General features: G+C 37.8%; 1 protein-coding gene and 1 non-coding gene across 2 annotated transcripts; both read left to right on the top strand.

The window, feature by feature from the left end:
• The first annotated feature begins 25106 nt into the window (after positions 1-25106).
• On the top strand, positions 25107-48965 carry ANKRD30BL (ankyrin repeat domain 30B like). The gene is given in 11 exon segments (XM_063790428.1): positions 25107-25338; positions 25341-25464; positions 29523-29637; positions 29800-29882; positions 29884-29965; positions 32176-32282; positions 33249-33411; positions 35969-36033; positions 38710-38917; positions 39441-39636; positions 47496-48965. Coding segments are annotated over 7 exon segments (741 nt in total). The 5' UTR covers positions 25107-25250; the 3' UTR covers positions 33391-33411; positions 35969-36033; positions 38710-38917; positions 39441-39636; positions 47496-48965.
• On the top strand, positions 34596-34702 carry LOC129143447 (U6 spliceosomal RNA). Its single transcript, XR_008546892.1, has one exon. It is a non-coding gene; the product is annotated as a U6 spliceosomal RNA (small nuclear RNA).
• Positions 48966-72089: the final 23124 nt, after the last annotated feature.

Here is a 72089-nt window from a genome sequence, read left to right as displayed (position 1 = left end):
AGCTGAAAAGAGTATGGGATGACAATTTTCAACCTGGCACATATAAAAAGAAGAAAAATGTTGGGTAAATGAACAGCAAAAGAAAGATGACATTCATATGTCCTATGCAATTCTGAATACTTATTTTATGTAGGTGAATATTTTAATGAAAGACATTTATTGATCCAAAATATTTTTTAACTTAACGAACTTTGGCAAAACAATGCCCTTCAGTCAGTGACTATATTATCAAGTTTCATCTACCTCTGATAAAGGAAACAAAAATAATAGTAATTCCATACTCAGTATGTGTGAGAAAATAAAAGCTGTGTTTAGTTCTAATTATTTTGAGTTATGCCACATAACACATAACAGTATACATTTATTTTGAGTTCATATGTAGAATTAGACTACTTTTTAATTTTGGGAACATGGAGAACAATATTATAGGATTATATTAGTAAGGCTATGGTAAATACTAATATTAAGCTTTCCTTATGTGCCACACACAGTTCCTTCACCAAAATGGGCAGAATTTTAGCTGAAGACTTATAATGAAGCCTAGACATTCATGCAGAAATTAAACAAGTTGACCATTATTAGAATATAGTAAACATATACATGTTCAATACCAGCCTCTTTTTTTCTCACTTTATGCTTTTTGAATGTCATTAGATTTACATATCCTGCCAACATAACATAAAAACAAACCGTAAGTTTCAAGAAATTAACAATTCTAGTTACGTACTATTTATATGTTTTTCTTATTAACTGTTAGTTATTTCAAAGTTTACCTTTTATGTTTTGAGATAAAAAATATCTAATAGAAAGGTAGTTTTTTGAGAAGAATTCCTTTTTTATTATTTTTATTTTTCTTTCTTTTTTTTTTTTTTTTTGAGACATCTTGCTCTGTCACCCAGGTTGGAGTGCAGTGGCTCACTGCAACCTCTGCCTCCCAGGTTCAGGTGGTTCTCCTGCTTCAGCCTCCCGAGCAGGTGGGATTAGAGTAGCATGCCACCACGCCTGGCTAATTTTTGTATTTTTAGTAAACATGGAGTTTTACCATGTTGGCTAGGCTGGTCTTGAACTCCTGACCTCAAGTGATCCATCCTCCTCAGCCTCCTAAAGTACTGGGATTACAGGCATGAGCTACTGCACCTGGCTCTTTTTTAATTATTTTGAAAGGATACTTTAGTTTTCCTAGTAATCCATGTGAATGTATTCTCTATGAACTATAGTGTGTGTGTTTACTTTTTATATATAGAATACTACTGAGGAACAAGCTGTTTCTGTAAATGAAATGGGACTGAATCTCTTCCTTGGTTGTGTTCTACATGTTACAGAGACCTGGACAGAGACAGTATGATCATCTCATGAACATCACATAATCTCCTGTCACAGTCCCAAGATAAAACATTTCCTTAAAATCAAGACTTGCTTTAATAACCATCACATTTATTTCAATAATACCTTCCCACTATAATCAATATGGATATAAACAGCCTTTATTCTATTTTTCTCATACTTGGAAGACTTTTGCTTTCTTTCCATGAAAATCTTGTATTTCTCCTCAATTATTCTAATTAGAAAAATAGTGCTGGGGGAGAAAAAATAAAATAGCACAGAAAGGAAAGGGGCTCCTGCAATGCACTGTTTAGACAGATAAGGTAGCCAGGCCAGGCGATGGTCAGGTAGGGACTGCCTTCTTCTCTCTGGTGGTGAGAATTGAGAATTGCTGAGAGGTGTGCAAGTGGAGCTGATTGAGCCAGAGCACAGTCCAGCTTTCTTCCATGTTCTCTACATAAAATAATCCATAATATTCAGCATTAAGACCTCATGATCTCATGTTTTGAGAAGAAGAGTTGAGAAACACCTACTAGCCTTATGATAGGTTGAGTACTTTAAAGAGTTTTGGGCCAGGTGCGGTGGTTCACGCCTGTAATCCCAGCACTTTGGGAGGCTGAGGCACGTGGATCACGAGGTCAGGAGATCGAGTCCATCCTGGCCAACACAGTGAAACCCTGTCTCTACTAAAAATACAAAAAATTAGCCGAGCATGGTGGCATGCACCTGTAGTCCCAGCTACTCAGGAGGCTGAGGCAAGAAAATCCCTTGATCTGGGGAGGTGGAAATTGCATGAGCTGAGATTGCACCACTGCACTCCAGCCTGGGTGACAGAGTTAGACTCCATCTCAAAAAAAAAAAAAAAAGAATTTTGAAGCTTCTTAATTCCATTTATTTAAGACATTATTCTCATTGGGATTAATCCCTGAATTTTGGTAAAAACAAATCCAAGTCACAAAATCAGAAAAAAAAAAGGAAAGATATAGGATGATGCGTTTCATTCTTCATATGAATATGCATTTTACACATATATAACTAAGACCAAGTTTGGATTTATTTCCAGGCTTGGGGATAACTTATGGAAACTTTTAACATTAAAGTTAAATTTGCAATTCAGAATTAATCCATACATTATTTCACTGTTTTCTTGTTGGTATTAAATGCTGCTGACTCAGTAAAGTTTGTTATTTGAATATAACAAGAATGTGTGAATTGTAAATTCCGTGCTAAAGTCTGGAACATTTCTACAAAATTCAGTTTAGCAAATATTTGTTAAGACTTCAGTCAAAGCCTTTTACAACTGCACAGCTCTAGGTTGTGAGGACTCAAAATAATCTCCGCTCACAAACCAGACATGCAGACAAATAAGGTTCTATGTATTAAGGTCAATAATAGAATTTTGCTGAAGACAAAATATTATTGCAGACACAAAAAAATTAGCCAGGCATGGTGGCAGGTGCCTGTAATCCAAGCTACTCAGGAGGCTAAGGAAGGAGAATAGCTTGAACCCAGAAGGCGGAGGTTGCAGTGAGCCAAGATCATATCACTGCACTCATCTTGGGCAACAGAGTGAAACTTCATCTCAAAAAAAAAAAATCTTGATTCCTTTATCCCCTGTGCTTCATAGCATTCAGAGTCTTCCATATTTTCTGGGAGTTTCTTGGTTAGTTGGGCTTGGCCTCTCCTCACTTACTGTTGGTGCCTGCCCTCTTCTCTGTGCTCCAGAGCAGATCATGTTTTCTCTACTCAGTTCCCTCTAGTGAGGAGACTCATCCCACTTTCACCCCCACCTTAGCACCAAGCACCATTAATTCAATACCACTATGTGAAGGAGATAAGGGAGAATTACATCCCACGAAGAGCAGCAAAATGCATAAACATGCATATATATACACATATATGCATGTATATGCACATATACACACATATACATATATATGCATATATACATGCACACATATATACACGTATACACATATATACACACACATATATACATGCATATATTGCCACCACTATCCTAAATCTCCTCATTTATTCCCATCAGAAGGAATTTCTCCACCCCACCCTACCATTTTCTTGGAACTTCTAGTCTCTCTCACATTATTAATTCTACACCTGGGGCTGCCTTGCCCCCTCTTGCTAACTGCCTGGTGGTAACTTGGCACTCCTCTTAGTTACTACTTAACGTTAAAGCTCACCCTTTTTTACGTCATATTTATGAAGCATTAAATATTCTAAAAGTGGCCGGGTGCAGTGATTCATGCCTGTAATCTCAGCACTTTGGGAGGCCAAAGCGGGCAGATCACGAGGTCAGGAGTTCAAAACCTCCTGACCAACATGGTGAAACCCTGTCTCTACTACAAATACAAAAATTAGCTGGGCATGATGGCGCATGTCTGTAATCCCAGCTGCTCAAGAGGCTGAGGCAAGATAATCACTTGAACCTGGGAGGTAAAGGTCACAACGAGCCGAGATTTGTGCCACTGCACTCCAGCCTGGGTGACAGAGCAAGACTCTCAAAAAAAAAAAAAAAAAAGCTACTTTGTCTAGGGTAACTTATTGTACCAGGGAATTTAGTGCCTCATGAAAAAAGACTCTCAAAGATGTTTTTCTAAACAATAGAACCTTCTACCTTAGAAATCATTTATGATATTATCCAACATCGTTATTTTTTATTTTATATATATTTTTCACTACAATAAAAATCTTTCAAATATATCAAAATACAATTTTATTAAAACAGAAAAGTTGTTTATTAGATAATCTTTTAATTTTAACATATTAATTTATCTGTCGGGGTTCTATGTCATTCACTCAGGAAGAGAATTCAATGAATAAATGTGGTACCTTCACATATCAGTAGAACTTTTTCACAAAAATGGGCAATTTTTCATTTTTCAGAGTGAAAACTGAGCCACCACCTGAGGAAAAATAAATGATCATTTTTAACAATTAAAGTTACTATTTTTTTAATCATCTGGTCTTTTAAGATGTTTTTAGACTTATAGATCAAGATAAGAAGTTAGCATGCATTTATCCTTCTTTCAATTTGTATCCATCCCTAACTTATTTCTTCCTATTGTGCAATAACTCATTATTAAGCTGAGCTTCCATTTTACTCATTCATGTTTATTTATGGGTCAGGCAAGTGAACTGCATACAGATTCACAAATTTTCTTTTTTTTTTTTTTTTTTTTGAGATGGAGTCTTGCTCTGTCGCCCAGGCTGGAGTCAGTGGTGCAGTCTTGGCTCACTGCAAGCTCTGTCTCCAGGGTTCATGCCATTCTCCTGCCTCAGCCTCCTGATTAGCTGGGACTATAGGCACCCACCACCACACCTGGCTAATTTTTTGTGTTTTTAGTAGAGACGGGGTTTCACCATGTTAGACAGGATGGTATGGATCTCCTGACCTCGTGATCTGCCCACCTCAGCCTCCAAAAGTCCTGGGATACAGGCTTGAGCAACTGCACCCGGCCTACAAATTTTCTTTGTAACTTACCTTATTATTAAATTGGTCTTCCTAATTCTTATTTTTTTATTTTTTATTTATTTTTTATTTTTTTTGAGATGGAGTCTTGCTCTGTTGCCCAGGCTAGAGTGCAGTGGTGCAATCTCAGCTCACAGCAACCTCCTCCACTTCCTGGGTTAAAGCCATTCTCCTACCTCAGCCTCCAGAGTAGTGGGATTACAGGCATGCACCACCACGCCCGGCTAATTTTGTATTTTTCGTAGAGATGGGGTTTCTCCATGTTGGTCAGGCTGGTCTCAAACTCCCAACCTCAGGTGGTCTGCCTGCCTTGGCCTCCCAAAGTGTTGGAATTACAGGTGTGAGCCACCGCCCCCAGCCTGGTCTTTTAAAATTTGACCTAAACAGTTCATCCTGTCATGTTCTTCATGAGAGATGAAGGTCTACTATTTTTCCCTTGTTATTTTAATAGAAACAACTATTTACCTTGAATATACTGAATATACACAAAATACATATTCATTTACACACCATGGCTTTTTAAAAGGGTTGTCCTTAGATGTGGCCTCCAGGGATAGTTAAGCTGTAAATGGAAGGCTTCATATGTAAAGACATTTTCCTTTTGACTTTGTCTCTTATAGTGAGTGTGTGTGTGTGTCTGCTTTTAGTGGTAGAAGTTAAGGGGAATCTCTATGATTGTTTTTCTTTCTCTCCATTTATCCCTCACTTTCTTTCTTTCTTTTTTTTTTGAAACAGAGTCTTCCTTTGTCAGTGCAGTGGCATGATCTCGACTCACTACGACCTCCTGGGTTCAAGTGATTCTCATGCTCAGCCTCTCAGGTAGCTGGGATTACAGGCACCCACCACCACGCCCAGCTAATTTTTGTATTTTTAATGGAGACGGGATTTCACCATGTTGCCCAGGCTGGTCTCAAACTCCTGAGCTCAGGCAATCCGCCCATGTCAGCCTCCCAAAGTGCTGAGATTACAGGCATCAGCCACCATGCCCGGCCCCATTTATCCCTCATTTTAATATTTTTTTAATTCTTTTTTCTTTTTTTGAGACGGAGTCTTGCTCTGTCACCCAGGCTGGAGTGCAGTGGCGGGATCTTGGCTCACTGCAACTTCGGCCTCTCAGGTTCAAGCAATTCTCCTGCCTCAGCCTCCCAAGTAGCTGGGACTACAGCCCGCCACCACGCCTGGCTAATTTTTTGTATGTTTAGTAGAGATGGAGTTTCACCATGTTAACCAGGATGGTCTCAGTCTCCTGACCTCATGATCCACCTGCCTCAGACTCCCAAAGTGCTGGGATTACAGGCATGAGCCGCCTCGCCTGGACTATCCCTCACTTTATAACGTTAATCAAGTTCTTTTATAATTTTATGTTAAAGATTTTTGAATTTTGTTAATCTATTTTATTTTCATTCATAAAATGATCAAAGCTAGAAATAACATTACAGAGTATATCATAATCGTTAATAGAAAGAGCTCTATAATCAGCTTAAATTTCTTTTCTCTCTTTTCTAGTTATGTGATCTTAGGCAAGTTACATAAATTACCTGTGTTCAGTTTATTTATTTGTGAAATGGGGAAAATAATGGTGCCTGTCTCTGGGTAAGATTGTAGTGAGGGTGAATAACAGATTTATCAAGCATAAAGCAGTGCCTGGAACACAGGAATTGCCCTCTCTGCATGCCCCTGCATATGTGTGCATACAGGCATGAATCACTTGATGATGGAATAAATTTGGAGAAATATGTCTTTAAGCAGTTTTGTTATTGTGCAAATACCTTAGAGTGTACTTACACAAACATAGACGGGATAGCCTACTACTCTTAGAGTATATGGTAGAGTATATGTAGCCTGTTGCTCCTAGGCTACAAATCTGTACAGCATGTTACTGTACTAAATACTGCAGGCAACTGTAACACAGTGGTAGGTATTTTGCATCTTATCATAGAAAAGGTGCAGTAAAAAAAAAAAAGGGGGTACACTTATAGAGGGCACTTACCATGAATGGAGCTTGCACAGCTGGAAGTTGCTCTGGGTAAGTGAGTGAGTGGTGAGTGAATATGAAGGCCTAGGACATTACGGGCACTGTTGTAGACTTTAGCAGTACTGGATGTACACTTAAGCTATGCCAAATTTATTTTTAAATTGTTTTCTTTTATCAATAATAAATTAGCTTTAGCTTACTGTAATTTTTTAATTTAATATCCTTTTTTTGACCTTTTGGCTCCTTTGTCACAACTCTTAGCTTAAAAGATAAACATATTGTACAACTTTAAAAAATATTATTTTCTTTATATCTAAGTCTATAAGCTTTTTCCAATTTTTAATTTTTGTGTTACTTTTTAACTCTTTTATAAAAACAAACACAAACATGCACATTAGTTTAGGCCTATACAGGGTCAGGATCATCAACATCATTGTCTTCCACCTTCATATTCTGTCTCAATGGAAGTTCCTTGGGGCAATAACACACATGAAGCTGTCATCTCCTATGATAACAATCCCTCCTTCTGGATACCTCCTGAAGGACCTGCCTGAAATTGCTCTACTGTTCAGTTTTGTTTTTCTTTTTTAATAAGTAGTACCCTCTCAAAACATGATAAAAAAGGCCAGGCATGGTGGCTCATACCTGTAATGCAAGCAATTTGGGAGGCTGAGGCGGGAGGATCACTTAAGGGCAGCAGTTCAAGAGCAGCCTGGCCAACATGGTGAAACCCTGTTTCTACTAAAAATACAAAAATTAGGCAGGTGCGGTGGTGGGCACCTGTAGTCCCAGGTACTTGGGAGGCTGAGGCAGAAAAATCACTTGAAACTGGGAGGTGGAGGTTGCAGTGAGCCGATATCACACCATGGCAACTCCAGCCTGGGCAACAGAGGGAGACTCCATCTCAAAAAAAAAAAAAGATAAAAAGAATAGAGTAGTAAATATATAAACCAGTAATATTGTCACTTATTATCATTATCAGGTATTATGTTCTGTAAGTAATTATATGTGCTAGAGGCCTGGCAGCACAATAGGTCTGTTTTCACCAGCATCAGCACAGACATGTGAGTAATGAATTGTGCAATGATATTACATTGACAATGACATCACTAGGAAACAGGAATTTTTCACCTCCATTACAATCCTACAGGACCAATATGTGGTCCACCATTTACTGAAATGTATTTACATGGTGCATGACTGTAAAATTACTAGTCTTCAAAAATCAGTTGTATCTTCAACATTTCCTACCTCTGCAAAATGCATCACCATTCTCCCAGTTACCCAGGCTTAAAACCTCAGAATTCTATCAAATTATTTCATTTCCTTACATCTCGTGTTTAATTAGTCACTGATTCCCATCAATTTTCCCCTATCATGTTTAATAGTACCAACACATTATTTCTCTTAGAAAAATATTTTTCTAGTTTAGGCTCTTAATTTAGCCTATTTTTAAAATACCTCAAAGTTTGCCATACAGTCTTTATTTCTTATTTCTTAAAATATTTTCTACATTTTGACACAACTAACCTTTCTAAAGCATAAATATCTCACTTTGTCACTTGTCTGCTCAAAAAAAAAGACATAAAAATATCTTCTTGGTCTAGAAAGTAAAATTATAATGCTTGGCATGATGTAGACAGAAATTCCCATTTCTCCTTTTTCTCCTTTGCCCCACAATTTTCTTCCATGTTCACATCAGTACCTAATGTCCCAGACATATGGAATTCATTGTTTCATGAATAGAGCCAACACATTCTAACTACCATGCATTTAGCCAAACCATCTGGCCACCTGGAATTTCCTACCATGCCCCATAAAATTTAAATTAAAAAATTCCACTGTTCTGTCCTCTCTGAAGATGTCCCTGAACCTTTATTGAAACTCATTGACATATCCTTTGGTTCCCACAGACTTTATTGTATATGTCATAATTTAGCACATACATTACTCTGCTGTACATTTTAGTAAGTTAATGACTTGTCTCTTTTCACTGATAAAACAGTGTCAGGATTTTTTCATTTTTGTATTCCCTACTGGTCCACAGAGTGCTATGAACATATAATGTGCTAAGTTAATTTTTAATTGACTTAAACTTACTGGTGAATTCACCGATTAACTGTTCTTTTCCAGTATTACTCTTAGAAATGTCCTTGCCTTGATATATTTTAAGTTCTAAAAAAATTAATTTCATTTTAAGAATCACATCCTCCAAAACAAAAGAAACAAAAGCTCCCATACAATTCTAATGCTAGTTATAGGTAACATTAAAAATGGCATACCAACTGTAAAAACCAAAAACAAAAAAACAAACCAAAACAAACAAACAAAACAATTCCCATGAAAGCCAGAGGCAAACAATGCAAATTTTAATGTCAATATTGTCATTTTTTCCTAGGTTAGGGGTCAATATAACCACATTTATAAACTTGTTCTTTTTGTCTCTCCTCATGTTGACCTCACACATAGCATATTATGCCATTAAAACAACAAAAAAGGAGAAAATGCTATATTGAAATCCAGTATTTTCTTTCAACAATTCCTTACTGTGAATTGTGAATGAAAATTAAATTCTTTAATCACTAGGAAAGACTCTCTGAGTGTGCGAGTGTTTCTTTCAGCTGATATAAACATTGATAAGATCAAAGCTTGCTCTGAATTATCTGTCTTACCAGGTCTTGACTGAATCTCAGAACAAAATCCTGTAGTTTCTCTTTATTTCAGATAAACCTTTAATCTTTTAAAAATATAGGCACAACTGGGCACAGTGGCTCAGGCCTGTAATCTCAGCAGTTTGGGAGGCCGAGGTGGGCAGATAATGAGATCTAGATATCGAAGCCATCCTGTCCAACATGGTGAAACTCTGTCTCTACTAAAAATACAAAAATTAGCTGGGCATGGTGGTGCACACTTGTAGTCCAAGCTACTCAGGAGGCTGAGGCAGGAGAATCACTTGAACCCAGGAGGCTGAGGTTGCAGTGAGACGAGGAAGTGCCATTGCACTCCACCTGGGTGACCAAGGGAAATTCCATCTCAAAAAAAAAAAAAAAAAGGCACATCTGGCTAAGGAAATGGCAAAAAGGCAAAAAGATACGCACCAAAAAAGTTAGCCACTACTTGCGTTGAAAATGGGTTTAAGTTTAAGGTTTTGGCAAGTGTTTGAGAAAAATATGAATTAAGCTCATTTTCTGTAGAGACAAGTCTCTAGGCATTTAGTTTTGGTTAAGGTAAATACTTAAATCTATTTAAAATTTTAAAGACCTTAGTAATGTAAACAAATGTTTTGAGTTTGGACTTCTCTACAATATGTGGAATCTTAGGAAAGGAAGAGTGAAAGGATACCGTTTTAAATGGTAGTTCAACCTAAATCCTAAGCATAAGCATAATACGCTGCTGCATTTCTTTTTTTTTACAGAGCCTAACTCTGTCCCCCAGACTGAAATGCAGTGGTGCCATCTTGACTCACTGCAACCCCAGTCTCCTAGATTCAAGCTATTCTCCTGCCTCAGCCTCCCGAGTATCTGGGATCACAGGCAGGCACCAGCCACACAAGGCTTTTTTTTTGTTTTTGTCTTTTTTCTTTTTTTGAAGACAGAGTCTTGCTCTATTGCCCAGGCTGGAGTACAATGGCACAACCTCGGCTCACTGCAACCTCTGCTTCCCAGGTCCAAGTGATTCTCCTGCCTCAGCCTCCTGAGTAGTTGGGATTGCAGGCACGTGCCACCATGCCCGGCTATCCACCTCCCAGGTTCAAGCGATTCTTCTGCCTCAGCCTCTTGAGTAGCTGAGATTACAGGCATGTGCCACCATGCCTGGCTAATTTTTGTATTTTTAGTAGAGACAGGGTTTCACCATGTTGATCAGGCTGGTCTTGAACTCCTGACCTCCTGATCTACTCGCCTCAGCCTCCCAAAGTGCTGGAATTATAGGCGTGAACCACCGTGCCCAGCCTGTTTTTTGTATTTTTAATAGAGGTGAGGTTTCACCATGTTGGCCAGGCTGATCTTGAACTCCTGACCTCAAGTGATCTGCCCACCTCCACCTGCCAAAATGCTGGGATTACAGACATGAGCCACTATGCCTAGCCAATATGTTACTTTAAAAAAATAAGTTATTTGTTTTAGTTTTCTTCTGTTGCTAACGATCATTTCTATTTTGTAGGGAAAAGGAAGAGAGATCAGACTGTTACTGTGTCTATTTTGAAAGGGAAGACATAAGAAATTCCATTTTGACCTATACCTTGAACAATTGCTTTGCCCTGAGATGCTGTTAATCTGTAACTTTGCCCCAATCAGTTTGCCCCAACCTCTTTGCCCCAACCTCTTTGCCCCCATCTTGAGATCACAAAAACATGTGTTGTATGGAATCAAGGTTTAAGGGATCTAGGGCTGTGCAGGATGTGCCTTGTTAACAAAATGTTTACAAGCAGTATGCTTGGTAAAAGTCATCGCCATTCTCTAGTCTCGATAAACCAGGGGCACAATGCACTGCGGAAAGCCGCAGGGACCTCTGCCCTGGAAAGCCGGGTATTGTCCAAGGATTCTCCCCATGTGATAGTCTGAAATATGGCCTCATGGGATGAGAAAGACCTGACCATCCCCCAGCCCAACACCCATAAAGGGTCTGTGCTGAGGTGGATTAGTAAAACAGGAAAGCCTCTTGCAGTTGAGATAGAGGAAGGCCACTGTCTCCTGCCTGCCCCAGGGAACTGAATGTCTCAGTATAATACCCGATTTTACATTTGTTCAATTTTGAGATAGGAGAAAAACCACCTTATGGCAGGAGGCAAGACATGTTGGCAGCAATGCTGCTTTATTGTTCTTTACTCCACTGAGATGTTTGGGTGGAGAGAAACATAAATCTGGCCTACGTGCACATCCAGGCATCGTACCTCCCCTTGAAATTAATTATGACACAGATTCTTCTGCTCACATGTTTTTTTGCTGACCTTCTCCCTATTATCACCCTGCTCTCCTACCGCATTCCTCTTGCTGAGATAATGAAAATAATAATCAATAAAAACTGAGGGAACTCAGAGTCCGGTGCTGGTGCACGTCCTTGGTATGCTGAGCACCAGTCCCCTGGGCCCACTTTTCTTTCTCTATACTTTGACTCTGTGTCTTATTTCTTTTCTCAGTCTCTCATCCCACCTGACCAGAAATACCCACAGATGTGGAGGGGCTGGCCACCCCTTCATATTTTCACTTAATTTACTCTGAATCCATGCCACTTTTGCATTTGGGGCTAATGTTTGTATTGAAGGAAAGGATAGCAAGTCAATTTACAATTGGATTTTTTCAATGTAGAGAGTTACATGTTTACTAAAAGGAGTAGCCCTTAATTCTCTTTAAAAAGCCCATAGCAAGCAAGATGATTAACAATTTTTATATGAACAGATGTCTTACAATATTTTAAACATCTAGAGAACACTGATACCATCTTCACTTATTGACAATGGCATATAATCAATTCACTTTTCCAAAGAGATAGAAGTTACTTCTTTTGACTTAGATCTGACTTCTTAAACTGTCAAATTAAGTAGCTGAGTATAACTCACCACCCACTTTGATATTTAGCCGCCTCTTGTAGCCCTTATTTTAATATTTCTATATCTTACACATCTTTCTTTCTTAAAAATGTGCTTTCATTTAGAGGAGAAATACAATTTTAAGGGAGAAGTTGACGCATGCCTAGTTCTGTAATTTTTTTTAATTGCTGATCTGTCCTGAGGAAATTAATGTCACCCTACTGGGTATGATGCTGTCCCTCTGGAGAGACTCCTGCAAGTTATGACCACTGGGGATTTTATAGATGTCCACATTAAGCCTTTCACTGAGAGTAGAGATGAACTTGCAGTTGCCTCTCTGACACAAATATATCTAAGAAATCAACATAATCTTTCAAAACCCTTCTGGCTAATACTAGTTTGTAGCCACTATTAATATAGTGGTTCTAAGTTTGTTCCAGGGTCTCAAAGCCTTAAATCATTTCATGAAAGCCTACTGCAAATGTCAACATACAATGCTTACAAGGACATAACTGGGTGTTTCACACTATTATTTTAGTTTTAACCCACTTGATCCATCAAGTTATCTGTCATAGAACAAATGAAAGGCCCCTTTAGAGAAGTCTCAGAATAAAAAATAGGCCTAGTTATGTTCGTTGGGAGAGAAGTAAATAAAGCATGGGTTTACATTCTCTGTCTATAAGAAATTGTCATTGTAGCTGTTGTTTGTTTCAAAATCTATGTACAGTTCTGACCCACCAACTCACAGTGGCTGCCTGACTCTAACACTCAGGTGTGTTATTGTAAATTCCCTGAGTCTTCTTTATAGCAAGAGAAAAAATTAGGACATTCTGAAAGTAATACACTGTGGATATTTACATGGCCAGAGTATAATTTTCTCTGCTTAATAATAAAACTTAATAATGAGCTTAATAATAAAACTCACATACAAATACAAAACCTCTGTCAAAATTTATTTCACTTATTCCTGAGGAAATCAGTAGGTCGGAAAGCTGGTTCCAAGAACAAGTAAAAAAAAAAATTACAGATTTTTTCCCCCAAAACAAGAAATGTTAGAATAAGACAACTATGTTAGAAGCAAAACTGGGCCAGGAGTGATGGCTCACACCTGTAATCCCAGCACTTTGGGAGGCCGAGGCGGGTGGATCACGAGGTGAGGAAATCGAGACCATCCTGACTAACACGGTGAAACACAGTCTTTACTAAAAATACAAAACCAAAATTAGCCGGGCGTGGTGGCCTGTAGTCCCAGCTACTTAGGATGATGAGGTAGGAGAATGGCATGAACCCAGGAGGCAGAGCTTGCAGTGATCCAAGATTGAGCCACTGCACTCCAGCCTGGGTGACAGAGTGAAACTCCATCTCAAAAAAAAAAAAAAAAAAAAGAGGCAAAATTGATTAATAACAACAAATAGTACTGGGAAAACTGGATATCCACAGGCAAAATATAAAGTTTGGGCCCTTAACTTACATAATATACAAAAATAAACTATAATAGATCAAAGACTTAAAAGTAACAACTACAACCCTTAAACTCCTAGAAAAAAAAACATAGGAGAAAATATTCTTTATGTTAGATTTAGTGATGATTTCTTAGATATGACATCAAAGGTACAGGGAATGAAAAAACAACAAAAAAATTAGTTTCATCAAAAGTAAAAGTTCTGTGCATTAAAAGTCACCGTTGACCAGGTGTGGTGGCTCACGCCTGTAATCCCAGCTCTTTGGGAGGCTGAGGTGGGTGGATCACAAGATCAGGAATTTGAGACCAGCCTGGCCAATATGGTGAAACCCCATTTCTACTAAAAATACAAAAATTAGCTGGGCATGGTGGTGTGCACCTGTAATCCCAGCTACTTGGGAGGCTGAGGCAAAAGAATCACTTGAACCTGGGAGGCGGAGGTTGCAGTGAGCTGAGATTGTGCCAGCCTGGGCGACAGAGTAAGACTCCATCTCAAAAAAAAAAAGTCACCCTCAAGACAGTGGAACAACAACTCAAAGAATGGGAGAAGATGTCTGCAAATCACATATGTGATATGACATCAGTATATGTGGATATAATATGTGTAATAGAATAAAGAACTCCAGCAACTCAACAACAATAATAAATGGTTCAATTTTTTAAATAGGCAAAGGACTTGAATAGATAATTATCTAAAGAAGATATATGAATGGCCAACAAGCACATGAAAAGAGGCTTAATATCACTAGCATTAGAAAAACACAAATGAAAATAATGATGAGATATCATTTCACACCCATTAGGATGATTACAGAAAAGAAACCCCAGAAAATAACAAGTGTTAGTGAGGATTTAGAGTCAATGGGAACACTTATGCATTGCTGGTGGGAATGTAAAATGGTGTAGCTTCTGTGGACAACAGTTAGGTGGCTCCTCAAAAGTTAGACATAGAACTACTATGTGATCCAGCAATTCTATGCCTATATACATGCCCAAAGTAATTGCAAATAGAGACTCCAACAGATATTGACCACCAATGTTCACAGTACCATGATTTACAGTAACCAAAAGCAGGAAGCAACTCAAATGTTCATCAATAAATGAATGAATAAACAAAATACACCATATTCATATAATGGAAACTTATTCAGCCTTATTAAGGAATGAAATTCTAATATACACTACAGAATTTCAATGACTACAACATACGTAAACTTTGAAAACACTATGCTTAGTGAAATAATCCAGATGCAAAAGGATAAATATTGCTTGAAGTACTTAGAATAAGCAAATCATAGAGACAGAAAGAATAATCATTACCAGGGACTAGTGTGGGTGACAAGTTATTGTTTAATGGGTACAGAGTTTCTATATGGGATGATTAAAGAGTTCCGGAAATGAATGGTGGTAAAGGTTGTGCAATTTGGTGAATGTAATGTCCTCTGAACTGTTCATTTAAAATTCATTAAAGTGATAAATTGTACAGTATGTGTATTTTAGCACAATTTAAAGAAGAAAATTAAAAGAAAAAATACGTATTCTCAATTGCACTGTATTTTTTGTTATTAAGCATAAAATTTAAACTTTATTAAACTTATTAGAAAAAGGGAATTGGAAATGTAATATAATGCAGTAATTCACAAAAATGTTTACAGTAAATGCACTCCAGAGCAGTTTTTCTGATGTTTGATGAACTTCTATCAGTTGTGAATTAAAACTGATTAATATCCTTCATGGAAACAGATCCATAAGGTCTGGCATTGTCTTTTTCTACTAGAGAGAAACCTAGAAGTTATCACATAATCGCATAGCATCTAGGATCAAATCAACTAATACATGGCCAAGTCAAAAGAAAATGAAGTAATCTTTGGGTTCGCCTTTGAGATGATAGCTTTTAATAATGTAATATTACACTAAAAATACATGTTTTATGTCAGAGTTTTAGATACTTTTCCTTAGCAGTCCCCTATCACAAATATGTCCTCTATTAGTGCTAATCCATAACTAACTCAGTTCCTTATTTTCATGTCAATAATCTCCAAGTGTTATTCTTTTTTTTTTTTTTTTTTTTGAGACAGAGTCTGGCTCTGTCTCCCAGGCTGGAGTATAGTGGTGCGATCTCGGCTCATGCAGGCTCCGCCTCCGGGTTCACGCCATTCTCCTGCCTCAGCCTCCGGAGTAGCTGGGACTACAGGCGCCCGCCACCACGCCCGGCTAATTTTTTGTATTTTTAGTAGAGACGGGGTTTCACCGTGTTAGCCAGGATGGTCTCGATCTCCTCACCACGTGATCCGCCCGCCTCAGCCTCCCAAAGTGCTGGGATTACAGGCGTGAGCCACCGGCTCGGCCTCCAAGTGTTATTCTTAATCAAAAAAAAAGAAAAAGTTTATCTGACTATATTCGACCCTGATTATTTATGTAGCTTCAGAAAGAGGAGTTAAACACATAAGTGAAGTCTTCCCTCCACCAGGTTCTAAAATGTAAGATTCATGGCCTTCTGAAAACACTCCCTTACCAATGTGAGGCTGGAACCATAGAACAAGTGGAGAACTTAGTAGGTATTGGCTCAGCATTTAAAGTACAATCTTATTCCTTAATAGGTATTTTCATACCTTATAAACACATGTATGACCTTGGATGTCCAATTAAATCCCAAGAAAAAAGGACAGATTCTTGATGAAACTATGCAAATAATGAGACAGCAAGTAAAAAGGGCTCCCCAGCAGAACCTCCGACCAGCTTGCACACTGGCAGGAGTGCACACTGAGGTGGAGCCTCGGGAAATTTGCAGCGGGGAGGAGCCTGGCCTCTTCTGTTCCAGGATGGAGGCTGGGATTCAATCTATGAGGCAGGAAGCTGGGTAGCAGGACTCACTTTACTGACAGTCTCTGTTTCCCCTTTTTTCCCTTTTGCCCAATAAATTCCATTTTTCTCACCCTTCAAAGCATCTGTGAGCCTAATATTTCATGACTGTGTGACAAGAACATAGCTTTTAGCTGAACTAAGGAGAAAGTCCTACAATAATAATATGTTGTCCTACAAGCATGGAGAGTCAGTACAAATATATTTTTCTGAATTCTCAGAGAAAAATAGAAATTAGACAGGGTTTGAAGGATGTATTTCACTTACAAGCTGTAGTATATAAAATTGAGGATCAGAGCTAGAAAAAGAAACTGTGTAATTAATACACAGTTCCTTCTACTGGATGTTGAGTCAGTTTTTTGCTTTGATAAAATTATCTACCAATGAGGCAAAAAATAAATCCTTAAAACAATGAGATTTAAAAGTAAGTTGTTATGCTCAGTACTTTATAGGAGAACATTCAAGTAAGTGTCAGAGGAAAACAAAACCCACCTAGAGATGCAACTAAATGGCTGTTTAATTTATATAGTAAACAATAATATAAAAATGGAGAAGAATAAAATTCTGCATTAGGTTCAATACTATCTCATAAAGACTTGACCAATGTTTCACCTGGGGGCATATACCTCTGCAATTTCCTATTACAGTCTCTAATCTGTGAGTTAAATGTCTACAGTTCCTAAACCATTCACCTCTTTTTTTTTTTTTTTTTTTTTTTTAGACAGAGTATCCCTGTGTCACCAGGCTGGAGTGCAGTGGTGCGATCTTGGCTCACTGCAACCTCTGCCTCCTGGGTTCAAGTGATTCTCCTGCCTCAGCCTCCTGAATAGATGAGACTACAGGCATGCACCACGACGCCCAGCTAGTTTTTGTATTTTTAGTAGAGATGGGGTTTCACCATGGTGGCCATGATGGTCTCGATCTCTTGACCTCCTGATGTGCCCACCTCAGCCTCCCAAAGTGCTGGGATTACAGGCGTGGGCCACCGCACCCCGCCACCATTCATCTTAATATGTAAGATTATGTAAAATGAACTGAGAAGGCTGAGTCTTTTAGAATTGACCTCATGCAACTCACATAAATGTGTGGAACTAATGAAGAAATATGGGGCACACCAAAGAAACCCAATTTATTTTAGCCTCATCCATTTTATAAGGCAAAATTTGTCACAGTTTTTCTAGAGGTCACCTAGGAAATCTAAAAAATTCTTATTTTTCCCTAAAAATCAGAAAATATTTACTTTTTGGAATTTAAGATATAATTTCAGTTGGGCAAAAATTAAGTGTTATCAAAGGAGATTTGGTCACTGTGATAAAGATAGGAATACAGGTGCAGAGAAGAAAATGGTGGCAATAATCCCAATGACAATACAATATTCTAAAATAAGCATAGAAAAAGATATCATAATTGTTAGAAAATGTATCCCTTTCATAATTAATTATGCTGTACAAATGTTTTTTTCTTATTTTTCTTTCTAGCTTCATTGAAGTATGATTGATAAATAAAAATTGTACATATTTAAGTTATATAATATGATGGGATGTATGTATACATTGTGAAGTAATAGCCACAGTCAATTAACATTTTCATCAACTTACAAAGTTACACTTTCTCTGTGTGAGTCTATGTGTGCTTGTATGGAAATACGTAAGACCTACCCTGTTAGCAAAATTCAAGTATACAATACATTCTTATCATCTGTAGCTACTATGCTATATATGTTAGGTATCCAGAATTTATTCATCTTTTGACTAAAAGCGTCTCCCCATTTTTCCTACCTTCTAATCCCTAGCATCTAATGAGTTTAAATTTTTTAGATTTCACAGATAAATAAGATTATGCAGTATATTTGTCTTTCTGTGTCTGGCTTATTTCACTTAGCATTATGTTCTCTCAGTCCATCAATGCTATCACAAATTTTAGGATTTCTTTCTTTTGTAAGGATGAATAATATTCCATTGTATGTATATGCCACATTTTCTTTATCCACTAATCTGTAATAAAGGCCATTATACAAAATACACAAGAAACCCTTCAAATTTCACTAGAAAGCAAACAATTCAATTAAAAATGGGGAAACGATATAAATGGATAAGTCACCAAACGAAATATAAAAATGGCAAATAAGTATTTGAAAATATATTCAACAACATATGACTTTAGGGGGATAAAGCAATTCTATATATTGAAATTTCCTTTAACAAAGAAAGCAAATAGAAAACTTTCTCAGAAAAACAAAATTTAAGTGATACATCGTCAGCTGACCTGTCTTGCAAGAAATACTAAAGGAAGTTCTTCAAGTGGAGAGAAAATGATGCAAGTGAGAAATTCAGATACACAATAAAGAAGCAATAAATGAAAAAGAATAAATTAAAGTTAAAAAGTTTTTTTATTCTTATTGACCCATAAGATAACTGTTTAGTTACAAAAAATGGGTAATTATAGAATGTGGACAGATGAAATGAACAATAGCAATGTCATAAGGTACAGGAGGTACAATCTGGTAGTATTTTTATGAGATACCTACACTACGTGTGAAGTAACAATTTTATTTGAAGATAGACATAAAATATATATAATCAATTCTAATTAAAGATAGACTTAAAATGCATATAATCAATCCTAAGAAAACCACCGCAAATTTTTAAAAGAAGTGATGAGATCACATCTCATGAGGTGATGAGATACACCAAGAGCTGAGACAAAAATATAATCATAGAAGATGCTCAATTAAAATAAGAGGAGGCAGGCCAGGCACAGTGGCTCCTGCCAGTAATTCCAGCACTTTGGGATGCCAAGGTGGGTGGACCACCTGAGGCTAGCCCGACCAACACGATGAAACACCGTCTCTATTAAAAATACAAAAGTTAGCTGGGTGTTGTGGCACACATCTGTAATCCCAGCTACTCTGGGCTGAGGTGGGAGGATCACTTTAACCCGAGATGTGGAGGTTGCATTGTGCCAAGACTACCACTGCACTCCAGCCTGTGTGACAGAGTGAGGCTCTATCTCAAAATAAAATAAAATAAAATAAAATAAAATAAAATAAAATAAAATAAAATAAAAATAAATGAATATAATTAATGTTTATATTCTACTTCAACAAAAGTAGAATACACATTCTTCTCTAGTTTGTACAAGACACACTGCATTATGGGCCATAAACATCTTAAAATTTTTCAAAGAATAAAGTTCATACAAAGTACACACTCAGACCACAATAAAAATTAAAGTAGAAATAAATAGCAGGAAGAATTGAAAAATTTTTCAAATATTTGAAGACTTAACAAAACATCTAAATGCATCCCAAAAGAAGGCTAAACAGTAATTAAAATATTTGGAATTAAATGAAAATGAAACCACAACTTATTAAAATATATGAGATACAGTAGAACTGGTACCTAAATTTATAGTATTAAATGCATATTATTATGAAAAAAGAGATAAAATCAATAACCTAAGCTTCTGCCTTAAGAAACTAGAAAAAGAAAATCCAAAGTAAATAACAAGGGAAAAATATGTAAAGTTTAGCAGATATCAGTAAAATAGAAAACAGGAAAACAATAGAGAAAATCAATGAAACAGAAAGCTGTTTCTTTGAAAAGATCCATAAACTTGCTAACATTTAGACAAACTAATAAAGAAAAAAAGAGAGAATGCACAACTTACAAATATTGGAAGTGAAACAGGGGTATGGGTTATGACTACTGATTTTGTGGACATTAAAAGGATAATATATTTACTATATTAAAACCTCTATACTCACAAGTTCAATAACCTATATAAAATGGACAAATACCTTGAAAGACACAATATGCCAATACTCACAAAAGAAAAAATAGATAACATGAGTACGCTTATATCTATAAAAGGAATTGAATAAATAGTTAATAACCCCCCCTCACCCCCCCAATGTTTCCAGGCCCAAATGGCTTCAGTGGTGAATTCTATCAAGCATTTAATGGAGAAATTATACCAATTTTCCACAGACTTTTCAAGAAAATGGAATTAGAAAGAACACATCCTAATTCATTCTGTGAGGTAAATATTACCCTCTTACCAAATCCAATAGACATAACATGAAATAAAATCAGTATATCAATATCTCTCATGAACAAAGATTCAATAATCCTTCACAAAATACTAGACAATTGAATCTAACTATGTATTTATTTTAGGTAAGACAGTATGCAAGACTGATTCAATATTAGAAAATTATCTGCAGAATTTCCTAAATCAACAGGTTAAGGAAGAAAAATCATGTGACTGTATCAACTGATGTAGAAAAAGCTTATGGCAAAATCTATCACCCATGTATAATTTGAGAAACTCTCAGAAAACTAGGAATTGAGGTGAATTTTCATAACTTGACAAAGAACATCTACAAAACCCCTAAAACTATCATACTTAATGATGAGAAATGGGATGCTTTTTCCCAAAAACCAGGAGCAAGAAGAAATTTGTTTTTTTGTTTTTTTTCTTTCACCACTTGCAAAATGAAACCACCACTTTGGAAGACAGATGGGCAATTTCTTATGCCCATAGTTGCTATACTAAATGTAAAAAAAAAAAAAGTCTTACATATAATATAGCAATTGTGGGTTTTTTTGTTTGTTTTGAGATAGAGTCTTGCTCTGTCACCCAGGCTGGAGTGCAGTGGTGCAATAGAAGGATACTGCAACCTCCACTTCCTGGGTTCAAATAATTCTCCTGCCTCGCCTCCAGAGTAGCTGGGACTACAGGCTCCTACCACCATGTCCGGCTAATTTCTTTCCTTTTTTTTTTTTTTTTTGTATTTTACTAGAGACAATATAACCTGTTGATTTGGGAAATTTTACCATGTGGCCCAGGCTGTTGTCCAACTCCTGAGCTCAGGCAATGCGACCGCCTCGGCCTCCCCAAGTGCTAGGATTACAGGTGTGAGCCACCGCGCCTGGCTGCAAATGTGTTTTTAGGTGTTTATCCACCTTATTTGAAAACTATGTCCACACCAAAACTGACACATGAATATATATATAGCAGCTTTGTTTATAATTCCCAAAACTGGAAGAAACCAAGAGGTCTCATAATTGATGAATGGAAAAAAAAAACTGATACGTCATATAAGGGAATATTACTTCCTAAAAAAATAAATGATTTGGCAAAAGATTCAGTGAGGAGGTTTAATAGGTGAAGCACGTGGGCATTATTTGGACCAGTCAAAGTATTCTGTATGATACCACAACTGTGGAATCACGATAGTATGCATTTGCGTTTTTTTTTTTCTTTGTTTTTTGTTTTGAGACGGAGTCTGCTCTGTCGCCCAGGCTGGAGTGCAGTGGCACGATCTCGGCTCACTGCAAGCTCCGCAACCCGGATTCACGCCATTCTCACGCCTCAGCCTCCCAAGTAGCTGGGAATACAGGTGCCTGCCACCACGCCCGGCTAATTTTGTTTTTGTATTTTTAGTAGAGACGGGGTTTCACCGGGTAGCCAGGATGGTCTCCATCTCCTGACCTCGTGATCTGCCCGCCTTGGCCTCCCAAAGTGCTGGGATTACAGGCATGAGCCACTGCACCCGGCCTGCATTTGTTAAAAAACAAAGAATGTCACTTAATATATGCAAATTTTAAAACAACAACAACAACAAAGTAGGTGTTCTGGGGATCCTGAGATGGAGTGCAGAATGTGATAGAAAATCTAAAGTACTACAAATGTATAAAGCCACTTCACTCTAGGGAGTGGGAAAAACGTGCTGACATAAGCATCTTAGAAAATGGATGGGCCTTCTGTGGTGGCTCACATCTGTAATCCCAGCACTTTGGGAGGCCAAGGTGGGCGGATCACCTGAGGCTGGGAGTTTGAGACCAGCCTGGCCAAAATGGTGAAACCCTATCTCTACTAAAAAGACAAAAATTAGCTGGGCATGATGGCGGGTGCCTGTAATCCCAGCTACTCAGGAGGCTGAGGCAGGAGAATCGCTTGAACCTGGGAAGTAGAGGTTGCAGTGAGCCGAGATCATGCCACTGCACTCCAGCCTCAGCCTGGGCAAGAAGAGCAGAACTCCATCTTAAAAAAAAAAAAAAAAGAAAAAGAAAAAGAAACAAAGAAAATGCATGAAGACTGAAAGGAAGAGAAACTGCAAACAACTCATGTGATCTGGTTGGTATAGCTGTTTCCTACAGGAAATGGGATAGCGATTCTGATATTGACAGAGAATGAATGTATATTGGAACTAGACAGTTAAGCAAACGGATGACAAATGACAGGAGCCTGGTTTCTCATTATTAAAGTGGGAGGTTACATGTAAGCAAGGGGAGAAGGCCAGAATGATCATGTGATAAAAGAATTGAGTCGTAGACATCAGTATGAACTAACACTTACACACATTACATTTAGAAATATTTATAGTTATGTGTATACACAGCTTTGTATACACACATTTATTTCTTTGCTCTGTAAACTAAGATGGTCTAGAAGCAATGATATCCCAGCAGAAATGAGCATATCTAACACTCAAGTCTTCAATTCTTGGGTTTTTGTTCATGATCCAGGATCCAGGAGTTGGGCCCTGGGGCTGGGCATTGTGTAGCCTCCGGGGTGGTGCTGAGCATCCATTCCCACCCTCCTGCAGCTGGGGACACATCCCTTGACTTGGGCCCCCTGGAGGCAAGGACACGGTCACCCACTTTAATCACATGGTCCCTATCACATAATCAGAGGGCGCTGTGGGTTTTAACTCTTCAAGCTAGATGTGTAAACAATTCGACGTAGATAAGATATAGTGACTAGAAGTCTTTCATTTATTTATTTTGAGAGAGAGTCTCTGTTGCCCAGGCTTGGAGTGCAGCGGCACAAATAATCAAACAATAACCAAAATCCAGAAGACTGAAAAGGTCAAATGCTGTCAAGGATGGGGAGCAACAGGACCTCTCATTCCTTGTTTGTGGCACAGTCAGTTTACTGTACCCACGAACTCCCAGGCCCAAGTGATCCTGCCACAATCAATCTCCCAAGTAGCTGGGGCCACAGGCATGCAACACCATGCCTGGCTGATTGGTTTTATTTTTGTAGAGATAAAGTTTCCCTGTGTTGTCTAAGCTGGTCTCAAACTCCTGGGATCAAGTGATCCTCCTATCTCCGTCTCCCAAAGTGCTGTAAGTACAGGCATGAGGTCCTGCACCCAGCCTGGAAGTCTTTATAGATAAGTTCAATTTAACTGTTTCTCCATCTGCTCCACTCAGCCGAGTTTCCCTCTCAGTCCAAGGGTGAGAACTGCAGCTCAGCCCCATCCAGGAGGGCTGCAGATGACCCAGCGCCACTGCCATACTCCAGATGCTGGTCAACGAGGAAGGGATCCTGAGGTCTGGCAGCGGGCACTCTCAGGAACCTTGAAGCCCTCTAAACGGGACCCGCCATCCGTGCCTGTCAGAACTGTAGCCGCTACCTGCACTTGGCGCACAGGCAAATACGGCCAAGCAACCCCAAACTCCTCTCTTCCCCTCTGGGCCCAGGCGGCGCTGAACCTGCTGCTCAGCCGCATCCTGGCGACTGCACAGTGCCCAGAGCCTGCAAACCAGCGCTCAGAGCGCGAGCCAAGGAAGAGCAGGGCCTAGAGTGGGAGGGCGTGTGCCACACGGCTACCCTCAGGCCGTCGGGCCCAGCCCTGCAGCCTCTACCGTGGGCTCAGCTGCAGCTGGCATTTGAAGGTGGCAGCAGTGGTGGCAACCCCAGAACCTGTCTGCGCCACCAGCAGGCGAACCCCAGGGTCGGACACCGCCACTGCGCCTAAGTCAGGCAGTGGGACCTCAGTTGCAGGATCGTGGGAACCTGCCGCAAAGCCTCATCGCCGCAGCTGTACAGGGCCCAGTGGTGGCAAGCCTGCGCTGCCAGCGCGAGCCGAGGAAGAGCAGAGCCCCGGGTGGAAGGGCGATGTACTCGGCGATGCTCAGCGGTCTAGGCCCAACCCTGTGGCCTCTACCATGGGCTCAGCTGCAGCTGCCACCTGAACATGGCACGTGGCAGGAGAGGCTGCAACCCTGACCCTGCCAGCGCCACCAGCCGCGCGGATACTTGGGCCAGAAGCCTCCGGGGCGCCTAAGTCAGGGGTTGGGTCCCTGGCTGCAGGAGGCCGGGAACCGACGCTCAGCGCCACCCTGGAGGCTGCATGATGCCCAGCGCCAGGGCCCAGCTCCTGGATCTCAGGTTGAGGAGGGGCCGGGGCGGCTCTGTGAAGCAGGCCATGTGGCAGGGAGCCCCCCACGTTCCGCTCCAAGGAGCCCCGCCAGCCCGATAGCGCCTCAGTAGCAGGTGCCACCTGCACGCCGTGCTGGGCGAAGCGCAGCCAGGGCGGTTTCCTGCCTCGCGTGTCTCCCAGGTCTGCTGAGTTGCGCATGCGCTGTTGCCTGACGGTTCTGCTCAGCGGCCTAAAGGTTCTGCTCAGCTGCCTAACGGTTTTGCGCAGCCATTTTCTCCCGGGAGAGGATGGAGTGTCCAAAAGCTTGGCCCGACTGAGATTTCTAGTCGTGTCAGGGCGGATGCAGGGACTGAAGAAGGGCGAGGGCGAGCGGCGGGGACTGGGGAAGGGCGAGCAGCGGGAGGCACGGGCTCTCTCTAGCAGGTGGCTGCAGCCATGGAGAGGCTCTCTGCCGCCCTCAAGGGCCAGACGGGCCCAGAGCGCCCAAGCCCCTTCAGTCAGCTGGTCTACACCAACAACGACTCTTAGTGATTCACCATGGGGATCTCAGGAAGATCCACAAAGCTGCCTCCCGGGGCCAAGCCTGGAAGCCGGAGAGGATGATGAAGAAGACGACAATGGACCTGAACATAAGAGATGCGAAGAAGAGGTACCAGGCCCTGCCTGAGCCGGGGCTGCAGGAGGAGGAGGCTGTGGGAGGATCGCCCCTTCAGAGTGGGGGCTGGGGGTCCTGGGGACGAGGGGAGCAGGTGGAGGAGTGGCGGGCAGCGGGGCGGCCGTCCTGGGCCCCGAGCTCTTGGCCTTCTTCCCGGGCAGGCCCCCCAGGCCTTGGATAAGGGAGCCCTGCAGGGCGGAGGGCACAGGCCACCTTAAAATCAACCCCAAACTTTAGCTGCTTTCTCCTTCACTCCCACTTCCTCTCACAGAGCACTGTGTAGAGAATTTTAAAGTGATTTAACTTATAAAATTAAGTACATACAGGGTTTTACTTTTAATGTACAGGTTTTAAAAGATAATGTTAGATACATTATGAAATGGTGCATAATGAAATAATCCCCATAATATATTAACTTCTTGGCTAAAAATTTTTTGGATAAAGTCCAGTATCCATTTCAATATCAATGAACGTCTATGTAAATATATTCTTTGCTGAGGACCTTAGAAGGTAACTTTGAGGTGGGAAGATGGTTTATGTTTTCGAATTTAAGAAGACTCATTTTTCTGAAGATGCAAGTTCTTTATCAGTTTTACATAAACCAAATAAAGTTATCAACGTTTTAACATTTTAAAAATTACACACGCTGTCTTTTACTATTGTGATGACATTTAAAACATTTTGTAATGGAGTAGAAAAGTCTTGCCCTTCTAGATTTCAAAATGTGCTATTAATTTGCACAAAATGGGCCATGGCCAGGCGCGGTGGATCATGCCTGTAATCCCAGCACTTTGGGAGGCCGAGGTGGGTGGATCATGAGGTCAGGAGATCGAGACCATCCTGGCTAACACGGTGTCTACTAAAAATACAAAAAATTAGCCGGGCGTGGTGGTGGGCGCCTATAGTCCCACATACTTGGGAGGCTGAGTCAGGAGAATGGCGTGAACCTGGAAGGCAGAGCTTGGAGTGAGCCGAGATCGCACCACTGCACTCCAGCCTGGGTGACAGAGCAAGACTCCGTCTCAAAATAATGATAATAAATAAATAAATAAAATTTGAAAAAAAAAAAAAAAAACGGCCAGGCGTCGTGGCTCATGCCTGTAGTCCCAGCACTTCGGGCGGCCAAGGCGGGTGGATCACCTGAGGTCAGGAGTTCAAGACTAGCCTGGCCAATATAGTGAAACCCCAAATCTACAAAAATACAAAAATTAGCCAGGCAGGATGTCGGGAGCCTGTAAGCCCATCTACTCGGCAGGCTGAGGAGGGAGAATCGCTTGAAACTGGGAGGCGGAGGTTGCAGTGAGCTGAGATCCCATCACTGCACTCCAGCCTGGGAGACAGTGAGACTCTGTCTCAAAAATAAATAAATAAATCACAAATTATTTGATAACAGCTGAAAAGACAGGTAAATGAATACAACAGAGTAGAAAATCCAGAAACACCCAAATATCTAAGAATTTAGAACTTGATAATGCTCACAGGTTATACTAGTAGGGAAAGAATTAGTTTCATAAGTGAAATGCCTGCTTTTTGGAGAAAACTAGATTTTTATGCCACAAAGTAAATTTCTGATGGAATATAGATTAAATTTTTTTAATATACAAAATGATAAAAGCACCAGAAGAAAACATAAATACCTATTTACACAGGTACATTTTTATGTTGACAACACCTTTCTAAGAAGCTCAGAAGCAAGCAGTCTGAAGGATAATTAAGCAAAACAAAATTAAATTAAACTGTAATGAGAAAAAATAAAAGGCAGCATACTTGTAAAATATTTACTACACATGTATGTGCGTGTGTGTATACATATTAGATTTTTAAATCGTCATTTTATAGATAATTCACTTAAATCAACAAAAAACCCTCTAATTATAATTGAGCAATTTAAGTTAGAGATCTAAATTGCAGATCTAAAAATAGTACTTTGCTTCTAATTTAAAATTGGGAAAGTATTTTCTTAAGATCTGTAAGTGACCTATGCACACAGAAAACAATATTTAGTGTTCCTGGTTACAGAAGGCATTTAAGTTAAAAAAGGAATCAAATACTGCTTTCTATCTACAAAGTTTGTGAGGATAAAGAGCAGTGATATTTATACTGCTGTTTAAAGTTTAAGTTGCAGATAACTTTTCAAATAGACAATTTGGTGGTAAGTACCATATTATTAAGAAGAATCCATATAATGACTTTTATAAATACATTTCAGTGAATTTGCAGCATGGGATAATATGTGACCACTGAGGGTAGAAATATGTAGAGGAGTAGGTGACATTTGAAAATGTATTTTGGTGTATCAAGTGAGGGTAAAGTTCAGTTTGATTATACATACACACAGACTACAGTCTTGTGTTATCTGAAGTTGTGTATGAAATATGATAAAATTTGTTATTTGAGGGCATTTAATATAAAATGTTTTTCCTTTTTATTATCTTTGATTTCCACATTGAGCATGTACAATGCTATTAGAAAAAGTTTATTATTAATGAAAAATTTTTGGGAAGAGCAGAAATATAATTTTGCACCAATAAAAATAATTTCTCACTTTCCGTAATTTAATTATTACTTTTTGTGGATTAGTATATTCTGTGAACTTTTAGCATCTTCAAAAGACAATCTTTTTACCTGTGCTTGTTGATATACATATACATCTTATTAGACACATATTTTTATTATATATAGATTTATTACATATATGTCAATAATTATAGATTATTAGTGTAGTTTTATTATTAAGAAAATAAAATAGAAAATATAAGTGCTTTATTTATAGCAGTTTTTTTAAGGTATTGAACTTCTCAACTGTATTTATCCTTTTAATCAATTTATCACATGTAAGCTGAATGCCTATTATGTAGAAGATACATTAACTCTCAAGATCCTTTCATCCTTAAAAATTTCACATTTACCTGCTCAGCCTTAGCAAAGTGAGAGATTTAAAGTTGGAGTACCAGGAATGAATCTCAATTGAAGCTTTTCCTCTCATCTTTAAAACAAAAACACTTCTGAAGTAAGAAACTAGTAAAAGATAACTACCAACCACGATTTTGGAAATTTATAACAGCTTTAAATAGTAATATTAATCATTGGAAATACCTAATTTACATGCATTCTATAAATTTAAATATGAATTTACATACATTCTGTAAATCTAAACATGGAATAAAATGAGCCATACCTTCTTGAATCCCAAGTTTTCTTTGGCTTGAAGTTTTAAAAATATTAAAGAAGTACTTTGTTTTAACAGTTTGTTTTTATTTCAACTCTCCTTTTGTATAGCACTGTTAAAAGCTAAAATTTCTTTAAGTGTTAATCCTATGACTAAGACTGCCATCATCCTGTTGTATATACCATATTCCACTTCATGGAAGGCACGGTGAATTGTGTGATGCCTCCTTATTTATGTACCAATACAAGATTGTTTAAATTTCTGCAAAATATACTTGTAACAAATAATGACTTATAAGCGGCATTTCAATGTCAGAGATGTTAAAATATGAGAAATAGAGTATTTCAGAATTATTAAAATAGCTTTATCTCTAACCTTTAAAACATACCACAAATTAGGCATAATTGTACCATTTAACTTAAAATGTTTTCTTTGTTAAGTAGTAGAAATAATTACATTATCTATCAATTACTGAGCTGTTACATGTGCTAGGAATTCTTCCAAATACATTGCACATATTCTCATGAGGCATCACAGTGATGTCCTGTGAGATAACTACTGTATTCATCTTCACTTTATTGATGAGAAAATTGCGGCAGAGAAAGGTTAAGTGATAGTAGAAGGTGAAAGACTTTAAAGTAATATTCAAGCCCAAGTTGAACTGAATCCAAAGGCCAAGCTCTTTCTATTCAAACAGGCACTCTTTCATTAATGTAGTGAGTAATAACAGTGAATGAATATTGTAGTTTCTTCAGGAGAATATTAAATATTTGTTTTGAAGGCAGAGAAAGAGCATGGTATTTAATGTTGACAATTACATAAATCATTCTATGTTTTGGGACAGTGGACTAAACTTTCCTTAAAAGGCCTCTCACTCTTGTAGGACTGCTCTACACTGGGCCTGTGCCAATGGCCATGCAGAAGTAGTAACACTTCTGGTAGATAGAAAGTGTCAGCTTGACGTCCTTGATGGTGAAAATAGGACCATTCTGATGAAGGTAAATGGTAGCCAGTTCTTTCAGCAGGAGATGGATTTGGTTTAAATACATAGAATAAAAATGAATCTATCTCATTGAAATATAACTGGTTTGTGAAACCTGTGGAATATTTATTTATATTTCCTATAATTTATAATTCACTTTTTGCTTTAATAGTGACAGGCTCTGCAATGCCAGAGGGAGGCTTGTGCAAATATTCTCATAGATTCTGGTGCTGATCCAAATATTGTAGATGTGTATGGCAACACATTATGCTGTTAACAGTGAGAATTTGTCAGTGGTGGCAAAATTGCTGTCCTGTGGTGCAGACATCGAAGTGAAGAACAAGGTAGACATTAGCCAATGTTATTTTCAAAATATTTGAAATCCATTTGTTTTAACATTAACATATGTAAATTGTTTTATATTTGGAAGCTCAAACATTCCTATTTTTCTATGAAAATAGTTTGAGAAAACTTAATGGTCTAGGATTTTGCTTTAAATATTAATATTTTTACAAGAACTATTAGTATGGCTTTTCTGTGCATTATGATAAATATTTAAATTTGTTAAAGGTAAAACATTTTCAAATATTCTTTCCCACCCAAGTTTTTTTTTTCTTTCCAGTTAGTGTAAAACTACAGGAAAGTAAAATTTGCCTGCATAAATTGAGTCAACATGTAAAATTTAGGAGACATGCAGAAATCTGGATTTCCTCTTAAAGGATTGAATCTTGTGTCTTTTGAGCCCGTATGACTGTTTGGTATGCTATGAAGACATTCTAATTTTACATAAAGCATATGTTTCCAGTTTGCTACTGTGCCCACCTAGTTACATCACTTATTCAACTTACCTCTTTTGCCTCTGTAAATATTTCAGTTATCAATTCCTCTCTCATAGTACATTTTGGTAAAGATTTCAAGTTATTGAAGACAGTTTACAGGTGTTTATAATATATAGTTTATATTTTACATTAATTCATTAATAATGGGGTTGTCTTCTAAAATTTAGAATATTTTTTAAATGACGATTTTTCTTCATATAAACCATAAGTAATCATCTTCTATTAGAAAGCCTTTAAGCCTTTTTAGATTAATCATGGTTGTATTTGAATAGGTTATGCATATTGCAGAAAAAATATTATATCTTTCTCCACAGAATTGTCCCTTAAAATTCAAGTGATTTATGGCTTCTATTTTGCTAAGCCACATACATGAGTTAGAACTTTCGTTAATAAGCCATTTTATTCATACTTCTGATATTTTGCCAAAAAATAGTATCAATTACAATAGAAACCAGAATAAAAATGGATTATTGCATTTTAAGAAGTAGATATGCATTAGGATCCTAGGAGTATCATTATAATAGAGAATAAACTTTTATACTGAATTTCTTTTCTTTTTTTTTCTTTCTTTTTTTTTTTTTTTTTTGAGATGGAGCCTCGCTCTGTCACCAGGCTGGAGTGCAGTGGTGTGATCTCGGCTCACTGCAATCTTTGCCTCCCTGGTTCAAGCGATTCTCCTGCCTCAGCCTCCTGAGTAGCTGGGACACAGGCATGTGCCACCACGCCCAGCTAAATTTTTTGTATTTTTAGCAGAGATGGGGTTTCACCATGTTGACCACGATGGTCTCGATCTCCTGACCTTGTGATCTGCCCGTCTTGGCCTCTCAAAGTGCTGGGATTACAGGCATGAACCACCTTGCCTGGCCTTGTATACCGAATTTCTAATAGCCGAGATAAAATTCTATTGTCTGGTAATAGGATAAACCCCATGGACCATTTAATAATAAGCAATCAACGTTTATTTGAAGCCAATCTCTTTTAATTTAGAGCCACTTCCTTAGTGACCCATTTAGAGCAGGAGTGCCTGACATTGGCATTTGGAATCTTGGAATCATTGATAGAAGAGAATCAATTGAGTTTGTATCAGCCAGAGGAAACCTCCATTTTTGGGGGGAAGCTTTCAAAACTGTATCCCTGAAATTCTAATTTGTCAAATGTTAATGTTTGCCACAAAAATATACTGTCAAATAAGGATTAGGTAAAGTTCAATTCATTTCTTGAATAATGAATATTTAATTCACAGTTTTATAATATTTCTTGAACATAGATAATGGTGGAATCTGTTGGGGTACAGTGCTTCTGGTAAGGTAATTATTCTTTGGAATATAGTTGAAGAAACACTGTTCTAGAGGTAATAATTTAGATTACTAATTTAGTAAAAAATAAAGTATTTACTACTATGTCTTAGGGTTTAAGGACATAGAGGTAAAAGATACAGCCCCTGCCCTCAAGAAGCTCTTGGTTTACATGGGAAACAATAAAATCATTACAATATAATGATTTTTGGAGATAACTAGAGTTAATGTGGTGATGCAGAGGCTGAATGTTTACAAGAGAAGGTGCAGTGCATGGGAAAGCACAGAAAAGTGAGAAAGAAGGGATTGCTATTGATTTACTTTCCATTGTTTAAGTTCATAGGATATTATATAAGGTATTCAATTCAGCTGAGAAATATGTAATTTCATGAATTATAACTTGTTTTTGCTGTTTTACAGGCTGGCCACACACCACTTTTACTGGCCATAAGGAAAAGAAGTGAGAAAATTGTGAAATTTTTACTGACAAAAAATGCAAATGCAAATGCAGTTGATAAGTTTAAATGGTATAGTAGTTTTTTTGTTAAAAAACACTTGAGTAGTGTGCTAGAGTAATAAACCTCAAGTCAGAAATATTAAATTAGTAACATTTACTTAAAATTATTAGATTATACAGAAAAATACCAACACGAATTATCAGTTAGGAAGAAAAGCAATTATTTGGACTGGTCAACACAAAGAACAGTATACAGTAGGATTTTCTTCTTTTATTATATTGACTGATTCTTATTTTTAATCTGATGTTTTTGGTTGCATTATCTTCTATTAGCTAAAGTGGTTCTGTATTAGTTTTAAGAAGTATGAATTTTTAGTTTACTTTATAATTCAGTATTGAATGATTAACACCTTTATAGTATTTTTCTAACTTCTGTTTTTCATACACTTTTAAAAAATGCAATATTTGCTGGGCATGGTAGCTGTTGTCTGTTATCTCAGCACTTTGAGAGGCCAAGTGGGTAGATCACCTGAGGCCGGGAGTTTGAGACCAGCCTAGCCAACATGGTAAAATCCCATCTCAGTGAAAAATATAAAAATTAGCCAACCATGGTGGCACAAGCCTGTAGTCCCAGGTACTCAGGACAATATTATTCCTAATATTGTTTTAAGTCTTCAGATTGCTCTCACTTGTCCGACTTCTAGCTGACTTTGAAGTACAAAATATTATATCAGACTAAGGAGGAAATACATAATTCTTCACTTAAAACTTTGCCTCTTTTAGATTAGTGAACAGAACGTATTTCCTTGCCCCTCAGTGGACTTTATGTTAGCCAATTCTACTATGCCATATCCCAGTGAGACATGAGTCTTTTCACCCCTTCCTTTTAGCCTTGGTCATGATTTACAAGGATAAACACTTGAGCACTCAAGATACTTAACGTTTGTTAATACATGTAAATGGTTAATTCTATACTGACAGGCACATATTAAATTCGTTCGTTCCTAATAATGAAGTTATCTCTTTGTTATTTTAGCACAGCCCTCATGCTTGCTGTATGTCATGGATCATCAGAGATAGTTGGCATGCTTCTTCAGCAAAATGTTGACATCTGTGCTGAAGCTACATGTGGAATGATTGCAGAACGTTATGCTGTTGCTTGTGGATTTAATCTCTAAGTGTTTACATTTAAAGGCTAGGTGAGATTTTATAGTTTGTTTCAGGTAGTTTTTGAATGACAGTGAGTTAGTTCACTTCATCAGCCAGAAACTAGGCAAAAAGCTGACTAGTTAGAAGGATTAATGGCTCCAGGATTCTTTATTTTAGGGCTTTAGGGACACTAATGTTGTCTACTTGATTTGAAGTATAACCCCTATGCATGGGATAAATATAATGTCACAATTTTGGTTTTTCTAATTAGTTATTTGGGTCTCAAAAAGTCCACTTTAAGCAGAAAACCTGATAATGTCCCCAGGGGGCTGTCTTCCATACCTTCATTCTTGAATTTTTTTAAAGAATCTGAACCTAAGTCCAAGGAAGACATTCCTTTTGTACAAGTCAGAAGGATTGGCGGGGGGGCGGAAATGGCCATTCTCTTCATTTTGTTGTTTCCATTGATTCTGTTGCTGCATCGTTGCCATTGAAACTGCTCCTGCAGTCTGGTAATGATTGGCCTTTGTGACCAGGAAGCCCTTACTAACACAGATTCTTCAGTCTTCATGGTGTAGACTTCGAAGTTACTACGTTTTTAAAGTTCACATACATATTCTCAGCCATTGTTTCCAAAGTACCAGCACCCCACTCTGGCAGCTAGAACTTTTAGCTTTAGCCACACACATAGTGAGCAAATTGACTCTTCTCCTCACACTCAAAACCTGATGTGAAACCCACATCTTAGCCTGGACATGGCCTAGACCTTCATGGTAAGTTATCCTTTGAGTGGCTTTTTTCTATTTTCTCTAGCCAATATTAGTTGTGGTAGTTTGAAACTGTAAGTCAGGTTGAAATAATGTTACAGGAAGAAATTAGAGATCCATTTTGTCTTTGTTACCAGATCTATATCCCTGGCCCTTTATATCCTGTGTAGCACCATTTAGTAGGTAGTGGAAGGTCTCATCTTATTCTGTAAAATCCCATGTCATCTTTCCCAAGTTGTAGTGGGTTCCAACTTGTGGTTGTCCCCTCAAGTGATTCTTTTTTCCTAAAAGTAAAAATCTCCCATGCTACTTACATCTCTACCTCAAGTTTCTAAAATATTTTCAAATGCTGCATCACCATGAAGCCATTCAATAGACTTCACTAAATCTCAAGTAAGTTGGTTAGATTTAACAGAGCTAAGCCTCATCCATCACTGATCAGTCTTCACGTATAAAAGTAAGGATTTGTGCTGGCTTCAGTGGTACATATAGTAAAATTAAAACAACGTTGAGAAGATCAGCATGGTCCCCGCACAAAGATGACATAGAAATCTGTAAGGTGTTGCATATTTCTTGCAGTCCCCAAAAGGACATTTTACTACTTTCTAACTAGCTCCAAGGAAATGGTGTGAGTCAAAGCAAAATGGGTGACACCCGGTATTGCAATTGTGATTTTCATACAAAAAATTATTTACGTAAGGTCATCTATGAAATGAGATGTGGTAACACATAGGATCTTGTGTGCAATATTTTGTTAGTAGGGATCTCAGAAATGAGAAAATACCAACTTGCATCTTCTTTGTGGAACTTACAAAAAATAAAGGTAGGGTTTTGTCTTCCACAGCAGCTGGAAATGAACATAGTGACTAAGCATCATTCTAACAAAGATTTGTTGGTTCAGTGTTTAAGGAGGTAGATAAAGACTAGTAGTAGTCCAAGCCAGATGCTGACATCTATTAGTTTTCTGCCCTTGGTGTGACTGATGAGCTCAGTAATAGAGTATAATTTGGTTATCTGATTTAATGATTTAATATATTTATAAATAAATTTCATTACAAAATATAAAATAGCTTAGATGCTCTGAATTACAAGCCACAAAGAATAGAACATCTAATGTCCAAAAGTAGGAATTAATAACAGAAAATTGCAATGTTTGAATATTATAACCTATGAAGAAAAACATTTTTTTTGTTTTTTTTTGTAATTTAATTTTTGTTGAGACATGGTCTCCCTATGTTGCCCAGGCTGGTCTTGAACTTCTGGATTCAAGCAATCCTCCTGTCTCAGCATCCAAAAGTGCTTGCCTCACAAGCATGAGCCACTGCACCAGGCCAATATATTGGGTTTTATTGGAAATTTTAAATTGTTTCAGCAATAAGGTTCAAGAACAAATTTTTTTTTGCTTCATTATTTATTTTAAGCATTTTTAAAATGTTATCTTGTTAAATCTCTATAATAACCTAGTGAAATAAGGCCCTAAAATCCTCATTTTTAGAAGACATTGAGTCTAAGAGAAGCAACTTGTTCAAGAAAAAATACCTGTTGGTAGCCATGCTAGGACTTATTCCGAGTTAAGGACATTTTCCACATGTCAAGCTACCTCTAGTTAATTTACTGAGTTATACTGCCCTCACTTCATGAGTGTTTTATCTTTCTTTCTTCTTTAATTAGAAGCTTAATAAGTTCATAGAGCTTACAAACTTAAAGTCTATGGAAAAAGTAATGTTCTGATGTTAGCTCTAATATTGTCTGAAATACCCTAAGAATGTAATAAATTTGGTAAATATTTTTTATATCAATGTTAAAATAGTGATTTTATTTATTTCATTTTTATACATAGTGTTCATCAACAACTTTTGGAATATAAACAAAAGATATCTAAAAATTCTCAAAATAGTAATCCAGGTAAGACCTCTGATAGTAAACTACTCTTGGTGGTGCTACCATAAGATTATAGGAGTGTTAATCACAAAAGAGCTATTAGAAAAGCAATGTGTAAGTAGCATGTGTTTACATATAGACCTATATGTAAGTGTTTTTTTATATACAAAGCTTTGATTTAATTTTTTAGTTTATAATTCAGAATTCATTAAGAATTTAGTTGTAGGTAGTTTATAATCTCAAAAATATTATCTGAAAAAATGTTTGTTTAATTGTGGTCCCTAATATCCTATATAATACTTTTGTATAAATAAGTAAAACAATTTTTAAGTTTATCTATTTTATGTTTCCTCAACTGTCATAAAAATTTATGCTTGTTATAAAATGTATAATCCTTGGTGTGATTGATGAGCTCAGTAATAGGGGATTATCAGCTTATCCAATTTAATGAATTAATATATTTATAAATAAATTTTATTACAAATTATAAAATAGCTTAGGTGCCTTGAATTACAAGCCACAAATAATAGAACATCTAATAATGAAAAGTAGGAATTAATAACAGAAAACTGCAACATTTGAATATTATAGCCTATAAACACAGTTAAATAAACTGTTAAATAAACAAATATTTGTTTGTTTATTAAACATAAACAAACATATAAAATGTTTATGTGTTAAATATTTATTTAACAAATAAATTATTTATTTGTTTGTTTCTTTATTGTAGAGACATGGTTTCCTTATGTTGCCCAGGCTGGTCTTGAACTTCTGGGCTTTATTTAATTTTTACAATAAATGATTTGCATTTAGAAAATTAGAATTAATTACAGTTGAGTATTGAGCAACATGAGAGTTAGGGTGCTGATCCCCCCATGCAGCTGAAAATCTGCTTTATAGGAAAATCTCTTTCTTTTGACTCCTCCAAAACTGTACTAACATTCTACTGTTGACCTGGAGCCTGAAAAAAGTTGAAAGCATAAGCAGTCAATTAACCCAGAGTTTCTATTTTATATGTACTATATACTGTATTCTTAGAATAAAGTGAGCTGGAGAAAAGAAACTTATAAAGAGGAAGAAATATATTCACTATTTATTAGATGGAAGTGAATTATTATACATAAAGGACTTCATTCTCATTGCCTTTATGTTGAGTAGGCTGATAAGGAGGAGGCAGAGGCGAGATTTGTCTTAGTATCTTGCAGTGGCAAAGGAAAAGAAAAATCTGTCTATTAGTGGGCTCCTAGAGTGAAAACCCTTATTCAAAGATCAACTGTGTGGCATAGTGACTTTTGTCACTAAAAAAGTAACTATCTTTAGAATTTGGATCTCAATAATACTTTTCTTGCACACTAAATGAATGTCAATAAGAATTAACATAACTTAGTAAGGGTGCATCAGTACCAGTAGGAGATTATTTTTCAAAGATACCTGCTGAGTGCAGAAGTCAGAAAAGCAATTCTTTGTTGAGAAGTACAGGTTATGTTACATAGTCTTGTACCAACAAGGTCTCACTATTATCAACTTCATTCCCTCTAAGTTGAAACCAAATAAGATATATTTACTTCATTAGAACAAGATGTGTTGTTCTATCTGCTGAATAATTAGTGTGTTGATAGTAATTTTGTTACAACAAGTTACTCTGTTCCTACTAGCCAAAATATTATCATTATAAATATAAAACTAGCTCAACTCTAGGCTAAACGAATTATAATAAAAGTGGAAAAATTTTTCACAATAACAGAAGTGCTACTGTGATACCTAAATGTGACACAATACATTGTACAATATGAACTGTATGAGCACATCTTTAATTTATTACATATTTATCAAAGGACTTCTATAAGTTAGATTTTGCAAGTTGCAGGAGACCAACATGGAATACACATAGTCTGGGTCTTTAAGGTGCTCATAATACAATAGAGCTATCTCTATTGAATTTCTTCATTTTTCCAACAGAATTTCCTAACTATGTTTTCTATTTGTTTATCCACTTGTCCACTTAACAAATAACTGTCAGGTATCATTAACGTACTAAGCATCTTTCTTGCTATTATCATTGTCATTTTTTATTATTTACTAGTTTATTAAGGTACTTAGCATTTTTCTTGTTATTATCATCTTTTTTATTATTTACTACTTTATTTAGTGCTTACTCTGTGCCAGAACCCCTTTGGGAGCTTATAATTATCACTTATTATGTCATTACCATATTCAGTATGTGTCAGACATTTTATATCCAACGTGAAGAATTAAAGTTTTAAAAAGTTTGGTAGTGTCCAGGAGCGGTGGCTCACTCCTGTAATCCTAGCAGTTTGGAAGGCCAAAGCGGGCGGATTGCTTGAGCACAGGAGTTTGGGACCACCCTGACTAACATGGTGAAATCCCATCTCTACTAAATACAAAAAATTAGCTGGGCCTGGGTGGCATGCATATGTAATACCAGCTACATGGGAGGCTGAGGTAGGAGAATTTCATGAACCTAGGAGGCGGAGGTTGCAGTGATCTGCTGAGATCGTGCCACTGCACTCCAGCCTGGGCAACAGAGCGAGGCTCTTGTCTCAAAAAAAAAAAAGGAGAAAACAAAAGTTTGGTAGTATTTAAGGAAAGCAAGCTGAATGAGTAGAAGTTTTCCAGGTAAAGAGTCAGAAGGATGATATTTAGCAGAAGGAAAACTTAACCAGACTCTGTGTTTGGCAGAAGGAACATCTGAAGGAACACCTGATGAGGCTGTACCCTTGGCGGAAAGAACACCTGACACGGCTGAAAGCTTGGTGGAAAGAACACCTGATGAATAGGATACAGTGAATTCCTCTTCAAAGATTTTAGCCTGTAAACATCCTTTAAAATTCAAGAGGGGGAAGATTAAGTACAATGAGTGCTGAGTTCCTCATCAAAGAACAAATATGTGAGTATGTTCAGCTTCTCTGTTCTTTGTTCTCCGTTTTAAAGTTTAACTTCCTCGTTCGTTATGCCTCCTTGCCCCTAGTTTCATTAAACAACCCCCTTCTAGCCTCTAACACCTGCTTTGTCTTTAGTCATTCTTAGTAACCTGCTCTGTCCTTAGTCATCCTTAGACACCTGCTCTGTAACTGTCTTTCCCGCTGAAACTACTCACCCTGCCACTCCAGCTCATACCCCTGCCCTCTTTGAAATAGCCAATCTGAATTGGCTTAGAGTGTGCAGTCCAACCCTATCCAATAGGGAAAAGACACAACAGTAGGGACTAGCTGCGTTAGAAATAAGAACACTTTCCCCTCCCTTGTCCGGTGTGATCTTGCCATTGCTCCATCTGCAAGACCACTCTTCCATAGAAGTAAATTTGCCTTGCTGTAAAAACTTGTTGCTGGAGTGCTGACGGTTCTTTGCAGCGCTGAAAATTTATTTTCCACAAATTTGAGGGCCCACCCAGCATTCCCATTCTCTTCTAGGGGAGGGTCCAGTCCTCTCCCTTGAGGAGGCGCACCCTGCTGCCTCGTTGCAGTGGCCATAAAGGTAAGGAATCAAGACTCAACTGGTGCGATTAGTAAACCCGGGCTCTCAGCAACGTGGAAAGAAACAGGCCAGCAACTTTGGGGAAAGGATCTTCACATACCGTGGCGACAAGCTAACTGTGCACAGACCGAGGTAAGAAATGTCGCAGGGGTGACAAAGTATTTCCTTGGTGGTCGGGATATTCTGGAGGTTGAAAGTGTGTGTGAATGATCACAAGCACTACTGCTTGTGGTGCTGTTTGTGTGGATGATACTAAGCATTATTGCTGTGAGGAGTGAGTGGGTCCTATCTGCGGTTTTTTATTTGAATAAAAAACCTTTGAAGAGGAATTCACTGTATCCTCATAGGGCTCAGGGCAGATCTTGCTGTGGAGTTTATACCATGATGCCAATGCTAAGAGGGACCTAAAATTCCTGGGAGGGAAGCAGCCAGAGTGGATGAAGTGAAAGAAGGGTGCAAGGAGCCTCCAGCAGCTGGCGATAAAGGATAGGAAAGAAATCTCTAGCATGCGGGATTGAGCCTAACCAGGACCTAACATGGGAAAAGCCCCAAGTAAGATAGGGAGCAAAAAAGAAGAGGATAGTAACAAAGACATGTCCCCTGATAGTCCCCTGGGTCTCACGTTAAAATATTGGAAGAATAATGAGAGGACTAAACATACGAAAAAGCATTAGAGGATAAAATATTGCTGTTTCATTTGGACCCAAGGTCCCATTTTCAAACCCTAAATCTTCTGGCCAAAGTTTGGGTCGATTGAGGATGTAATATGTCAACTTCTAATTCAATATGTTAATGATAAAAATCTGGTTTCTCAAGAAGAACTAGACTATGCTCTTTGTTGGAGACAGGGTCCTGTCTTTATTCCCATAAAGACAACTAGGGAAGAACCCGATCCAGTATCTCAAATTGAAAAGTCAGACGAGCTGACTCCCACACCTAAAGCCAGCACATAGGATCCCCTATACCATTTTGCCCTGCTCAGTGCCTCTGACCCTTCCCCTCGGGCAGCTGCTGCCACCCCATTTCCCACCCCAGATCCTTCTCCTGCTCACGCTGTTACTCCTCCTTACAACTCTAATTCTTGGGTGTTATCCTCCCATGAACCTGTCAGCCTAAATACCTCTCCCTAAAGGGACTCCAGCATGAGGTACAGCAATGTAAAAAGGACGTTCAGAACTTCCCTTTTCCCTCCACACCTAAGGAGTCAGCCCCAACTCTCTTCCCCTTAAAAGACATGCCACAAGGAGGAGGAGCCATTGTATTTGTGAATGCTCCCTTGACCAGTTCAGAAGTCTGAAGTTTGAAAAAGGAAATTAAGCCATCGTTAGACGACACTTATGAGGTGACAGATCAGGTTGATCAATTCTTGGGACCTCAGTTATACACTTTGGTCGAGTTTATGTCCATCCTAGGCATCCTTTTTTCGGAGGAGGAAAGAAGCATGATCTGATCCGTAGGGCTGCTATGGCAATTTGGGAATATGAACACCCTCCTTGTCAAAACGTTCCTACCACGGACCAAAAATTCCCTGCCCAAGATCCCCGGTGGGATAATAATAACGCAGCTCACCAAGAAAACATGCAAGACATAAGGGAAATGATAATGAAAGAAACTAGGGAATCAGTACCCCCAAACTCAAAATCTCTCTAAAGCATTTGATATACAACAACAGGAGAGAGATGAGTGGACTATGAAATATTTAGACAGACTAAAGGAGCAAATGAGAAAATATGCAGGCCTAAATTTGGAAAATCCCCTGGGACAGGGAATGTTAAGACTCCATTTTGTCACTAAAAGTTGTCCAGATATTTCTTTTTATTTTTTTGAGATGGAGTCTCTCTCTGTCACACAGGCTGGAGTGCAATGGTGCGATCTTGATTCACTGCAAGCTCCGCCTCCCAGGTTAACTCCATTCTCCTGCCTTAGCCTCCCGAGTAGCTGGAACTACAGGCGCCCACCACCACACCCAGCAATTTTTTTGTATTTTTAGTAGAGATGGGGTTTCTCCGTGTTAACCAGGATGGTCTCAATCTCCTGACCTCGTGATCCACCCACCTCAGCCTCTCAAAGTGCTGGGATTACAGGAATGAGCCACTGCGCCTGGCCAACATTGTCCAGATATTTCAAAAAAGTTACAAAAATTAGAAGATTGGGAAAACTGACCTCAAGTGAACTTCAGTGAGAAGTGAACCTCAAGTGAAATGACCTCAAGTGAACCTCAGAGAGACTCAAAAAGTATCTGTGAAGAGAGACGAAGAAAAGCAAAAACAAAAGACAAAACTTATGTTATTCACCTTCCAACAGATGGCTCCAAACCCATGCACCCCTAAACAAAGCTTCCAGTGGGCCAGAAACTATAAAGGTTCCAAACCCTCCTTTAAAGGACCCAAGCCTCCATTGGGAGGATCAAGGCTCTCGTCTACCAGGCCATCTAAATAGTATGGGGGAGTAAAATCAAAGAATCCCAGAACTGAGAGTGGGGAAGGGCAAGGTAGGCACTACAAATGTGGAAGAACAGGCCACTTCAAGAGAGAATGTCCCAAATTAGAAAAGGAAAAAGAAGCCCTTCCACTCATGGCTTTTGAGGAAGAATAATGGTGTCAGGGGTTCTGTCTCTTTTATCTTGAGTCCCACCAGGAGCCCTTGATAAGTCTAGAAGTGGGACCTAAGCATGAGTTTATAACCTTTTTAGTCAATTCAGGAGTGGCTCGGTCCTCTGTTTGTTTCCCCCCCCCCATCTAATATTGCCTGCTCTTCAGAGGAACTTTTGGTTTGTGGGGTAAAGGGAGAAGGATTTAAAGCAAAAATTTTAGAAAACACAGAAGTCAGATACCAGGCTCAATCAGCTCATATTCAGTTTTTGTTAATCCCTAAAGCAGGGACTAATTTACTAGGCAGGGATTTAATGTTGAAGTTAGGCATAGGCCTGCGACTCAGCCCAAGAGGATTCCTCACCTCATTAAAGCTACTTACCACTGCAGATGAAAAATATATTAATCCTAATGTCTGATCCAAAGAAGGAAACTGAGGGAAACTCTGAGTCCCTCTAAGCACATCAAGCTAAAAAACCCCAGGGAAGTAGTAAGGAGGAAACAATACCCCATTCCCCTAGAGGGCAGGATAGGGTTGAAACCTATAATTGAAGGTCTTATTAAAGATGGGCTTCTTGGGCCCTCTATGTCCCCTTATAACAGCCCAATATTGCCAGCCAAGAAATTAGATGGGTCATATCGGCTGGTACGGGACCTTAGGGCTATTAACCAAATAGTCCAAACTACCCACCCCATTGTCCTCGATCCTTACACCATTCTCAGCAAGATTCCATATAATAATCAATGGTTTAATGTAATAGATTTGAAGGATGCTTTTTGGGTATGTCTCCTGGCTGAAGATAGGCCAGATATATTTGCTTTTGAGTGGGCAGATACCCATTCAGGGTAGAAACAACAATATCAATGGATAGTCTTACACCAAGGGTTCACAAACTCCCCTAACCTTTTCAGTCAAATTTTAGAACAAGTATTAGAAAAAGTTATCATCCCAAACAAATATGCCTGCTCCAATAAGTTGATGATATTCTTATATCTGGTGAAGATATAGAGAAGGTAGCTGGCTTCTCTACACATATTCTCAACCATCTGCAGTTCGAGGGGTTATGAGTCTCAAAGGGAAAGCTTCAGTATGTAGAACCTGAAATTAAATATTTAGACCACTTGATAAGTGCAGAGAAGTGAAGAATAGGGCCTGAACAAGTTGAGGGAATCGTGTCCCTACCCTTGCCTCAAACTTAAACAAGAACTCAGGAAATTTTTAGGATTAGTTGGATACTGCTGCTTATGGATTAACTCACATGCACTAAACAGTAAAATTCTATATCCAAAACTTGCCCAGGGGAATACTGACCATTTCCTGTGGACTTCTGAGGAAGTCGATCAGGTTGAAGAGCTGAAAAAAAGGCTTATAACAGCCCTGTCTTAGCCTTACCTTCCCTAGAAAAGCCATTCCACCTTTTTGTCAACGTGGATAATGGGGTAGCTTTAGGAGTGCTCACTTAAGAACACGGAAGCCATCGGCAGCCCATGGTGGCCTTCCTGTCAAAAGTCTTAGATCCAGTTACTTGTGAGTGGCCTCAATACATCCAATCCATTGTGGCTACAGCACTAATGGTCAAAGAAAGCAGGAAGTTAACCTTTGGAGGAAAATTGACAGTAATAACGCCCCATCAAGTTAGAACTATCTTAAACCAGAAAGCAGGGAGGTGGCTTACTGACTCAAGAATCTTAAAGTATGAGACTATTCTGTTAGAAAAAGATGATTTAACATTAACCACTGATAATTCCCTTAACCCAGCAGTTTTCCTAATAGGGGATCCAAGTCTAAAGAGATAGCACACATGTTTAGATTTAACTGATTACCATACAAAGGTCTGACCAGACTTAAGAGAAACTCCCTTCAGGATGGGACGACACTTATTTATAGATGGTTCCTCCCAGGTGATTGAGGCAAAAAGATGCAATGGGTATTCAGTAATTGATAGGGAAACTCTTGAAGAAATTGAGGCAGGAAAATTGCCTAAGAATTGGTCTGCCCAAACTTGTGAGCTGTTTGCACTCAGCTGAGCCTTAAAGTACTTGCAGAACCAGGAAGTAGCCATCTATACCAATTCTAAGTATGCCTTTGGAGTGGCTCGTACATTTGGAAAAATTTGGACTGAACGAGGTCTCATTAATAGTAAACGTCAAGATCTTGTTCATAAGGATCTAATCACCTAAGTATTGAATAACCTTCAGTTGCCAGAAGAAATAGTGATTGTCCATGTCCCCAGACACCAGAAAAGTCTTTCTTTTGATAGTCCGGGAAATAGCCTAGCAGATTACATAGGCAAACAGGCTGCCATTTCTTTTAAAACATCTATTTTTCACTGAACTCTTTACCTTCCTCCTCCTACCATAATCTCCATTTTCTCTTCCACTGAAAAGAGAAACTAATAAAAATAGGTGCTAAAGAGAATTCAGAATAAAAATGAATATTGTCAGACGAGAGGGAAATGTTGTTCAAACCCTTTATGAGGGAAAACTTGTCCCAGCTGCATCAAGGGAACCACTGGGGGTCCCAAGCCATGTGTGACACAGTTCTGAAAGTTTTGGGGTGTATAGGAATTTATACTCTGGCCAAACAGGTTACAGACAGTTGCTTAGTATGTAAGAAAACTAATAAACAAACTATAAAAAGATTACCCCTTGGGAGAAGGAGTCCAGACTTAAAGTATCCTGATTGATTACACAGAGATGCCTCCAATAGGTCATCTAAAATATTTACTAGTGACAGTAGATCACCTTACTCACTGGGTCAAAGCTATTCCCTTTTCAAATGTGATGGCCAATAATGTAGTTAAGGCCTTAATTGAAAATATAGTGCCCAGGTTTAGGCTAATAGAAAACATTGACTCAGACAATGGAACCCATTTTGCCTCAAACTATTACATTTGATGCATGCCTTGTTATACCTTGTGGAGACTTGTCAAGTTGAAGACAGCTCTCCACTTCAGAAAGGTACCTCTGTACTTCCTGGTTCTCCTCAGACTGGACATTAGTGAATTTGGATCATTTAGTCTGCGAAAGTTTCAATGAAGACCCCAGTGTCAACTGGGAGTCTTGCCCCCTTGACACACAGCATTTATGACATAGGTGGTCCAACTGCTTGCAAGTGAGAGCAAGGATGGACTGCCCCAAACAGTAGTTGTAATTCCTAAAACCATACATTCATTTTACTAAAGATATAGCTCCCCCTAACTTTCAGGTAAACTACTGCAATCCAATACAGGTTATTATTTCAAACCCTCAAAATTCTTCCCCTTCTCCAAGCCAATTCCCTTCTTTAAGCTAGTTTTATGATATGGGGGCTGAGTTTTCAGAAACAGACCCTATTGGATCTTTTGGAATATGCTTCATTGCTCCCCTACTGCCTACAGCTTCCCCTAAGTCTTCTTCCAAAAACTCTCACAATGAAACTGTTGTTCCTCCTCCATCTAATGAGAAGACCAAGGTAGCTATTGTAGAAGTTAAAGACCTAAAACAAACTTTGGCAACTGAGACAGGATATCAATATGTGAATGCCTGGTTGGAATGCGTCAAATACTGCGTTCGCACTTTAAACAAAAGCAATTGTTACGCTTGTGCACACAGCACACCAGAGGCCCAGATTGTCCCCTTTCCACTAGGATGGTCCTTCAGTCGACCAGGCATGGGCTGTATGGTAGCTCTTTTCCAGGGTTCCACAGTCTGGGGTGACAAGTCATGTCAATCTCCCTCTCTGCTATATCCCAAAGTTCAACACCCTGCAGGTCAGCCTCCAAGGGCCATCCAGCTTCCGTCTCCCGACACTAAGTTCACTTCATGTCTCTCACAAAAAGGAGGAAACTTAGCATTGTTTGGGGACCTAAAAGGATGCAGTAAGCTTAAGACTTTCCAAGAGCTTACCAATCAGTCATCCCTTATACACCCCTGAGCAGATGTATGGTGGTATTGTGGTGGACCTTTACTGGACACTCTGCCAAGTAACTGGAGCAGCCCTCATGCTCTAGTCCAGTTGGCTATACTTTTCACTCTGGCATTTCATCAACCAGAAAAAGGGAAAACACAACATCGTAAAGCAAGGGAAGTCCCTTACAGGTCTTTTGACTCCCCCATTTATTTAGATGCTATTGGAATCCCATGAGGAGTACCAGATACATTTAAGCCTAAGATCAAATAGCTACAAGATTTGAATTGATATTTTGGTGGATGACAATAAAAATGTAGATTTGATGAATTACATCTACAATAATCAACAGTGGTTTATTAATTCCACCAGGGATGTTGTCAAAGGAATAGCAGAACAATTGAGGCCAACTAGCCAGATGGCCTGGGAAAACAGAATGGCCCTGGATATGATATTAGCTGAAAAAGGTGGTGTTTGTGTTATGATTAAAACTCAGTGATATATCTTTATCCATTGGGGGCAAACAACACTGCCCCCAATGGGAGCATAACAAGGGCCCTACAAGGATTTACCACTTTATCCAATGAATTAGCTAAAAATTCTGGGGTCAATAACCCTTTCTTCAGATGGCTAGAAAGGTGTTTCAGTAAATGGAAAGAAATCATAGCCTCAATTCTCACTTCTCTTACAGCAGTAACGGCTGTACCCATTCTTGTTGGGTGTTGTGTCATACCATGCATCCATGGGCTAGTGCAAAGGCTTATAGAAACAACACTTTCTAAAACCTCCCTTAGCTGTCCTCCACCTTATTCAGATAGGCTTTTCTTTTTAGAGGATCAAGTTGGAAAAAAAAAAAAAGCCAAGACATGTTAAAAAGGTTTGAAGAGGAAGGGCTATAAAAATTGAAAGAGGGAATTGTAGAATACAGTGAATTCCTCTTCAAAGGTTTTAGCCTGTTAACGTCCTTTAAAATTCAAGAGAGGCAAGATTGTTAAGTACAGTGAGTTCTGAGTTCCTCTTCAAAGAACCAATATGTCAGTATGTTCAGCTTCTCTGTTCTTTGTTCTCCATTTTAAAGTTTAACTTCCTCATTATTTATGCCTCCTTGCCCCTAGTTTCAGTAAACGACCCCCTCCTAGTCCCTATCACCTACTCTGTCCTTAGTCATTCTTAGTCACCTGCTCTGTCCTTAGTCATCCTTAGTCGCCTGCTCTGTAACCGTCCTTCCTGCAGAAACTACCCACCCCGCCACTCTGGCTTGCACCCCTGTTCTCTTTGAAGTAGCCAGTCAAAATTAGCTTAGAGTGTGTGGTCCAACCCTAGCCAATAGGGGAAAGACACAAAAGTAGGGACTAGCTGCGTTAGGAAGAAGGACCCTTTCCCCTCCCTTATCCAGTGTGCTCTTGCCATTGCTCCATCCGCAAGACTCAGCCTTCTATAGAAGTAAATTTGCCTTGCTGGAGTGTTAACCTGTGGCTGGAGTGCTAACTCTTCTTTGTGTCACCAAAAAGTTATTTCCAACATGAAGCTGCACCCTTGGTGGAGGGAACATCTGACGAAGTTCAATGTTTGGGGAAAGCAATATGTGGAAAGATTGAACAGTCAGCAGGAGAAACACCTAGGAAAATTACAAGGCCTGTGAACGAAACATCTGAGAAATTTGCATGGCCACGAGAAAGACCTACAAAGACCACATGGGAGGAAAAAGAAACATCTGTAAAGACTGAATGAGTGGCAGGAGTAACATCTAATAAAATTGAAGTTTTGGAAGAAGGAACATCTAAGATGATCACATGTCCTATAAAAAAACAGCTACAAAAGCAAGTACAAATGGTAAGATGCTTGAGTGAACTTTGTAGAGTTTATTGGCACTTTGGGTTCCCTAATGGAAATAGTGTGGTATGGGAGTAGTCGGGAATGGCTTGAATGTCTAGATAAGGCAAGCTTAGGCAACACATTTTCATAGTGTAGAAATGAGTAGATCTTATTCTGTAAGCCCTGGAAAAATTCCCAAAATAGTTCTGGCTGTAAATATTAGATGAACTAATGTTTTGGTGGTACAGGGATGTTATAGGATCTCACTCCCCACCCCCCATTATTAGTTGTGCTATTGGCAGTGTTTTGTTCATGTCTCCTTTCTTGCTTGGCTAATTAGCAACAGCTCCAATCATCATGCTATCTCAAGACAATATCTGAAGGCTGGGAGGGTTGCTTTTGTTCACATTTTTTTTTAAATAAGAAGAAAACTTGGAAGCTTTCAGTAATCTTCCTGTAACATTTTATTGGCTGGATTATACCACATGCTAATTTCTATACCAATCACTAGGAAAGCAAATGTAATTACTGTGATTAGCTTACAATACTGATTTTTCTTTTAATATTGGATGGGGGTAATGGAATAATAAATATCTAAGTGAACATGTGTTTCTGCAGCAATAAAGAATAAATAATGACTATGCATAGGAAGCCAGCAATGTTTTCTGCAGGAATTCAGTGGAAAAGTTTGAGCAGGGGAGTCACAAGATTAGATTTGAGTATCAGGGTATTCTGGTCATGGTATAAAGCAGAGATTGGCAAACTTTTCCTGTAAAGTGCCAGATAGTGAATATGTTGGGCCATGTGGTCTCTATTACAGCTATTCAACTCTGCCATTGTAGAGTGAAAGGAGTCATAGATAATGTATCGACAAAGAGGCATGATTGTACTCCAATAAAAGTTTGTATATAAAACCATTTAGAAAGCTGAATTTGGCCTGTGGCCTATAGTGTCTGGCCCTTCATATAGAAGATAGATGGAGGATAATCACGTAAAAAGATTGAAAGATTAAGCTTTTGTAGTAGTTCATGTGATAGTCTTTTTTTTTGTAACCAATCTGTGGCCTAGTATCAATCTATTATGAAAGTTTGATCCATCAAGGGTAAAATGAATCAAGTTCAGAAGCTCAATTTACACATTTAAACATGTAGGTCCTTCTTTGGCATTATTGTATTTTGATTAATTTTTTTAACTTAAAAAATAGGAACAGTAATTTGTAGGGTTTCTTTTTCCCTGTGAAAGCCATCAGTTAAGGGGCCACATTTAATGAGGAAATATAAATATAAAATAAATAAGTTTGTATTTCCAGTGGCACTGGAAAGATAAAGCAAAGGCAGAAAAGAGGTGCAGTTAATATGGCTTAGTGATAATTGAGTTTAAAAAGCTAGGGGACAGATAAAATCTCAGGTCATTCATAAGTTTTCAGATTGTGCACAAGCATTTACAATGCTCATGGGGAAGGAGTAGGTATTTGTCAGGTTAACAGAGAAGTGCAAACAGTCATGGGACAGACCAACAGTTTCTTTACATATTGAGTTCAATGAAACATTCATGAGGGATACTTTCAGTAGGTAATTGGATTATATGCATTTCTAGCTGGAGATAGAACTCTGGTTGAAGATGCAGGCTTAGAATACTTTTATTATAATTATTAGGAAAAGCCATAGATCTCAATGAGCTTATCCATGAGGCAGAAGATGTAGAATAAAAAGAAAGCCATTGACAAAACCCTGGGAATATCAACATTTCACAAGAGTCAAAGGACTTGGTAAAGGAGACTGAGCAGTGGTTAAAGAAACGTAGGAGAGGAGTCTGAGAAAGTGATGTTGCAAATTTCTTTTAAACGTGAGAATTTCAAGCAGTAAAATTACTCAAAAGGCTACTGGATTTAACTTACAAGTTCTTCAGTGGTAATCTGCTCAAAAGAATTATTTTAGTTGTTAGGTATACTGTTGATGTGGTTGATAATTCTGGTATCCAAGAAGAAATCTCCCAAGATCCTACCTAACTTTTTGTAACTAAAGCAGCATACATACAGAGGTAGTGGGAAAATGTCTAGACTGGTGAGTACACATGCCAACATTTTTCCAGAATTTTCTGCCTCCTTATTATACCACTTGAGTAAGGGGTTTAGAAATTTTAGGCTATACTTGGGAATTTGTCTATTTCTTTTGCAGTTCTATCAATTTTTGTATCATGTATTTTGAAGCATTTACGTTATTATGTTCATAAATATTTAGGACTGTTATGTTTTCTTGATTAATTGAACCATTTGTCACTATAAAGTGACCTTGTTTATTGCTGGTAATATTTTTTGCTATGAAATGTACTTTGGTATTAATACAACCACTCTTCCTCAGCCTTCTTTTGTAAAGTGTTAGTGTGGTATATCTTGTTTAATCTTTTAACCAATTTTTGTCTTTATATTTAAAGTTTATTTCTTATACTCATTATACAGATAAGACTTGCTCTTTTATCCATTCTGATAATCTGCCTTTGAGCAGAGGTTTTTAGACCAGTTTAATTTATAATGTAATTATTGATATGATTAGAGTTGTCTGTCATCACACTGTTTGATTTCTATTAGTCTCAGATCTTCTTTGCTTTGCTTTTTTCCTTTTTCTGCTTCCTTCAGACTAGTTTAGTAATTTTTATGATTTAGTTACATATCTGTATATGCATAACATTTTTAGTTATTAATCTAGTTTTACATTTCTTTATGATTTAGTCATATCTTTTTTGGTATAAGTTTATTTGGTATTAGGTATAATTCTTTGCTGTCTTAGCAGTTGCTTTAGGATTTATAATGTATGAATTTACCTCATCGCAATCCACCTTCAAGTAATATTATATCATATCATAGATGGTATAAGAAATTACAATCATATTTTCATTTCTTTTCTATCAACCAGATCCCAGCTTAGATCTGAGGGATTATGGCTTTTGTTAAATTTAGAACATATTTAGCCAATTTTTCCTCAAATTTTTGATTCTGCCTCTCCTCTTACCTCTTTGGGGACTTCTATACTACCTGCTGGAAGTTTGCTCATAGTTCACTAGTGTCTCAAATTTGTGAATCTTTTCTTTCATGATGGCGAATTAATCTATGCTCATATCTACTCAGTGCAGCTTTCATCTCCAGCATTGTAATTTGTATCTCTACAAGTGCAATTTGGTTTTTAAAAGTATCTTCTATTGCTTTATTTATCTTCTTGATTTTTATAGTAGAATAGAGTTGAGTTACTTATAAACAGCTTGATCCTTTTCATTTTTCTTTTTATGGTATGAGCTAACTCCCCATACCTGGGGCAAGGCCTTTCTGAGTATTCATTTTCCTGTGAAGTCTGAGTTTTCCCAGGCAAATCTATAAAAACAGACACTCTTATTGGCACTGTGTGAACACCAGGTGTGATTTCCTCTAATTTTATAAGCCACCCCCCACCCCCACCCTATTTGTTCTTAGGTAGTTTTCTAGCTCACATGCAATTTTCAAAATTTTGCTAAATACTGACAGGGGGTTTGTTGCCGTTGCTTCTGTATCTCTCTCTCCTCCTCAGTGTTTGTTCTGTAATATCTGCCTGCTTTGGTTTTACCAGACTCTAAGCTTCATCAATGTAACCAAGAGAGTCTGGTAGATCCCACCTCAGTTTTTTCTTCCTGTGTCATGTCTCGGAGTCTCTGCCAAGACAGGAAGCTGAAACATTCATAAGGTTTGCTTTCTTTCCTTTTTTTATTTTCTGTTTTTCAGGGATTATTATCTTCTTTGCCTAATGTCCAGTGTCTGAAAAATTGTTTAATGTATTTTGTGTGTTTTGATTTTAGTTATTTTAGCTAAGAAGAAAAATCATACCTGTTGCTCTCCCTTGGCTAGAGGAAGACTACACTAGAGTTTCAGCACATGCCACAGAATGGCTAAAATGCTTTCCTTCCCTGTTCGCTCAACTGCTTCCTTTTCATTCTTCATTCCTCAGTGTAGCTATACATTCCTCGGGGGAATTTTCCATGAGCCTAGTATAGATCTAAATCTTAGCAATCTGTTTTCTTACAGTATCTATCTGAATTTATAACTGTCACTTTTCTGGGGCTTTGTCTTTTAGCACATTTTAAGTTAAACAAAGGCAGAGGTTTTTGTTTTTTTCTGTTTAATCTGCAGAGCTTAGTATAATGCCTTCCACGTGGCAGGCAATCAATATATATTTGATCAGTGTATGAATTAGTGATTGTTAAAATATGCAGTTCTTTATATCCCAAAAGTACTAATATATTTTATTTCTGTCTCCTCCTTGAGACAGATTCAACTAGCCTATCAAAAATCTTGGATGCAGTCCTTTCTTATGAAAGAGCAAGGGAACTTAAAAAATATCCCTGTGGGCCAGGCGCCATGGCTCACACCTGTAATCTCATCACTTTGGGAGGCCAAGGCGGGCAGATCATGAGGTCAGGAGATCAAGACCATCCTGGCTAACACAGTGAATCCCCGTCTTTACTAAAAATACAAAAAAAAAAAATTAGCTGGGCGTAGTGGCAGGTGACAGTAGTCCCAGCTACTCGGGAAGCTGAGTCAGGAGAATGGCATGAACTCGGGAGGCGGAGCTTGCAGTGAGTGGAGATCGCGCCACTGCACTCCAGCCTAGGCAACAGAGCGAGACTCCGTCAAAAAAAAGAAAAAAAAAGAAAAAATATCCCTGTGAACAACTTACAGCAAAAATGAAACAAATGAAAAATAAGCTTCGTGTACTACAAAAGGAACTAACAGAAGCAAAAGAAATAAAATCATAGAGAATCAAAAAGTTAAAAGAGAACAAGAGCTCTGCACTGTGAGGTATGACATACTAGTATATAGGATACTTTTTGTACTAGCTGACATACCTTCTGAGGTTTAACTGGAGAAAGAAATCTCTGTCTTGTAGAGTGTCAAATTCATTTAAATAATACAAGTTCTTAATTAAATGCATACATCTGATAATTAAATGCATATTTATTTAAATCACAATTTTAATGGCTGCATAGAAGGCCATTATTTGGAAACCCAATTATTTACTTAACAAATTAATTTTTTATATTTAATTTTTTTGTGTTATAATAAGTGCTGCAAGGCATAACTGCATGTAAATCTTTTTCTATCATTCTAATTATTGACTTGGAATAAATTCTTCACTATAAAAATATTTGGTTAAATTATAGGAAGTTTTTAAGAAGTTCTTTGTTCATTATTTCTAAATTGTTCTCAAGAAAATTTATATTTATTTATAGTTCAACAAAGAGAGAGTGAAACGGCCATTCCTCTACCCCCAATAATCATTTTCCTTTAATTATACACTTGTAATCTTAATATGCATGGAGTATAAAGAAAAATAGAGAGTAATTTATGACTAGTATATTCAACATCTCTCTCTCTCCTACATAAATAAAATTAATTCAGAGTTCTATGTTAAAAATACTTATTATTTTTATATTTTAATTAAATATATTCTGTGTTATTCTAAAAGAGATTTAAAATTTGTTGATAAAATATATAATAATCAACAAGATACATTTAAAGTATTACTAAAAAAAGAAACAAAACATATATGGGAAAACAGATATTAGATTTTTCAGCCTAGTCTCAGATTTTAATATTATAATTATTTTAAAGGATACTTGCCTTATTTTATAAAGATGAATATTTATGTCTAATGAATATGTAAACTTGTTTATAAAAAGTAACGTCATTTTAATTAGTTAACTCTAAATGATCTGTCCTTATTGAAGAGTAATTTTGACTGTTATATTTTTAAAATAGTAATTTTCAACTTATAATTTTACTGGATAACTTCCAGTATTCTTTTCCATAACTGTTGTTGAAGTTACTAGTAACAGAATCTTTCTAACTAGAAGATGTTCTTTCTCATTATTTTTCAAGTATGTGTATCATTTGGAAGAGAGTTCAGTAATAAATTAAATACCTCAGAACTAGAAAGAAAAAACATATTCAAGAATATAGGAATTTTATTGGAATAATAAACCAATATGGGAAGAAGTAGATCTCAAAGTGAATTCTATTTTCTAACAAAATGAATTTTAAGATAAGTATATTTAATGGTAGATTGACTTTAAACCAAGAAGAAGAGAAGAGAAGAAATGCCAATATATTAAATGAAAAAATTAGGGAAGAATTAGGAAAAATCGAAGAGCAACAAAAGAAAAAGTTAGAAGTGAAGCAACTTGAACTCACTCTCCGAATATACAAAATATGGAATTGAAGACTGTAAGAAGTAATTTGAATCAGCTCAATCAATCGCTGGTAAAAATTTTATATTTCTAACAACTTTATTTCATCAATATTACTTTTAATATCCCTTCGATTTAGTATGTATTATTTAGAATTATGATAATGCCTCTATAATATTTAGGTACAAACTTTTGTATATTTCATTCATAAGTTTTCTTTTCTTTCAGGTATGTACCTAGGAATGGAATTGCTGGGTCATAAGGTACCTATGCATAACCTTTTCAGCAATCACCTCACAGTTTTCCAATGTGTGCACTATTTTACTTTCCCACCAGCGATGTATGAAAGATCTAATTTCTCTATGGCCTCACCAGGCTGGAGTGCAGTGGTGCACTCTCAGCTCACTGCAAGCTCCACCTACCGGGTTCACGCCATCCTCCTGCCTCAGCCTCCCGAGAAGCTGGGACTACGGACGCCTGCCACCATGCCCGGCTAATTTTTTGTATTTTTTAGTAGAGATGGGGTTTCACCATGTTAGCCAGGATGGTCTTGATCTCCTGACCTCGTGATCCACCCGCCTCAGCCTCCCAAAGTACTGGGATTACAGGCGTGAGCCACCGTGCCCAACCATTTGTCATTTTTTATTGTGGGTACACTAGTGCGTGTTAAGTCATATCTGCTTGTGGTTTTGATTTTGCATTTTCTTGATGGCTTGTGATGTTAGGCTTTTCTTCAAGCACTTATTGGACGCTCTTATATCTTCTTCACAAAAATGTCTATTTAAATATTTTGCCTATTTTTATGTATTTTTTCTTTTTGTTGTTGAGTTGTAAAAGTTATTTGTGCATTTTGGATACAGATTTCTAATCAAATATATAAGTTGCAAACATTTTCTCCACTTTTCTGGTTGTCGTTTTATTTTCTTTGTTACGTCCTTTGAAATACAAATGTTTCTAATTTTGATGAAGCCCAGTACATTTTCTTTTATCACTGTGCTTTTAGTGCCATATCTAAGAAACTACTGCCAAATCAAAGGCCATAAAGATTTATTGTTATTTTTTATTCTAAGAGTTTTATAGTTTTGCAATTCAGAAACATAAAATCAAATACTGCATGTTCTTACTTAAAAATGGGAAATAATGTGTACACATGAACAAAGAGTGTAAAATGATAAGACACTGTAGACTCAGAAGGGTGAGGGGTGGGAGGGGGAAGGGTGATGAGAAATTACTTAGTGGATACAATGTACATTGTTCCAGTGGTAAACACACTAAAAGCTCAGACTTCACTCCTACCCAATATACCCATGTAACAAAATTGCACTTGCACTCCTTAAATTTATACAATTTTAAGAAATGGTTTCAGAGTTTTGGTTCTGTGATTAATTTTATAATGTTTTATTGTGGTAAAGCACATATAATAAGCTTTGCCATTTTAAACATAAAAGTCAGAGGCATTAATTACATTCAGAATGTTGTGCGATCATCAAAACTATGTATTTCCAAAAATTTTTTTCACCCCAAACTGAAACTCTGTACTCATTAAGCAACAACTCCTCATTCTCCCTTTCCTCCCAAGTCCCTGGTAGGAATAAATTTTATGGTATTTTAATTAATTTAAATGTAAAAATCTAAATGCAGCTGGTGGCTATCATACTGGACCTCACAGTTCTACCACCACCAGTATCAACCCCTGGACAGATATAATCATTCCTAAGCTGCCTTTACATTTATTATTATTCTATTTATGGTAATCTGTAATCTATTCTCCCACAAAGCTGGACTATTCCTGTAAGAACATATCGTATACCATTTCATTCCCAGCTCCGAATCCTCCAGTGGTTACCTATCACAATTAACAAAGAAATCCAAGCTCTTTACTATGGTCTGTGTTTATCTGCTCCTCAGACTGTGCATTCTCCTTTCCTCCTCCCAGTGCCTGCATCCTGACTGGACTTTGTAGTGATCTTTGAGCTCATCAAGTGCTGTCTGTATTCAGACTCTGCACAGTGTCTCTTCTCTCTGCCCTCTAGACATTCGCTTAACTTACTCTGTCATACCATTCTGACCTGCTCAAGTGTCATCTCCTCAAAAAGATTGTTCCAGAGCTCCCTATCTAAAGTTGCAGTCGCTGACACCCTGAATGTGATTACCCCACCTTATTTTCTTTGTATTATTATGCTTTTTATTTAGACAGGGCTGCAATCTGTCACCAAGGCTGGGGTGCAGTGGCACAATCATGGATCACTGCAGCCTCAAACTCTGGGGCTCAAACAGACCTCCTGTCTCAGCCTCCCAAGTAGCTGGGACCACAGGTGAGCACCACCACACTTGGCTAATGTATTTCTTCATAGGGCTTAGAACATCCATCACTTTAGTGTGCAACTGTTTATGCATTTATGTTCTATCTCTGTCACTGTACTGCAAGCTCAATAAAGACAGACCTTCTCTCTCCAGTTCCCATAATACTACCCAGCATAAAATAGGCTGTAAGTAAACATTTATTGAGTACATAAAAGAAGAATCTTATTCATGTCAAGGCTGTAATCTATGTTAGACTCAAAGAGATAGTCTCCTGACTAAATGGAAGTGTTTCCTTATTGAAGCATGCCTTTAAAAAAAGTGTTGCACATGGTGGATAAGCTTTTGTATGTGCTGCTGGATTCACTTTGCCAGTCTTATATTGAGGATTTTCACATCAATGTTCGTAAGGGATATTGGCCTGAAATTTTCTGTATTTGTTGAGTCTCTGCCAGGTTTTGGTAGAGATTGAGTTAGGGAGGAGTCCCTCTTTTACCATTGTTTGGAATAGTTTCAGAAGGAATGGTACCAGCTCTTCTTTATATCTCTAGTATAATTCAGCTATGAATCCATCTGGTCCCGGGCTTTTTTTGGTTGGTAGGCTATTAATTACTGCTTCAATTTCAGAACATGTTATGGGTCTATTCAGGGATTCTACTTCTTCCTGATTTTGTTGCGGGAGGGGGTATGTGCCAGGAATGTATCCATATTTTCTAGATTTTCAAGTTTATTTGCAGAGAGGCATTTATAGTATTCTCTGAGGGTAATTTGTATTTCTGTGGGATCAATAGTGATACCTTCTTTATCATTCTTTTTTTTTTTTTTTGAGATGGAGTCTCACTCTGTCACCCAAGCTGGAGTGCAGTGGTGTAATCTTGGCTCACTGCAACCTCCACCTCCGGGGTTCAAGCAATTCTTCTGCCTCAGTCTCCCCAGTAGCTAGGACTACAGGCACACACCACCACACCCAGCAAATTTTTGTATTTTTAGTAGAGATGGGGTTTCACCATATTGGCCAGGCTGGTCTCAAACTCCTGACCTCGTGATCCACCTGCCTCGGCCTCCCAAAGTGCTGGGATAACAGGCATGAGCCACTGCACCCAGCCCCCTTTATTATTTTTTATTATGTCTACTTGATTCTTCTCTTTTTCCTCTGTTAGTCTAGCTAGTGGTCCATTTATTTTATAAATCTCCTGGATTCACTGATATTTCGAAGGGTTTTTCATGTCTCTATCTCTTTCAGTTTGACTCTGATCTTAGTTATTGCTTGTCTTCTGGTAGCTTCTGAATTTGTTTACTCTTCTCTAGGTTTTTTAATTGTGATATTAGGGAGTCGATTTTAGATCTTTCCAGCTTTCTGTTGTGGGCATTTAGTGCTATAAATTTCCCTCTTAACACTACTTCAGCTGTGTCTCAGAGATTCTGGTATGTTGTCTCTTTGTTCTCACTGGTTTCAAATAACTTTGTTATTTCTGCCTTAATTTCGTTACTTACCCAGTAGTCATTCAGGGGCAGGTTGTTCAATTTCCATGTAATTGTGTGGTTTTCAGTGTTTCTTAATCCTGAGTTCTAATTTGTACATGTACAAATTAGAGTACACCATGGAATATTATGCAGCCATAAAAAAGCATGAGTTCATGTTCTTTGCAGGGACATGGATGAAACTAGAAGCCATCATTCTCAGCAAACTAACACAGGAACAGAAAACCAAACAGTGCATGTTCTCACTCATAAATGGGAGTTGAATAATGAGAACACATGGACACATGAAGGGGAACCTCACACACAGAGACCTGTTGGGGTTGGAGGGGAAGAGGAGGGAGAGCATTAGGACAAATACCTCATGCATGTGGGGCTTAAAACTTAGATTACAGGTTGATAGATGGAGTGAACCACCACAGCACATGTATACCTATGTAACAAACCTGTACATTCTGCACATGTATCCCAGAACTTAAAGTAAAAATTTTAAAACAGATATAAATGTTGTATACATAAAAAAGACACACAATGTTTGTGAATAGAAAGATTTTATATTGTGAATAAGTCATTTCTACTCATTAAATTATGGTTGAATGCAATCCTACTCAAAATCCTATCAGGTAATTTGAAAATTGACAAGCTAATTTAAATTTTTTTTTGAAAATTTAAAAGGACAAGAAGAACCAAGAAAGTTCTGAAGAAGAACAGACCTCAAGAATGTATACCATCAGATGTTTCCAACTTTATTACAATTAAAATAATATGGTATTAGCAGGACATACAAATAGAGAAACCAAAAACAAACTCATACTTATACCATCACCTGATTTATGACAAAGGTGAAAATGCAGTGCAGTGAGGAAATAATAATCTTCTCAATAAATGGTGGTAGATAATTTGGATATCAAAATGGGGGAATAAAAGAATTTAGCCCTTATCTTACTTCACAAACAAAAGTCAATCGTAGGTGGGTTATAAAGCTCAATCTGAAAGGTTAAAAATTCAAAAAGAAAAGCTTCTGTAACATAGAAGAATACCTTTATGACAATGGGGTAGACAAAAATTTCTTAAGCAAGACTAAATAAGCATTAACTACACAGAAAAAGTCTGATAACTTGAACTACATTAAAATTAAGAAATTGGTATTAATGAATTCACCATTAAGAGAAAGAAAAGACAAGTTAAAGTGGGAGAAGATATCTGCAATGTTTATGTCCAATCAAAAATTTATATCCAGAATATATAAAAATCTCCTACAAATCTCCATATATTCTGGATAAAAATTTTTGATTGGACATAAACCAAAAAAACTCCAGGACCAGATGGATTCACAGCTGAATTCTACCAGAAGTACAAAGAAGAGCTGGTACCATTCCTTCTGAAACTATTCCAATCAATAGAAAAAGAGGGAATCCTTCCTAACTCATTTTATGAGGCCAGCATCATCCTGATACCAAAGCCTGGCAGAGACACAACAAAAAAAAGAGAATTTTAAACCAATATCCCTGATGAACATCGATGAAAAAATCCTCAATAAAATACTGGCAAACCGAATCCAGCATCACCTCAAAAAGCTTATCCAAAATGATCAAGTGGGCTTCATCCCTGGGATCCAAGGCTGGTTCAACATATGCAAGTCAATAAATGTAATCCAGGATATAAACAGAAACAATGACAAAAACCACATGATTATCTCAATAGATGCAGAGAAGGCCTTTGACAAAATTCAACAACCCTTCATGCTAAAAACTCTCAATAAATTAGGTATTGATGGGACATATCTCACAATAATAAGAGCTATTTATGACAAACACACAGCCAATATCATACTGAATGAGCAAAAACTGGAAGCATTCCCTTTGAAATCTGGCACAAGACAGGGATGCCCTCTCTCACCACTCCTATTCAACATAGTGTTGGAAGTTCTGGCCAGGGCAATCAGGCAGGAGAAAGAAATAAAAATTATTCAATTAGGAAAAGAGGAAGTCGAATTGTCCCTGTTTGAAGATGACATGATTGTATATTTAAAAAACCCCATCGTCTCAGCCCAAAATCTTCTTAAGCTGATAAGCAACTTCAGCAAAGTCGCAGGAGACAAAATCAATGTGCAAAAATCACAAGCATTCTTGTACACCAACAACAGGCAAACAGAGAGCCAAATCATGAGTGAACTCCCATTCACAATTGCTTCAAAGAGAATAAAATACCTAGGAATCCAACCTACAAAGGATGTGAAGGACCTCTTCAAGGAGAACTACAAACCACTGCTCAATGAAATAAAAGAGGATAAAACAAATGGAAGAACATTCCATGCTCATGGATAGGAAGAATCAATATCGTGAAAATGGCCATATTGCCCAAGGTAATTTATAGATTCAATGCCATCCCCATCAAGCTACCAATGACATTCTTCACAGAATTGGGAAAAAACTACTTTAAAGTTCATATGGAACCAAAAAAGAGCCCACATTTCCAAGACAATCCTAAGCCAAAAGAACAAAGCTGGAGGCATCACGCTACCTGAGTTCAAACTATACTACAAGTCTACAGTAACCGAAAGAGCATGGTACTGGTACCAAAACAGAGATATAGACCAATGGAACAGAAAAGAGCCCTCAGAAATAATACCATACATCTACAACCATCTGATCTTTGAAAAACCTGACAACAACAAGAAATGGGGAAAGGATTCCCTATTTAATAAATGGTGCTGGGAAAACTGGCTAGCCATATGTAGAAAGCTGAAACTGAATCACTTTCTTACACCTTATACAAAAATTAATTCAAGATGGATTAAAGATGTAAATATTAGACCTAAAACCATAAAAACCCTAGAAGAAAACCTAGGCAGTACCATTCAGGATATAGGCATGGGCGAGGACTTCATGTCTAAAATACCAAAAGCAATGGCAACAAAAGCCAAAATTGACAAATGGGATCTAATTAAACTAAGGAGCTTCTGCACAGCAAAAGAAACTTCCATCAGAGTGAACAGGCAACCTACAGAATGGGAGAAGATTTTTGCAATCTACTCATCTGACAAAGGGCTAATATCCAGAATCTACAAATGACTCAAACAAATTTACAAGAAAAAAACAAACAACCCCATCACAAAGTGGGCAAACGATATGAACAGACACTTTTCAAAAGAAGACATTTATGCAGCCAACAGACACATGAAAAAATGCTCATCATCACTGGCCATCAGAGAAATGTGAATCAAAACCACAATGAGATACCATCTCACACCAGTTAGAATGGCGGTCATTAAAAATCAGGAAACAACAGGTGCTGGAGAGGATGTGGATAAATAGGAACTCTTACACTGTTGGTGGGACTGTAAACTAGTTCAACCATTGTGGAAGAGAGTGTGGTGATTCCTCAAGGATCCAGAACTAGAAATACCATTTGACCCAGCCATCCCATTACTGGGTATATACCCAAAGGACTATAAATCATGCTGCTATAAAGGCACATGCACATGTATGTTTACTGGGGCACTATTACACAATAGCAAAGACTTGGAACCAACAAAAATGTCCATCTATGATAGACTGGATTAAGAAAATGTGGCACATATACACCATGGAATGCTATGCAGCCATGAAAAAGGATGAGTTCATGTCCTTTGTAGGGACACAGATGAAGCTGGAAACCATCGTTCTCAGCAAACTATTGCAAGAACAAAAAAGCAAACACTGTATGTTCTCACTCATAGGTGGGAATTGAACAATGAGAACACTTGGACACAGGAAGGGGAACATCACACACCAGGCCCTGTTGTGGGGTGGGGGAAGGGGGTAGGGATAGCAATAGGAGATATACCTAATATAAATGATGACTTAACAGGTGCAGCACACCAACATGGCCTATGTATACATATGTAACAAACATGCACGTCGTGCACATGTACCCTAGAACTTAAAGTATAAAAAAATTATTAAAAATCATTGAAATGTACACTTTAAAAAACAAAAAAAAGAGTTTATTCTATCAGGATTCTGACTAGAGCGCTCTAGAGTATGACATAGAATAGGGAATGTCTTAATAAGCTTCAAAATTCTAGGAATAATGAAACTAGGAAACAAAGCTTTGAAAAATGCCAGGAATTCAACTGCCTCCCTGGCCTTTCCCTGCCAATCAATGTGCCCCAGCAGCCAACTTACATAGCACTGTGTGCAGGCTTGTAAATAGACCTTCCAGTTCTGCTATAATCAAGACCTTATTGTCCATAACTCAATTTGGAGAAGGTTTAGCTGTCTACCAACTCTTGTGGAGAGTTTCTGTGAAGTTTTGTTTTGGGTTGCAAGAATCTGGAAAACAAATGCAGATGTTTTTGAGGAAGATTTTGAAATTTCTACTTATAAGGTACCCAAAATGGGATCCAAACTCTTGAATTTGGTTGATCTTCTGAAATACATACCTGTGTTTTAAGATTTGCTTGAGCAAACCTTTAACCATGGAAATGTTAACCAATGATTTCCGGGTTGAAACAATTCCAGTTTTGTCATTTAAATACCACAAATGAATCTGTTTTAGCACAGAGTACAAATATCTTTTTTCCTTTTGCGCATTTGGAATAGTGTGTTTTGGTAATAAAACATAGCTCTGCATATTAATGAAACATAGCTCTGCATATTTTGTGTGGGGAAAATTAGCATTCTGTGAACAAAGTCAATAATTTCTGGCCTTGCATTAGTTTCCCTATTATAATTAAAACTTAGTTTTGTCTGGGCGCGGTGGCTCAAGTCTGTAATCCCAGCACTGTGGGAGGCCAAGGCAGGCAGATCACGGGGCCAGGAGATCGAGACCATCCTGGCTAACATGTTGAAACCCCATCTCTACTAAAAGTACAAAAAAAAAAAATTAGCCAGGTGTGGTGGCGTTCACCTGTAGTCCCAGCTACTCAGGAGGCTGAGGCAGGAGAATGGTATGAACCTGGGAGGCAGAGATTGCAGCAAGCTGAGATCACGCCACTGCACTCTAGCCTGGGTGACAGAGTGAGACTCTGTCAAAAAAAACAAAAACAAAAAAAACAAACAAAAAAAGCACTTAGTTTTGAAAGTATCTTAGTGTTAAATTTCCAATGCTTCAATATTACAATTAAAACCTTGCTTTACTGAGAGCAGAAACATAATGCAGAAAAGAAAAAAGACCAACAGTCTCTAGATTGCTGGATTTATGTGGATATGATGGGGTTGGTGTTTAACGATTTCTCCCTTGAATCATAGCAAAGATGCTTTTGTGAAGCATAGCTCCTTCATAAATATACTCTCCAAACATTCAGCATTACCTATCTTTTGGTTTCTTTTGCTTTGTGTTTCTGCTCCTATATCATTTCTGAAAAAAAATTACAGTAACAAATTTATCGAGAGCTGGCATTGTGAATTGTGCCTAGGACTTAATTCATAAAGAGAAGGTGAATTCTGCTGAAAGGTGCTTAATACACTGCCCTCAAATCAAGAGAAACAGGCCATTCTGGGACACACATAGCCTGTCTCACACAGGGGTCAGGAAGCAGGGACATCAGGGAATTGGGACTATGTCTTTATGATAGATATGGTTAGGCTTTGTGTACCCCCATCTCATCTTGAATTGTAATCCCCAGGTGTTAAGGGAGACACCTGGTGGGAAGTGATTGGGTCATGGGGGGTGTTTTCCCCCATGCTGTTCTTGTGATACTGAGCAAATTCTCATGAATTCTGATGGTTTTATAAATGGTAGTTTTTTCTGCACACACACACATGTTCTTTCTCCTGCTGTCATGTAAGAAGGTCCAGTTTGCTTCTCCTTTGCCTTTTGCCATGATTGTAAGTTTCCTGAGGCCTCCCCAGCTATGAGTAACTGTGAGTCAATTTAACCTTTTTGCTTTATAAGTTACCCAGTCTTGGGAAGATTTTTATTGCAGTGTGAGAATGGACTAATACAGTAAATTCGTACTGGTAGAGTTGGGTACTGCTATAAAGATACCCAGCAATGTAAAAGCGACTTTGGGTCTGGAGATGGAGATGAGAAACCTGTTAGGAACTAGAGCAAAAGTCACTCTTGCTATGCTTAAGCAGAGACTGGCAGCATTTTCCCCCTGCCCTAAAGAGCTGTAGATCTTTGAATTTAGATGATCTGAAATTGAAACTTACATTTAAAAGGGAAGCAGAGCATAAAAGTTTGGAAAAATTTGCAGCATGATAATGCTATAGAAAAGAAAAACCCATTATTTGGGGAAAAATTCAAGCCAGCTGCAAAAATTTGCATAAGCGACAGGGAGCCTAATGTTAATCACCAAGACAATGGGGAAAATCTCTCCAGGGCATGTCAGAGACCTTCACAGAAGCCTTTCCCATCACAGACCAGGAGGCCTAAGAGGAAAAAATGGCTTTGTGTGTGGGGTCCAGGCCTTGCTGCTTTGTGCAGCCTTGATACTTGGTGCCCTGTGTCCCAGCCACTATATCTGTGGCTAAATGGGGCCAAGGTACAGTTCAGACCATTGCTTCTGTAGGTACAAGCCCCAAGCTTTGTTGGCTTCCATGTGGCATTGAGCCTGTGAGTGCACAGAAGTCAAGAATTGGGGTTTGGGAACCTCCACCTAGATTTCAGAAGATGTAAGGAAAAGCCTGGATATACAGGCAGAAGTTTGCTGCAGGGGTGGAGCCCTCATGGAGCACCTCTGTTAGGGCAATGCAGAAAAGAAATGTGAGGTCAGAGCCTTCACACACAGTCCCCAATGGGGCACTGCCTAGTGGAATTGTGAGAAGAGAGCCACTGTTCTCCAGATCCCAGAATGGCAGATTAACCAACAGCTTGCACTGTACATCTGGAAAAGCTGCAGATATTCAATGCCAGCCCATGAAAGCAGCTTGGAATGGGGCTGTACCCTGCAAAGGCACAGGGGCAGAACTGCCCAAGACCATGGGAGCCTACTTCTTGGACCAGTGTGACCTGAATGTGAGACACAGAGTCAAAGGAGATTATTTTGGAGCTTTAAAATTCAATGACTACCCTGCTGGATTCCAGACTTGCATGGGGACTTTAGCCCCTTTGTTTTGTCCAATTCTCCTATTTGGAATAGGAGCATCCTCATCCAATGCCTGTACCCTCATTTTATCTTAGAAGTAATTAACTTGCTTATGATTTTATAGGCCATGCTAATCAGCGTTCAGTTCCAGATTCCAATTTATTCTCAGTGTGCCTGTATAAATTTTCTTTCCATATATATAGAATTAAATTTCTATTACTTATTTGAATGTTATAGAATACTGTTCATATATTTAAAATAAAACCACCAGGTATAATGATTTCTGGCTTAGTATAAAAAATATTTTACCCAGTTAGTGTTATTTACACAGGTGGATGTGGCTCCACAACATTTAGACAAGAAGAATAAATTCAGCTGTCATATGTTGCCATGACTCAGCCTCTGAAGAAATTATGAAAAAATCCAAATTTCAGCAAAATTATATAGTTGTTCTCAGTACCTCTGAAGGTGTTATGTCAAGAATTCTCATGCTACTGTTTGAGAAAACAGATTCCGTTGTTACCTAGAAAATCAACTGCATTTTTATAACCTTACCCCATGTAAAAAACATATATTGAAATGTACTAATAAATGCAGACTACATTACTTGAAAAATGGTAATACAGAATGCCACTTTTAATATTTGAGGATATGAATTTTTGGTAGAAATAATGTAAAATAAAGCTTCTGGTAAGCCTTGGGTAGTTAGATTTACATCAGTGTAAAGTAGGATGAAAATCTGTAAAAAATAAAAACAAAGAAACAAACAAAAACCTACACCAAAAAAACCCTAACATACACCAATGCATACATATTGATCTTTGTGCTGGGAAAATCTAAAGCAGAACATTTTGGTTAACTTGATAGTTATTTATTTTGACTATATTGGCATGTTGCTAAAACTGCTTATATTCAAATTGAGTGAAACATGTCCACATTATTAAAAGTGTTGCTTTGTACTATGAATGATGGATGTAAAGTCTTGATCCTCACCCAGATAAATATGGCAACACTTTCTTCTGCTTCTTTCGAACTGAGGCATTATGAAAGCTCAAATTTGAAGTGGGAGGGACTTAACATCAGAGCCTGAAAAACCAAGAGGAATGAGATAGGATGGTCAGCTCTGAAGCTCAGGGTGGCCTAGGGAAACTCAATATAATGATGTCAACTATGAAGCTTACTAGGTAAAACTACAAATAGACTGATCTCATTTCACAGAGGTAAGCCCACACTCCCCTTTTCAAAAAAGTAAAAAACAAAACAAGCAAATAAAACTAAAAATACAAACTTGAAAACACCATGGCTTAAATTTGGTGGGAAGAAGCCTGTGGGACAAAAAATATTTGTGCCAAAAGAATTGAGCCAGCTGGGTGTGGTGGCTCACGCCTGTAATCCCAGGAGTTTGGGAGGCCGAGGTGGGCAGATCACCTGAGATCAGGAGTTTGAGAACAGCCTGGCCAATATAGTGAAGCCCCACCTCTACTAAAAATACAAAAAATTAGCCGGGTGTGGTGGTAGATGCTGTAATCCCAGCTACTTGGGAAGCTGAGGCAGGAGAATAGTTTCAACCCAAGAGGTGAAGGTTGCAGTGAGCTGAGGTCATGCCATTGCACTCAAGCCTGGGCAACAAGAGCGAAACTCTGTCAATTAAAAAAAAAAAAAAACAGAATTGAGCCAGAATAAAACATATTTAAGGGTTATTAAGGAGAATGTTTCTAGCACATAAGTATTTGTTCCACTTCTTATTATATTATATTAGTAATATCCTTTCATGTAATATCAGCTTCTCCAAGATAGGAATGTCAAAGACAAACTAAGACAAGTGCCTAATATGTCATAGGCATTTTGTTCTCAAATTTAACAAACTTGTAATGATTATATAAATTTTACTGAATTGTGTTTTATGTATAAGTCTCACCTAAAGGCATTATCCAGTACATACAACCTTCAGTCTTTTCTGGGATTTTCTATTGCCTGATTTCAAATCAACCTTATTGAAATTCTAGCAATTTCTCCAGTCCCAGATGTAAAAATAAAAAAGCAGAAATAAAGCCAAATTACCCCCAAAAGGATATGCATTATACATATAGAACAAATGAACCCAAAACCACATAAGGTAAACAACAAATCTACTGGTTCAAAATTCAGCCTAACTTCAACAGTACCAGGCAAAAACCATTTGTAAAAATTACCAAAGTCACAATATAGAAACCCTTAGTCTATTATGCCAATAAATATGGGGGAACCTGCCCCGATAGTCATGTAGGTTGTTTACTATTTTCCCTAAGTGTCAGCCGGTTTGAGAAATAAAGGGAGAGAGTACAAAAGAGAGAAATTTTAAAGCTGGGCATCCAGGGTAGACATCACATGTCGGTAGGTTCTGTGATGCCCCACAATCCGCAAAACCAGCAAGTTTTTATTAGGGACTTTCAAAAGGGGAGGGAGTGTACGAATAGGGTGTGGGTCACAAAGATCACGTACTTCAAAGGGTAATAGAATATCACAAGGCAAACGGAGACAGGGCAAGATCACAGGACCACAGGACCGGGGCAAAATTAAAATTGCTAATGTAGTTTCGGGCACCATTGTTACTGATAACATCTTATCAGGAGACAGGGTTTGAGGGCAACCGGTCTGACCAAAATTTGTTAGGCAGGAATTTCCTCTCCCTAACAAGCCTGGGAACACTACAGGAGACTGGGGTTTATTTCATCCCTACTGTTTTGACCATAGAAGATGGCCACACCCAAGGAGGCCATTTATAGGCCCACCCTCAGGGGTGCATTCTCTTTCTGAGGGATGTTCCTTGCTGAGAAAAAGAATTCAGTGATATTTCTCCCATTTGCTTTTGAAAGAAGAGAAATATGGCTCTGTTCTCCCCAGCTCACCAGTGGTCAGAATTTAAGGTTATCTCTCTTATTCCCTAAACAACTGCTGTTATCCTGTTCTTTTTTCAAGGAGCCCAGATTTCATATTGTTCAAACACACATGCTCTGCAATCTGTGCAGTTAATGCAATTATCACAGGGTCCTGAGGTGACATACATCCTCCTCAGCTGACAGGATTAAGAGATTAAAGTAAAGACAAGCATAGGAAATCACAAGGGTATTGACTGGGGAATTGATAAGTGTCCATGAAATCTTCACAATTTGTGTTTAAAGATTGCAGTAAAGACAGGCATAGGAAATTATAAAAGTATTAATTTGGGGAACTAATACATGTCCATGAAATCTTCACAATCCACATTCTTCTGCCATGGCTTCAGCCAGTCCCTCCGTTTGGGGTCCCTGACATCCCTCAACAAATAAAAAATTAGCATTTAAAAATACATTAAATATAACAGAATGTACACAATTACAATAAAATATTTTTAAATGATAATCTTATTTTCAAATATTTACCATATTTAGACAAGACTTTTAATGAAAAATACTTATAGCTACAATGTATGAATTAAAATAGCCCTGGAAGAAATAGTAATTCTATTAATAATAAAGATTAAGGCAGGGCGCAGTGGCCCACACCTATTATCCCAGCACTTTGGGAGGCCGAGGTGGGCAGATCACCTGAGGTCAGGAGTTCACTACCAGCCTGGCCAACATGGTGAAACCTCATCTCTACTAAAAATACAAAAATTAGCCAGCCGTGGTGGCAGGCATCTGTAATCCCAGCCACTTGGGAGGCTGAGGCAGGAGAATTGCTTGAACCTGGGAGGTGGAGGTTGCAGTGAGCTGAGATTGCACCATTGCACTCCAGCCTGGGTGACAAGAGTGAGAATTCATCTAAAAAAAAGTAAAGCTTCAAGCTTGCGGAATAATTTATCCTGGACACACAGCTAATGTCCCAAATCAAGCTCAGATGTGTTTGATTTTAAAATTCTGGTTTTTCCACTGTGGACAATGTTGATGTAACAGTTAAATCTTGGTCTCAGAGTTGGTGGTTGGGAATAAATCAAGGCAAGTACTTTTATGCTTTGTTTTATATTCTTTATCACCAACATTTTCTTCTCTAATATGTCAGTATTTACATTTGGACCACAGCTGACCTTTACTGAAGTCTACTATAAAACATGGCTAAATTGAAAATTAATGTGATCATAAAATGATTTGTCATGAAAGCAGGTATATTTTTCAAGTTTCAGCTCAGTCACAAATTTGTATCTATTTGAATTTTTTGAAAATTTCTGACATATACTCAAGTAAATATCAAATGTATTGTTTTATTCAATTTTTTGGATTCAATTAAAAAATAATTTATATTCAAGTTTGTTGTTATATTTACTTTTGACCAAATTTGACTTTCCAAACAGGAAAAGCTAAAGCATTTTTTTCAAAGGTTCAAGGGACTTAAGCTTACTGGCATCAAATGTTCTGTAGTAAAACAAACAGGCAAATAAAACCTAATATTTTTATCAATAATAATTTAATAGTTTAATGTCTGAGAACCTAAGAATCAAAGACATCAACTCCAGATGATGTCAATTGCATAATTACACTGGTAAGATAGAAAATGATTATCAGAGTCTAACAAATGATTGATATAGCAACCTAACACTTGACAAAACCATTCAGGATGTGTTAGACAAACAAGAAGGTACTACTAATGTAAAGGTTTTTCTGTCTCTAACTTTACTTTTTTTTTTTTTTTTTTTTTTGAGACGGAGTCTCACTCTGTTGGCCAGGCTGGAGTGCAGTGGTGCAATCTCGGCTCACTGCAAGCTCCGCCTCCCAGGTTCACGCCATTCTCCTGCCTTAGCCTCCCGAGTAGCTGGGACTGCAGGCGCCCGCCATGACGCCTGGCTAATTTTTTATATTTTTTAGTAGAGACTGGCTTTCACCGTGTTAGCCAGGATGGTCTCAATCTCCTGACCTTGTGATCTGCCTGCCTCAGCCTCCCAAAGTGCTGGGATTACAGGCCTGAGCCACCGAGCCTGGCCCAACTTTACTCTTTATTCTCAACCTTACAACCATCAGATACTCATGTACACAGAATAAGAAAAATCAACTATTTTTCCTTGAAGGCAATGTTTCGTCTTGTATGTTATAATATCTGTTCCCCATTGCTGTGAAAATGCTGTTGAAGTGCACCTTCCTTCCTTCACCAGAGATCGCCTGTGTGAATTTGAATAGATGGTCACTGGAGGGGACCAGCTTGGCACACTGGATTGAATTGTCTCTTTGCTTTTCAGGCAAAGTGGCTTTGAAAAGACTACTGAAAATAAAGTGACTGCTGATTAAGCAGATGGCTTGCCATGTAAATAGGACAATTGTTTGAAAATCACATCGCATGAACTACAACTATTAAAATGTGAAATGCATGATGCAAATAGTGCACAAAAAATAGAATGAAAATGATGAATACAGCCAAAAAAGACAGCCAAACTCAATTTTAGCAATAAAGTAAAATATAATCTACTGTCAGGGGAAGGTAACTTGAAGTACTTGAGATGTTCTTTAATTTAAAAATCCAAAAATATTTTTAGCTTTAGTTATGATAAAACATGTTTAAGCATTTTCCATTTGAAATAAAAATTTAATTTCATGCTTTGTCAGTTTAGTTTCCCTAAATAAATAGAAAATAGTAAAATATCACATACTAAAAATATCAACTTGTTTGGTAATAAATCAGTTCAACTGTCAGACCAAAACATAGTTACATTTTACCCAATATTGTGCTGACCAATTTGATCAAACGCCACTTCCTTATAACTAAGAGAGATGCAAAGATGTAGACTTTATGTTGAGTGCGACAGGTAAGGATTACTAGGAGCTAGGTCGATTTTCATTACTATTTTGTCTCTATGTTGATTAATGGTCTTGATTCAAGAAAATTTTTTTAAAAACTCATCTTTTCAGTCAGGCAAAATATTAACAAAAAGGCATAGAAATGAAGGCATTTAACACAGTCATAGTTTACATTTTAAAATTAAAATACTTCTAGAAATAACAAAAAAAGAAAAAAGACACATATAAAAACAAATGAACTTAATTTTTGGTGCAAAGCACTCATTACTAAGCCTAACACAAATATTTTGGTAAAGGCTTTCTAACACTGACATTCTTCTCATGACTTAAAAGAGCCACTAATTTTACTTTTGACATATATTTAGTTTTAATGTTAAAAGCTAAAAGGAGCCTATTATTTTATTTATAATTTGTGGTCTGCATGTACATCATCATCCATTGAATCGACTAAAGTTTCTGAAAGTTTCAGAAACAGTAACATAAGAATACTTTTTCCGGCCAAGCATGTTGTCTCACGCCTGTAATCCCAGCACTTTGGGAGGCCGAGGTGGGGGGATCACCTGAAGTCAGGCATTCGAGACCAGCCTGATGAACCTGGTGAAACCCCATCTCTACTAAAAATACAAAATTAGCTGGGCATGGTGGCACATGCCTGTAACCCCAGCTACTCCTTTAATGACCACATGTGAAGTTTCTTTTGAACTAATTTTAACTACCTATTTTTATTGCTTTTTTGCTCCTATTAGAAAAAATATTAAAGTTTCTGTTACTACAAACACAATCTATTCAAATCTAAGCATAGTGCCTATCTTAAAAGATCTGTATGCTTGGAATTATGGAAATCCTATTCTCCATTTAAAAGACTGCTTTTCAGTAAGCCAAATGGGGCAATTGTGGCTCACAATAATAAGTTATTAAATATTAATACCATCATCTAGATGGAACTTTTAGTTATCTGCATGTTCAAATTGTTTTAACTTGTAATAAGTCAGAAACAATAAATTATTATAAACTATAAAAATAAACTAAAACTATATTTATCAATGCTTTTTTTTCAGTTTTAGAATACTTAGCCCCAGGATTATTTCTAGTTGACATAACACTAGATTTCAGATGATGTGGATGTAGAAACTAGAAACGTCCTTGTTGACTCTGCTTCACTTTCTGCCTTCATTTAGCACACAAACATAGCAGCACAATGAAAGCCAGCAATGCTAACCCTTTTGAAAAACACACCAGTGCCCTTCTACAGAGAATATATGTGTGAAAAGATTCATCTGAAAGTCATGCCATCTTCTTTTTGATTTACAGACTTATATATGACAGATAATACAAATAAAAATTTAACACTGCCATATAATCAGAAAATTATTCTAAAAATTCCTTCTGACACATTATTCTTTGTCACCAAAATGGTTGTGATGAAATGATTGCCTTTGAAGGACTGTTGTCTTAAATAACCAATACTCCCATTTCATTGTTCTTGAACTTTAACCACAAGGCTTTCATGCTTTTTCTAGAAATTTTATTTCCTAATTATG

This window comes from Pan troglodytes, chromosome 13 (genome assembly GCF_028858775.2).
Source record: "Pan troglodytes isolate AG18354 chromosome 13, NHGRI_mPanTro3-v2.0_pri, whole genome shotgun sequence".
Lineage (NCBI taxonomy): Eukaryota > Metazoa > Chordata > Mammalia > Primates > Hominidae > Pan > Pan troglodytes.
The sequence above is the reverse complement of the archived record's forward strand: the minus strand, read 5'-3'. Positions and strand labels throughout refer to the sequence as shown.